The sequence below is a fragment of the Cuculus canorus genome, chromosome 8, assembly GCF_017976375.1.
Source record: "Cuculus canorus isolate bCucCan1 chromosome 8, bCucCan1.pri, whole genome shotgun sequence".
Lineage (NCBI taxonomy): Eukaryota > Metazoa > Chordata > Aves > Cuculiformes > Cuculidae > Cuculus > Cuculus canorus.
Window position 1 is genome coordinate 7,988,186 of NC_071408.1, and position 70,049 is coordinate 8,058,234.

The 70,049-nt window shown below is 40.5% G+C and overlaps 4 protein-coding genes across 7 annotated transcripts; all 4 read left to right on the forward strand.

Annotated features, from left to right (window-relative positions):
• The first annotated feature begins 3,134 nt into the window (after positions 1-3,134).
• On the forward strand, positions 3,135-19,560 carry RNPC3 (RNA binding region (RNP1, RRM) containing 3). 2 transcript variants are annotated; one of them, XM_054073374.1, is made up of 15 exons: positions 3,135-3,371; positions 5,017-5,064; positions 6,193-6,311; positions 7,340-7,420; positions 8,147-8,258; positions 8,743-8,811; positions 10,285-10,433; positions 11,387-11,512; positions 12,461-12,597; positions 13,416-13,577; positions 13,742-13,836; positions 13,916-13,974; positions 14,489-14,621; positions 15,599-15,671; positions 18,438-19,560. In XM_054073374.1, exons 1-14 carry the CDS (start codon positions 3,150-3,152, stop codon positions 15,656-15,658), a joined length of 1,572 nt encoding a protein of 523 aa, XP_053929349.1. In that variant the 5' UTR covers positions 3,135-3,149; the 3' UTR covers positions 15,659-15,671; positions 18,438-19,560. The 2 variants fall into 2 exon arrangements, with proteins under 2 accessions (XP_053929349.1, XP_053929350.1); XM_054073375.1 differs by having other exon boundaries at positions 19,339-19,560.
• Positions 19,561-22,633: 3,073 nt separating this feature from the next.
• LOC104062449 (pancreatic alpha-amylase-like) lies at positions 22,634-33,249 on the forward strand. 3 transcript variants are annotated; one of them, XM_054073651.1, is made up of 11 exons: positions 22,650-22,840; positions 25,147-25,362; positions 26,954-27,100; positions 28,744-28,941; positions 30,274-30,504; positions 31,608-31,741; positions 31,829-31,951; positions 32,046-32,145; positions 32,353-32,474; positions 32,583-32,708; positions 33,024-33,228. In XM_054073651.1, the coding sequence occupies exons 2-11, from the start codon at positions 25,195-25,197 to the stop codon at positions 33,211-33,213; spliced, it is 1,539 nt and encodes a 512-aa protein (XP_053929626.1). In that variant the 5' UTR covers positions 22,650-22,840; positions 25,147-25,194; the 3' UTR covers positions 33,214-33,228. The 3 variants fall into 3 exon arrangements, with proteins under 3 accessions (XP_053929628.1, XP_053929627.1, XP_053929626.1); XM_054073652.1 differs by lacking the exon at positions 28,744-28,941 and having other exon boundaries at positions 22,642-22,840; positions 33,024-33,244; XM_054073653.1 differs by lacking the exons at positions 26,954-27,100; positions 28,744-28,941 and having other exon boundaries at positions 22,634-22,840; positions 33,024-33,249.
• Positions 33,250-39,395: 6,146 nt separating this feature from the next.
• Positions 39,396-43,408, forward strand: LOC104062448 (pancreatic alpha-amylase). The gene is made up of 9 exons (XM_054073054.1): positions 39,396-39,832; positions 40,422-40,568; positions 40,775-40,965; positions 41,671-41,908; positions 42,302-42,435; positions 42,523-42,645; positions 42,740-42,839; positions 43,049-43,170; positions 43,279-43,408. Exons 1-9 carry the CDS (start codon positions 39,665-39,667, stop codon positions 43,406-43,408), a joined length of 1,353 nt encoding a protein of 450 aa, XP_053929029.1. The 5' UTR covers positions 39,396-39,664.
• A 1,821-nt stretch (positions 43,409-45,229) lies between these two features.
• LOC128852943 (pancreatic alpha-amylase) lies at positions 45,230-55,000 on the forward strand. The gene is made up of 10 exons (XM_054073620.1): positions 45,230-50,527; positions 51,117-51,263; positions 51,470-51,666; positions 52,371-52,602; positions 52,996-53,129; positions 53,217-53,339; positions 53,452-53,551; positions 53,759-53,880; positions 53,989-54,114; positions 54,432-55,000. Exons 1-10 carry the CDS (start codon positions 50,360-50,362, stop codon positions 54,619-54,621), a joined length of 1,539 nt encoding a protein of 512 aa, XP_053929595.1. The 5' UTR covers positions 45,230-50,359; the 3' UTR covers positions 54,622-55,000.
• Positions 55,001-70,049: the final 15,049 nt, after the last annotated feature.

Sequence of the window (70,049 nt, forward strand, 5' to 3'; positions counted from 1 at the left end):
TGGCAGTGTAAAACTGAGTGCACAGGCTCCTCATTTCAGTATAAGGCAGTATGTCTGAACTCTCACAGCTCAATGATGTAGAATGAAGTTGTACTTGCATATAAAGCATTGATTGTATTTGGTGGAAAAAGACAGTAAGCATCTTGCACAGAAGTATAACACACAATAAAGCATTGGTCCTGAACCCGATCCCCTGGGTGTAAAAAAACCCAGGCACTGAGCTTGTGCGGAGGTATATTTTGTGCTTTCACCTGAAAGGTTGTTGACACCTGTATTAAGGTGGGAAATACATCACCTTAGCATTAGACATGTAACCTGAGAACTGACTTTGAAAACCGATGAAATGCAGCATGTATAATAGATCTTCCTCTCAACAAATTAAGTGAAAGGTAATTTGGTTTGATTAACACTTCAGTGTTAAAATGTAGCAGCTTACTGTAAAAAAAAGTGGTACAGTAGATGATTTCTTACTTCTATGCTGCAAGACATGCTTAAACATGCAAATGCTGCTTCAAAAATTTTTATTCAAAAAATTCCTTGGAGGAAAAGCAAACAAAATGCAACTCCAGAGGCAAAGAAAGGTAAAAGGCACCACTGATAGAACAAAGTTTATGAACTTTGTTTAAAAAGTAAAGATACTAGAACTTGCAGCTGAGGCTTCTCAGTGTCCAGGGACAACCCTTCCCTTATTCAGATACTGGAATTCCAGTTGCCACTGTCTGAATAATGTACAGAATTTATAGAGTGGCTGGAAAGCTGCTTGGCAAAGAAGGATCTGGGAATGTTGTTTGACAGCCAGCTGAACATGAGCCAGCAGTGTACCCAGGTGGCCAAGAAGGCCAATGGCATCTTGGCTTGTATCAGAAACAGCATGGCCAGCAGGACCGGGGAAGCGATTCTGCCCCTGTACTCAGCACTGATGAGGCCACACCTCGAATCCTTGGTTCAGTTTTGGGCCTCTCACTAAAAAAAAGACACTGAGGTGCTGGAGCGTGTCCAGAGAAGAGCAACAAAGCTGGTGAAGGAGCAGCTAAGAGAACTGGGGCTGCTTGGCCTAGGGAAGAGGAGGCTGAGGGGAGACCTTATCCCTGTCTACAACTACCTGAAAGGAGGTTGTAGAGAGGTGGATGTTGGTCTCTTCTCCCAAGTCACAGGTCGTGGGACAAAAGGGAAAGGCCTCAAGCTGTGCCAGGGTAGGTTCAGAATGTTCACTGACAGGATTATCAAACACTGGAACATGCTGCCCAGGGATGTGGCCGAGTCACCATCCTTGGATGTATTTAAAAGAGGGGTAGATGAAGTGCTTAGGGAGATATGGTTTAGTAGTGGACAGGTATGGCTGGGCTTGATGATCTCAAAGGTCTTTTCCATCCTAGGGATTCTATGATTCTAACGTGTACTGCAGGTACAGTTGCCAGGTTCATCACAACTCTTGGAGGAAAAGAAGGGTCCTTGAGGTCTTTACGGATTGAAGGTCTTATTTATTCTATTGAAAGATTCAATAACAATCATTCGCTATTCACCAGGTACACTGCACAACCTACAAAACATTTTTTCTTTATGGCTGGCTTCAGTGCGCCTCCAAGTCCATTCCCACAGCTTGGGTCACCCTCTGAGCTCTCACTGCCCAGTGGAAGGCCAAGTATTTCAGACTTTGCACAGCAGCATCAGGCTCTATGGTTCTGTTGGACCCAGAGCCAGTAGTAACAGTGACCTAGGCAGGTGGTGGTTTTGCCAGCCTGCAACCAGCTGATGAGATATGGCAAAACCTGAGCTTTCATCAGCCAAGTTTGGGGAATTTTTTCACACTTTTGAGGTCAAAGCTTCTGGCTAAGAAAAAAACCCAAACAACTGCTTTGGATCAGTCTAATTCTTTTCAGTAGGATCTGGCTTGTACTCACTCCTCAGGCTGCAGCACCCCTCTCATGCTTGTAGGTACAGTGTGTCATTACAGCTGTGCTTTGCCCAGGCTGCTTGCCTCTGCCAGACACTCAAAAACTGCTGTCCTGAAGCAGCACATTAACATCTATGCCAGGAAAATCTTAATCCCTTCCCATTCAGATAAAGTGGCAGAAGGAAAAATGAAGTCTCTTCAGGTATATACTAATGAGAATGGCATGAGCAGGCACAGCGCGCTCGCAGCTGTATCCTGGGCTACATCAGAAGCGGCGTGTCCAGCAGGTCATAGAATCAGAATAGTTTGGGTTGGACGGGACCTTAAAGATCATCTCGTTCCAACCCCCTGCCATGGGGAGGGACACCCCACTAGATCAGGCTGCCCAAGGCCCATCCAATCTGGCCTTGAACACCTCCAGGGACGGGGCAGCCACAGCTTCCCTGGGCAACCTGGGCCAGTGTCTCACTACTCTCATGGTGAAGAAATTCTTTATGTCAAGTCTAAATCTGCACCCTCCATTTTATACCCATTCCCCCTTATCCTATTGCTACAAGTCTTTGTGAACATCTACAAGCCTGTGTTCACAAAGGTCAAGGGAGGTGATTCTGCCATCTGCTCTCATGAGACCTCACCTGGAGCACTGGGATCAGTTCTGGAATCCACAGCACAGGAAGGACATGGATCTTTTAAGAGTGGGTCTAGGGTCACGAAGATGTTCAGAGGGCTGGAGCACCTCCCATACCAGGACAGGCTGAGAGTCGAGCTTGTGCATTGTAGAGGAGAGAAGGCTCTGGGGAGGACTCATAGAAGCCTTAAAGCAGCCTACAGGAAAGCTGGGGAGGGGCTCTTTATCAGCGAGTGCAGTAATAGGACAAGGGGGGAATGGTCTTAGGCTGAAGGAGGGTACAACCAGGTTAAACATTAGGAAGAAATTTCTTACTGTGAGGGTTTGAGGCACTGGCACAGGTTGCCCAAAGAAGCTGTGGCCGCCCCATCCCCGGAGGTGTTCAAGGCCAGGTTGGATGGGGCTTGGAGCAGCCTGGTCTGTGGGAGGTGTCCCTGCCCATGGACAGTGTGGGTGGAACTGGATGGAACTCTCCCGGCGCCCGCAGCCCTCCCCCTGCCCGCAGCGCGATCTCAGCCAACGCCCGCGGGCCCCGAACCCGCGACCCCGTGACGCGGCCACTCTCGCGAGACTTGGGGCAGCGGCTCCGCTCTCGCGCGATCTACCCTCACTTCCGCGCGCGCTGCGATGGCGGCGCCGGGGTGCGAGGAGGCGCGGGCGGGCGGCGTGGGGCTGGGGGCCGGCCCGCCCCTCCCCGGCGTCCCCCCTCACCCCGGCGTGGCCCGGCGACGGGGCCGCACGCTGCTGGTGCGGCACCTGCCCGCCGAGCTCACGGCGGCCGAGAAGGAGGACCTTCTGAAGCACTTCGGGGCGGTGGCCGTGCGCGTCCTGTCAGACCACGGGCGGCTGGTGAGGGCCGCGCCCTTAACGCGGGGCCGAGCGGGAGCCGGGGCGGCGGGGGGGCAGGTGACCGGCCTCCCGCCTCCCTCCGGGGCGTCCTGCTTGTTGGCAGCAAGGCTGCGGAAAAGAAGCGCAGAAGTGTCTAGGGTGCAGATTGACGGGCCTGCCTCTCCACATCCTTATTTTATCGTTTCCTTGCTCTAAATTGCAAAAAAACTCATAGCAGTATCTGTCTGGTGGTGAATGCCGTTTGGGAATAGCCTTATATTCCTGCAGAACTGCAGATAAATAAATGTTCTCAGCTTGTGTCAGGCTTATGCTTTCTCTTACAGGTTATTAAAAATACTGGCTTTGTAGTACTTAAAGGGTGCCTGCAGGAAAGCTGGAGAGGGTCTCTTTGTCAGGGAGTGCAGGAATAGGATGAGGGGGAACAGTTTTGACTTGAAAGAGGGGAGATTTGGATTAGATATTAGGAAGAAGCGTTTTACTATGGGGATGGTGAGGCACAGGAATGGGTTGCCCAGAGAAGTCGTGGCTGCCTCATCTCTGCAGGCATTCAAAGCCAGGTTGGATGGGGCTTCGAGCAACCCCATCCAGTGGAAGGTGCCTCTGCCTATGGCAGGGCAGTTGGAACTGGATGATTGTTAAGGTTCCTTCCAACCCAAACCATTACAAGATTCTGTGGTTCTCTGATGGTGATTTTTCCGATAGCTGCTGTTGCAACTATTAGCATTTTGGGGTTTTAATACTGAATCATGTAGTGGCAAGTGATGAAGTGTGTTACAACAATTTAAGATGACCTGTGTATTCGGTGAGGACTTGGTCTATTTTGGAAAGCTTAAAGTTTCTTAATACTAAAAATTAAGGGGAAATGTTAATTGGGAACCATTGAAAGTGTCAGAGCATTACAGTAGCTATGACTTTTATAGCAGGAAAAGTAACGATTTTAGGAGTTGCTTTGATCATAGAATTACCAGGTTGGAAAGGTGATCATGGATCATAGAGTCCAACCATTCCTAACACTTCCTTAAACCATGTCCCTAAGCACTTCATCCACCCCTTCCTTAAACACCTCCAGGGAAGGTGACTCAACCACCTCCCTGGGCAGCCTGTTCCAGTGCCCGATGACTCTTTCCGTGAAAAATTTTTTTCTGATATCCAGCCTGAACCTCCCCTGGCAGAGCTTCAGGCCATTCCCCCTTGTCCTGTCCTCTGTCACTTGGGAGAAGAGGCCAGCTTCCTAAGTATAATAATGATCCTTCCTCAGGATCATGATGATGCTACTCTACTGAGAGTTGCTAAAATATATGTTCTTTTTTGAAAACAAGTTTAAACTTCTTTATCAATACACTTCCTTGCAGATGAGGATGGCTTTTCTCACTAGAAAAAAAATACTATTTTCCTGTGTTCCTCAAGCTGCTCAGTTCCTACCTTAATTTTTTGATGGATGAGGTGCCTGTTCTAGATTCTTAAGAAAAAAAATTCCTTAGTACTCCATCTTTACCCCGCATAGGACTTAAATGACTGCTACCAGGATGCTTTCAAATATGCAAACTTGTATCCACTAATTCCTTGTGGATATATTCTTTACATTCTGTTTCTTACCATTTTTTATTTGAATTCTATATGACAATTTTTTTTTGTTGTTTTCTAGAAACATACTGCATTTGCTACCTTTCCCAGTGAAAATGCAGCTGTGAAGGTTTGTATTGAGTTTGTTATTGAATGTTTTAGCAAAGCGCTTTTCTGAATTGCCAGTTGTGCTCTGGAGTATTTTACACATCATCTGGTACTCATTGTTGGTGAAAAAAAGTGCAGAGCAATGTAATATTAGAGTTCTTTTTCAGGTAGTGCTTGAAGGATTCAAAAAAATGAATATTTCTATAAAGTCATAAGAAAGGTGGGTTAGGGCTTGTGGAAGTCTTCTGATCCAACATGTCACATCCGGGGTCACAAAATTACATGACTTGAAACTGGTCAGGGCCTTGCCTAGTGTGTTTGTGCATTTACATATCAACTATAAACCAAACATAATTTACTTGTCTTCTGCATAACTGCATATTTGCCATAAAATTCAGACACAGCGATGTTCTCAATTGAAGACTGCCTTGAATGCTTAACTTTGATAAGAAAAACTACCATTTTAATGGGGGACATGGATGCCAAAAAAGCTAATACTAATAATGCTTTTCAAATATGAATCTGGTAAAAAGCCTGTGTCCTGAATTTCCTTCTAACCCTGGGTCTTTTTGGTGTTGCTTTTATTTTTTCAGGCAATGCTGTGAAGTACTACTTAAAGTTACAATGATTATCTCAGGTGAACAGTGGTGAATTTAGGTTGCTCCGTGCAAGCTGGGGCAGTTAGCAGCCTGTCGTGATCTAGACATGCAGAATGCTGGAGATTTCTAGTGTCATTGTTAAGAATCTTGATTTTAAAATTCCCAGCTATTACTAGCCCGAGTTCAACATGTTTGTACTTCATGAGCAAGAGATTGGTTACTTGAAATCACAGAGATTTACTAGGCTGTGTAATAAGTATCATGTTGCTGGCTGCTGTCTCACTACTGTGTTCAGATGACCTGAGTCTCTTCAGTGGTTCTAGTTGTGAACTTTGTATTTTTGTTTCTGCTAGCAGGAAAGAGGCTGCCAAAAGCAGGGCTGTGAAGGCAGAAACGACGCAAAACTTTGTGTGTGGTAGCTTAGAATTACCTTAAAGCAGTTGGGACTGCATCCTATCATTAGTTCACCAGCCAAAGAAAAAGTTATGCTTTGAAATAATTCTAATGTTTTTCCTCTTACCTTTCTTTCTTTTCTCCGTAATTGTTTGAAGGCTTTGTCAAGACTGCATCAGCTAAAACTTTTAGGTCATACCTTAGTTGTTGAATTCGCAAAGGAGCAAGATAGCGTGCAGGTAGTTAGCCAGCCTTCTGTCTCAGAGAAGTGTAACAGGTATGTGCATAATTTAATTTCTATGTTTGTGGTCAAGGAAAGGATATTCTATATTCATGATACTTTCATAGTACTGCTAGATCAAAGGATAAATCATAACCATTTAAAGTGTTAACAGGCAGGTTCATGACGATAGATAAGTGACTGTGTTCTGTCTGTTAGTATTATTATATATAGTATTCCTTATTCCTATAGTTGCTCATATCCTAATGAGCAATTGTCCCTGTTCACAATTTACAGACAAGACTCCAGTCTTTGTAATGTGACCTCTGTATTGCACAGGTTCCATGTCAGGGTTATCATTTTCTTTTGCTGTTAAGCAGTGCATGCAATTAATAATTGTTCCTAATCAAGAGTCGGGCAGAATTGACCCGTGCTAGCATAGCTGTACTATTGTAGACACTGTCTTCTAGGCTGGAGTTGATTTGCATGTATCTACTTGAATCATGAGCAGAACAAACAAAACTGTTTGAGTCTTCCTTCGAATAAAGAACATGTAACATTAAAAAACAAGAAGAATCCAAATGATAGTATGAGCAAGAACTGGTAGTTTGGGTTTCAATTGCATTGTTAGGTGTTTAGGTTTACTTGTGTCATATGTAACTAAGTGATAGAAGCTATGTGGTAATGCTTAGCTTAAAACCTCTATAGCAGAGTTTAGTTATTTATTCCACTCTTAATGTGAACAAGTCAACAATTCAACTTGGTTTTATACTGTCTCTGAACAGAGAGTAAAGAGTCTTTGAATAGAAAGCAACATAATTTTAGTTCTTTTCCTGTGAGACAATTTAAGTCAGAAGTTTTAAGTATAGTGAGACTTGGTTAAAGCTGCATAAATATTTATGTAAACCTTAGATGTCTAGCTACTATGAGTACCTACAAGTATTAATACTTAATTAATGAGGTCCTTGATAAAAATACTATGCTAATGTATTTCTTATGTTTTTAATATATGACCTTAAACATATTTCATACATTATGGAAGGAAATTAAATTTTGCCCTGTTTTAAAGCTAAATTATTTTTCAGTTTAGAAGAACCGGTGAAAGAAGAAGAGAAGAAGGAACCCAACTGTGTTAAAATAGAGAATGGAATTGCACCCAACCATGGGTTAGTGTCTTTTTTTGTCTTAAACTGTAACAAAATATGATAATTATTTTTGAAATAAGAGTTATGTTGAACAAGAGAGAATGCAATAAGCTGCATTTTCTCTTGTTCTGTTTTATATGCATAGCTGTAGGAATTGAACTAAAATTTCATCTTTATGACAAGTTTAGAAGCGTTATAGCTGAGTAGCAACTGGTGTTTTGAGGTGTGAAGTTGTGGATTGCATAATAGCCTTCTAGCACAAATGCACTGCTTTCTCAGGAAGAGTTTAAGGACTGGGTAGCTTGTCCCAGTGTTAATACTGTTGACTTTTATTTTTCTGAAGGCTTCTTATTTTTTGCCCTATTTGCATTTTTGCATACGTGAAGAATAGATTTCTTTTTGGGCTAATAAACTCAGCACTTTGAGCACTGAATTTATGATGTTTGTAGAGCATGCTATGCTGTCCTTCTGGTTTGGACATGTTAATTGTTTCTGTGTGCTTTAGGCTTTCATCATATGTTGGTATTTTCATTATGCTGAAGCCCAGTAAGTCTGTCATGTGTTAGGGGATCGTTTTCTCATGCTAAAGCCGTAATGTAAGTAGCCCAAAACTATTTTAGGGAAAATAATATTTCAGTGATACTTCAGATGTAATAAATAGTTAAGCCTTTAGTAATCTTTAAGTGTTATCAGTCACTATGTCACAATGGTGCTAAGATTCCTGAGTTTCAATCTTTTTTTCCTCAGCCTCACCTTTCCCATCAATTCTTGCCTCAAGTATTTGTATCCACCACCTTCAAGTACAATTCTAGCAAATATAGCAAATGCCTTGGCAAGCGTGCCCAAATTTTATGTCCAGGTGAGTAAAAAATGGCAGAAAAAGAAAGTATAAAAATAAAAACATCTTGGTTTTTCCTCGTCTAATTGTCCATAGAACTACTTTTTGTCATACTAAATATTAGGTTAGTTTTCCTGTGATAATGTTAATTTCTTACTATGTTGAGATAGTAAGATTTCATTGACCTGAAGTAACCATTACTACATTGACACTGAAAACTTAGCTGGATATGTTCTTTTTAATTAGATGTGACTTGAGTACATGGAATTTCATTCTGAGAAGATATTTACTTTTTTTGATTGCCTTTTTAGGGTGTTGCTCATATTTACAATTAGCGTTGAATATCAAGTCCAGGCTTTTCTTTAATAACCAGTGTAATTGTGTCTTCATTAAAACTGTACTGATTTACATCTGCCAGAAATTATAGACTCTTATACCTAGCAAGGAAGTATTTTTTTAAATTTATTTATTTAAAGGAAATCTGACTTATTTTGAATCATTTCAGGTACTTCATCTTATGAATAAAATGAATCTTCCTCCACCTTTTGGGCCAATTACTGCTCGTCCTCCCATGGTAACTTTTTAAATGTCTTTTAAGTACTGTAAAATTGACAGTTCAAAATTGGCAATTCAAAACATTAGCAACGTGGTACGAGATCTAAGTTCAAATTTAAAGTTGGAGAAATCTCTAGAAGATAGCAAATATTGCTGCATTTCATTGGGTTAGATGTGCATCTTAGTCTTCTAAACAAATCTTACTGCACTTAGAATAAAGAAATATATGTGTATGATAGTAGCTGGAATATTTCAAAAAAGGACGTTATAGCATCATGTTACAGATACAAGAAATAAAGAAAACCATTAGCGCATTTCCTTAAAAAGGTACGTTAAGTTTTTGTCTGTTTATTTCTTTGGAGTTCCGGTTACATTCAGATTTTTAAAGAGATTATGCAGCTCTTTTGGATTTAACTTGCTCTGTTCCAGGTTGTTTTTTGAAAGAGGCAGGGTTGAGGGAAACCAGCTTAGGCAGAGCTGGTTTTGAAGACAAATAGAAATACTGGCTCATAGTCTGTTTGCTGAGAGAACAGAGTAGTTTAACTGATTGCCAGTGGAAGGTAGAGCATGTGAGGACCTGCATTAATAGTGATAGCTTACAGTATTTGGATATAGTGAAGTTGTGCTTCACTACACTTTGTGTTTGCCTTAACAAAGCATCTGCTTCTAGTAAGAGGGGAGCTAACTGGTAAAGAAAAATGTGAAATAAATCTATCACATAAATGAATTCACACTGATATTCTAGGAATAATTTTATTTGTTGCCTGGTTTGGACCAGGATAAGCATTGTGATTTTAGTAGTCATGCAAAAAGAGTAGTAAGGTGAGAAACCAGTCCTCAAAATTCCTAGAGCAGTTTGTAAAGGGCACAGAGTATTTCTAATGACAGAAGTCATTAGTGCCTTATGGAACCAAGGGTATGCAAAAAGTAGCTGTTTAGTTTAGTAAGATTGTTGAAAGTAGGGCTGGAGATCATTTTGTGCATAGGGCATTTCTTATATGGGGTTTTTGCAGTCTCAATGAAGAAACTAATTCGTTTCATAAAGCCCTCACTCCTTACAGAAGTAGAACTGTAACTTTGATAGGTAGTGGAAGGTTCAGTGTAGAAACTGAGGTAGTTTGGGAGCTTAGGCCTCCTCCTCTGTTTTGACTGCATTCCTCTCTAGCAAGTCCTTACAATTGAGTGCAAATGAAAAGCTAGGGTCATGGCTGCTTTTTTTGTTTTTTAACTCCTCAGATTAAAAGAATGAAAACATTCAGTTGCGCTTCAGAAAGCAGCAATTCTTTTTACTTGTGGAAAGTTATCATTAGTAATGTAGTTCAGCAAAATAGCATACAGAACCCTATAAACATACTTCAAAAAATGCTTCTTGTCATCTTTTAATTTATTTCTTTGACCGTTTTTATTAAGTAAAGGAAAACAAGATATGCTGTTTGTTTTCTTAAAACATTTAGTTGCGCTTTTTTTTTTAACTTTTTCCTCATATAATTAGTATGAAGAATATTTACCAGTGCCTGCACCACCACCCCCAATCCCACCTTTGCCTCCTGAAGAACCTCCTTTGCCTGACGAGGAAGAAGAGCAACTATCTAGTGGGGAGGAGTCAGAATATGAAAGTGATAATGATGAAGAAAAGGAGAGGTAGGTATTTTACAGCCATTTGCAAGCTTTTGGGCTCTTTTAAAGTGTTATTTTCACTTTTCTAGCTTCTAGTTCAGCAAGTGGTGGAATCAGTTAATGTTTGGGATATATAGGTAATCGTTCTGGGTACTTAAGGAAGCTCCAGGGTGATTTAAAACCAGTACTGTTTTGAATCACAGTAAGAGAAGGAGATGGCTAAATGGTACACAAATTATTTGTTCCCATGTCTAAAAAAAAAAACTAGACAAAAATCCCAACAAAACAAAAACTCAGAATCAAGAGAGTGCAGATAGAAGGAAGAAATAATTATATTGTTTTCTAGCTTCTTCACTTTTCCGCATCTCTACGGAGTAAACTACTCAGGCTGAGTCATATGTGCACTCTGTCTTCCAAAATGTTCTTGCACATCAGTGTGTGATTGCTAGGAGTAATAATAATAGGCGATCGTGTGTACTGAGGATTCTCTTGCAGTTTTGGGACTGAATTGCATCATAACTGTTTTTTTTAATCTTTAATACTGAATGAAGAATAAATTTTCTTTAATTGCTATTTAAACTGAAAAGTAAATCAGAAAGTCCTTCCGCTATATTCAGAAAAATACATAGATTTGGAAGAAAGGAACTCCTGAATGGAAATAATATTCTAAAAAACGGTTCAGCTTAGGGCTTCTTAGCAATTTTACAGCTTCGATGTCTAAATCAAGTGTATGCTTGGAGAAGGAAGGGGCATCATTGGACTCATTACAGTTTTCATTGATCACTTAATTGTTCTGTGTATATTGATTTGCTGTGTGTTATGGTTTATTAATGTAGTTTTGGTCTTAAGGTAGCTTGATATATAACTGTATCCTGAAGAGTTGTATTTCAGGAGCTTTAAGGAAGGGGGGAGATTTTTCAAAATAAGTATTTTCAAATAAACCACTTTGGTTCTTTTTAAAATTTTGTTTAAAATAGAATGACCAAGTTGATGGAATTAGCAACCCTTCAGCCTAAAAGACCAATAAACACAAAGAGGCGTGGTGTTAGAAAAAAGCAAAGAATTAAAGACTTGTTGAATGTTCCTGTCTCTACTCCCCACAGGTTTGTATTATTTCTGTGGTTTTTGTACTTTTTTCGATTATTCCTTTTACTAAATGACAGTCTGTGTATCATGGTTGCTTAAGTGTTGCTGTTCTAAACCAGACATTCTTCACTGATATATAAATGGGGTAGTGGAGTTGGTTTTCCCTTATCCTTAGGCTTGAATTTATTGTTCTAAAGGTCCAAGGCATCATGTAATTGAACTCAAGTCTGCTCAACAGCCCTTGTCTGTAAAGTGTGCCTGGTTCAAACTCTGTGTTTCTCTTGCTTTCAAACTAATAAAAATCCCTTTTTCCTAAAGAAAAACAATTGCGCACCACATTCCTCACAGAAGCAATCTGGATTTGTTTGAGATACGTCTTGAAATAAAAATTTGGAACACAAAATGAAAGGTGATACTGGAAGAATATTAACAGTGGATTTTGTTTTAAATAATTTTGGGTTTTGAAACTGCAATACTATGGCACAGTAGGCACCAGTGTAGTACTTCTGTGTAGTCATGATCAATTGTGAATGCATTTTTACTAATAGCCTCCTTCTTCCTCCAAGGGATTTCTATATATAGTGTATATATATATACATAAATAGTGTATATATAAATATATAGTCTATAATCTGAAAATTTGATGTATTTTCTACACTACGGGGGAACAGCAGCACGGCCAGTTATATTTTGTAAACTAACTTGCTGATACAGGTTTTCATAAGTGCCTGTCCATACCATAATGCTGTATTAAATACTTGGTTCTGCTCTCACCACCAGTTACAGCTACTGTATTTGCAGTGTTTTAATCAACTCGAACTATACTGGGTGAAATTTTTGAAATGGAGGGAGAATTCACGTATATGTGGTAAACAACAGTATAAAATCTATCTGGAAGAAATCTTGTATTTGACTATGCATTTATAAGTGTTTGACTCTAACTAACATGTTCTTGTTTTAAACAGTAATTTGCATCCTACGCTGTCACCTTCAGATGTCTTTGAGCAGCTACAGCATGTAGGTCATAAAAAAATTGAGTTCCATATTACTACTGACATCCCATCTGTTCTACAGATAAACTCAGAAAAAGAAGAAAAAAATGGTAAGAGTTCACAATTCAAATGTGGTTTCAGCGTAGAAGGCTGCTAAAATTTAGGCAAGGGAATTATTTTTTCATCTTTTGTATTGTGAGCTTTCAAAACCAGCAAATATTGGGGTTTAAGAATAACTGGCATCTTGTCTGCATTTGCTCTTTTTCCCCCATGTTAAAGCCCAGAACTCTGTGCTTTGGTACAGTAAAGATTCTAGAGGACTTTAAAGGTCTCTTTCTTTTCATATGTGGTCTGTGTTTGTGGTGAGTTGCAGTCTTTTAAGGTGTATTTATCAAATACATTACAAATGTATTTTCAGTGTTATACAGTGTAACGGAAGGTACCAAGATAATTTCAGATTTTCCTTTTCCAGCTCTTAGAGAGCAGCATTCAAGTGGTTGCCAACTCCTCTGTGATGCACCGATTATCTGCTATAAAAATGCTGGCCAGTAATAGCAATGAGGCTGATGGTTTCTTATAGGGTTATGGTCAGTCTGCATTTCTTGGTACTTTACAGTAATATATGGTTTCTTTGAATGAAAATTAGATACACCAGTGAAATGAATATGAGCATGAGCAGCAAGGCTAGTTTCATTTTAACTGGCACGTTCCATGGCTTTTATTTGCAGTACAGTTAATGTTATAGGACAATAGGGCAGGTGTGTTTGTCAAACAGGGATTAAGACACATGTCTTTAAGGATATGTTTGAATTGCTTTATAAAGTGTACTATATTAAGATGTTATTGGAAGTAGCATGCTTTTCTGCTTGCTGTTTATAGTCTTGTGAATAAACATACAGATGACTTACATAATGCGTTGAAATTTCAGACATTTGTGTCAAAGAAGAAGAAATCAATAATACAGGCTTTGGAAGGATTTTCCCAGCTCCTAGCTCAAATGATAAAATGGAAACTGAAGAGGAGGAGGATGAAATACCATCAGAATTTATATCTAGAAGGGATCTAGAGAAAAACAGGCTTTCTAGAGAAGGTATAACTGTGAGAATAAGTTATCTAATAATAGTTCTTTGATTTGTAGCAACTAATGGTTTAAATATTTCTTTTCTTAATATATCATATTTAGTCGTTTCATACTGAGCAAAAATACGAAGTAATTAAATGAGCTAAAACATTGTCTGTTTTTCTGTCTTCAAGAAATGGAAAAATTTTCTGTTTTCAAAAACTATGAGCCAGGTGATCCAAATTGCAGGATATATGTGAAGAATTTAGCTAAACAAGTTCAAGAAAAGGTAGGTAAACAAGCAAATTAAGTATTTATCAAAAGAGCTTTTTATCAGCCTTCCTCTTACACCTACCCTTTAATTTCAGGATCTCAAGTTCATTTTTGGAAGATATGTTGACTTCCAGTCAGAAGAGGAACGAAATATGTAAGTTAATTTAATAATGGTGAAAATTTTGATTTAAAAACTAATCCTCCCTACTTTTTATTTATTCTTCTACATCTTTATCCTTTTCTGCATAAAGAAAAAATGAATTTCATTTGAAAATCTTAATTTATCACAAGTACAGAAATAGAATTATTTTTGAACAGTGTCTGAAGACCCTACTATTTTGCCCTTATATTTTCATTGCCAAATTTACTGTTTATTGGCTGACTGACACAGAATGAACAGTGAAGACATTTGTGTGTATCTGATCATTTTCCATATGTCGTATTTACTACAGTTGCACACCCAATTTGCCAGCCTGCAGCCTAATGTCACTTTTTACTAAATGCTTCCCCCAGGCAAGACGGTCTCCAGTTACATAATTACTGCTTGTTAGGCTCTACTTCCATTTCTGCTATTTCTCCAACTTGAAGCATGAGAATTATATTTGTACTATGAAATATGAAAGTGTTGTTAAACACGGGTAATTCCCGATTCTCTATTTTGCCTCTAGGTTTGATATACGTTTGATGAAAGAGGGCCGTATGAAGGGACAGGCTTTCATTGGACTTCCTAATGAAAAAGCAGCTGCTAAAGCTTTAAAAGAAGCAAATGGATATGTCTTATTTGAAAAACCCATGGTGGTTGTATCTTTTTCTTGAAACATTTGCATTATATTCTTTGTAATCTGTCTGTCAATCCCTAGTTTAGCTGTTGATGTTCTACTTACTAGAAATCTATGGAAAGAGGAATTACCTTAAGAAACCCAGGCAGTGTGGCATAATGTGCTACTGTTAATTTTATAATTGATAAATTTATAGAGGCACCTGTTCTGGAGCAGGAAAGTAAATGCGCTTTGTTTAAGTCAATAAAATTGAGTTCTCTGGTCTTAGCACTTTGATCCTGCAAGAACAATTCAAGAGAATTTAGCTTGTATGAACATTTTATTTCAATTAAGTAGACTTTTTGTCTTGTTTAAGCCTGTGTTTGCAGAATGAAGAACATAAAGAAATGTTCCTGTTGGGGTCAGTGGTCTCTGTTTAGACTGCTTCTGCAGCTGGAACTGTCAAACTGTCACTTTCTTTTTAGGCCTTTGTAACGTGTTGGGAGCTCTACATTTTGGTTTTGGGGTTTTTTTTGTTTTTTTTTTTTTTTGTCTATAAGTTTTAAAGTTCTTCCGGTCCTTTCATATTTTTAATTGTTTCATTGTCTTATTTAATTTTCTTTGTACTCTTGTTCACCCCAACCTCAGTCTTTTTTAGCTTTTTTTCCTCCCAAATACCTACTAAGATATGAAAGTTATGGAATTAACATGTAAATATCAAGCATTTATCCCACTGTAGTTAATCTGTTTTTCATCTAGCTTGTTCCTGGTTAGTCTTTATTTACTTAGTATTCTAAACTCTTGGACAGGCTCTTTTAACATTTTTCTGTAGTGCAGATTGGTGAGGTCCTAATCTTGGACTAATAGACACTATTGTTATGATTCTTAAAACTGTAGTAGAATTGATTAAGATAGAGCAGATAAAGGCTTTGAAACTAACTTTTGCTGAAGTAATACCTTTTTGCTTCTTGATTGCCTTCTGTTTGTCATTGACACTTGTAGTCCTTAACAGAACCTCAGCAATTTGCTCGTTCAGCTAGACCAAAGCAGGATGCCAGTGAAGGGAAAAGAAAAAAGTAGAACACTTCACAAGGTATGGATTCTCTCTCTGAAAATAAAAATACACAAAATAGGCTGAGGGATATTGCTCATTTCTATTGCTGGATATTTGTTTGGTTTTCTGTATTATCTTTTTAATGGCTGCCTTAGAAATAAGGATGGTGGAGTGGAAATGTTCTATACATTATTTTTTTTTTCTTAAATGTGCACCTATGCCAGAAAATCAGAATGCAAGATATATAGTTGGTGTAAGTTAAAATGTTGCTTCTTTATTTTGTTAGAAACTCTGAGATTGCCATTTCCATAATCTTGATATCCTAGAGTAGTTGTCAGTTTCTTTAATCTGGTGAGCTGGGGGGTTACTCTGGAATCTAACCACTTACCTTTTAGTAGTCTCAAGAGCGTTAGTTTTGAAGACAGTTGCCTCTTTTCTTCTTCCTTTCCGTCCCTGCCATTGTTAAGTGATCCTGAAGAACTGTTCCTGCAATAAACTCACTTTTGCTAGCTCTGTAAGGGACCTTTGCCTTTGCTAACTTTGGAAAATAGGATCTTAGTACTGTTGCAGCGTCCTTTAAACTTGCCTGATTTAAGAAAGGATATGTATCAGAAAGTGCTACTTAATTTGTGGTGATAAAGGCTTCCTTTGTTGTAGAATGCATAGGTTCTGATTTTTGAAATTATTGTCAAAACTTGATAGGGAAAGTAACTTTTAGTAGAAAGTAATCACTATTTAACTTAATCTCCTATCACATAGCTTTACTTCCCTACTGTTTACTCGAGCTATTTGCTTTACACGAGAGTTGATTTTGCTTAAGTTACACTAATGAAACTGAGGGTTTTGGTGGCCTAAAAACATTTGAGTAGTGAACTGTGTGAAACTAACATGTGAAGTAAATGGTGCGAGAATTAGGAGCACTTATTTCAGGTAGATGACCTAGCTCAAATTTAGAGCATTTAACTTGGTTACAGATTACAGTTGAGCATCACTCTGCTTGTGCCTCCACCCAAGACCAAATGAATTCAAAGCTTAGGCTGAATGCTTCCGAAACACTACTTAATCCATATATGTTTTAATGTTTGATCATTGTTACTTTGGAAAAAACACTGAAGTTAAAGATAGAGGATGTGGAGAGCTGCTTTTGATTTTTAAAGATTGGCTGGAGACCCCACAGTATGATTATTGAGAAGGTAGTATTATAAATATTCTATTTTTATCTTCCTTACGTAATATTGTATAACAGTTACATCAATTGTAGGATTCTTCTTTTGTCAGTCGTCTAAGGGTTTTTTTTTCATCAGATTATATTTGTGCTTGTTTCCCTCATTTCTGAGATGCTCTTTGATTTTACCAGTTCCTACTTTTTTTTCAGGCATTCTTCTGTATAGGTCATTAAAAAGAGACAAATGGGCCTTCGCTAAAATATTCTATTAGGGACAAGGATTTATGGGAATGTTTCAGTCTTGTTTCTTACTGCTACCTTGTTAGAAAGAAACCTTGTATTTATATTATCCAATGTCTAATAAGAAAGTTACTAAGTTGTTTTGGTTTTTTAATCAAATGAAAAAACCCAAAGTATTTTAGCTATTGGAAAGCCTTATAAATGAAGCCTGAACACTTCTATTATTCCAGGAATTCAGTGTCTTTCCAACTAATTTTTATTAATCATGTTGATGGTCAACTCTGTCTAGAGTGAGCAAACGTGCTTTTGCAAGATGTGTTTGTGCACCTGAAAGCCTTACATCTTGTGTTAGTGCGTTGGTTTAATGTGTTGCAGACAGAACTTCTTCCTTACCTTGACTATTTATATGTAAAGATCACAGAATGTGCCATAGACAAAGAGATTCTTGGGATCCATGAAGTTTAATTAAAAATATGTATTTCACTTCCCAACTAATGATGAAACTGAACCCTATTTCTGCGCAGCTATATTTTTTTTCCTGCTGGAATAATCTGGTGGATGGTGATTTATGGTGCAGAATGCCATGATTAGAAATCTGAGTGTGTAAGGAAGAGCAGTGTCAGAATCTCATTTGAAACATAAATATGCATATAAACAAGTTTATACAGACAGTTGAAGGACTTCAAATTTGATCTGTATCTCGTATCTCAATGTTGTTTGTTTTGGTTGTTTTTAAACAACTCAATTGTCATAAGTTAAACTTTTGATTATTTTCAAACATGTGGAAGCTGCGTTAAATTCATTAATCTTATTGCAAAGATTTTCGTTATTTTTTAGTATTTCCTGTATGTAAGTGTTATCTTTGTAGAGAAAATGTGTGGATTATAAAAATACTATGTAATTCCTTGCTAGCTAGAATATCTTTTTCTTGATAGACTGGCAAAAATTTCAGTTAGTACTTGGGGTGACTATTTTTTCAGTAGCTAAAATACAACTGTTGAGGAGAAAGGTTGTGTAGAAGAAACTGGTGTTGAGAGCTCTCCAGCTTCTTCATAGGGAAGAAGTGACTTGAAAGCCTGCATTGAATGGAAACATGATTGGGTTTTGGACCTGATGAAAAAAGTGAGTCTGTAAAATGGCAAGGACTTGAAGGAGAATTAATGAGACAGCAAAATCTGGTGTTGTCCTAGTAGTTCAAGTAATCATCAAAAAATGTATTTACTTCTGAATATGGAGTTTAGTGTTGGTTGATTCATCGGCCCTCATTAAATCTCGTAAGGGGTCAAAACTGTATATTTTATCAGAGAAGCATATTTGCTTTTTATAGGTAGTATAAATTGATGTGTATGCATTACTGAGAACCAAGTAAAATTAAACCACATTCTGCTGTTCTTCTTCAGAAACATTCCTGCGTAAATACTGCAGTAATACTGTCATGCAGAGTGTATCCTTTTTGTTGTATCCTTTTTTTGTGCAATGTTTTCTGTAGCGCTCATCTACCTCTAAGTTTTCGTATAGAGTAGGTGTGGGGAGGAGTTTACCTGTTTTAGAACTTGAACTGATCTGGTAATTTTAAAAGCAAAGTGCACTTTTTCAGGGGAAAAAAATGAAAAATCAATTGCCTGTTGTGTGAATAGACATAGTGAAGGTTCCTAGTCTTAAAAGGTGGGCTTCACCTTCTTCCATAAAGGTCATTATAACTTGCTAATTTGTGGTCCAATTCCTTAGTTTGTATGAGCTACAGGTGTTTCACTGATATGCCTGGGGCTGTGCCAAGCTCACACTGAAGTTGTTTTTGTGGTTTTCTTTAAGTAGATCTAGTAATAATATGTTGGGTGAAATATGTTGCAGAGGAATACTTAATAATATTAAAGGGTTGACCAGTATTTTAGAGCATTTATAATTATTGTTGTTCTGGTATATGAGAATCTATCTGTAGTTGACTTAGTTTGTACATTCCTTACTTTTTCTTTTTTCAGTAGAGAAGAAAATCTAACAATATCTGTCAAGGAAGTATTTGGAATTGAATAATTAATCCACTATTAATCACTGCTACCTTTTGTGTTGGTTTCCTTTTTTTTTTTTTTTTTAAGATTGTTTTCTGCACTGAGATAGTAGTGTTACCAGTGACTTATATTTTTCTTGTGGGGTTCATCTTACATTATTGTTTAACTTACTGTAATATAAAATTAATTCAGCACTTTTCTAAATACTAAATATCTTTCAATTTAGTGGTCAAAAAGCATAACACTACTATTTTCTCTTTGTTCTTACTTCTAATGTGCCTTTGTGATGTTCTAGGTCCCTCGTGCTCCATCTCTTTCAAGTATTATCAAGCTGAGGGAAGAAGCAGTGTAATCATCAGGACTCGAACTGTGCGTAGTAGCATTTCTAAAGTATTTAAGACAGAGTATAAATTTTCTCATCTGAAAGATTCCAGGTATCTTCAAACTGTCACAAGACTTATATGATAAATGCATGCTAGTTTGCTTGTGAAATCTCCAATAAATTATTTCATTTCTCTTTGTTTTGCCTTGTCTTCTTCATTTTGACTTCAATTTTGGTTTGGGGTTTGGGAGTGGGAAAGGCACTTCTTTTCTTTGAAAAGGCGAACAATCCAATTGTAATTGTGCAGCATGTTCTAGATGATTCAGAGCATGTATTCATAAGCAACAGAGTGAATTCTTCCCGCCTTGAGTGTGATTTTATAGCTATTGGTGTTTCAAGGTAAAAAGATGAAATCTAAGGATAATCTCATTTTAGTGTAAGTCTTTTTCCCGTCTTGGAGACTAAGCAGGACTGGTGTACTGGCATGAATTTGTACTGTGAAATTAGACTCTGTTTTTTTTGTCAGTAATTAACATTCATTGTTATCCGCATCTTGAAAAATATCACTAATGAAACTAAAATCAAGTAGCAGTTAAAACAGAGGGGGTGTGGTCCTTGTGTGTTTAACAAAAATCAATGCTGTGGAGGTCACAAAGTAAGATTTGTTCCATACTAAGATTAGTGTAACTTTCTGAAACCACATGGGAAACATTGCAAAGGCATGTACTTGGCAAGAGGGTCCAGTGAGTTTAAGGAGAAAATTATTCCATAAAGTCATAATTCATAGTTGGTGGTGTGGTAACAGGCTGGTGTAAAGACTTCAGTTTTGTCATCGTTCCAGCTGCAAATAGCTTAAATCACTATTATTGATTGCTGGACCAAAATGTGTGTGTGTTGCTGTTTTTTGCAGTATGTACTGGTTTAGCAGATTATTTTAAAATGCTTTTACTGGAATTCTTATTAGCCCATTTGCTGTGTTCCCATGTGGACTGTGTGTGGCTGTTAGTTTATCTTATCTGTATTTGGAGTAGTAGGCCAGGAAAAATACACTGAAAGAGGAGGTTTTATGAGAACCAAAGGGTTTATGATGCTTAGAAGAGAGAAAGAAGTGGCTAAAAAAAATAATTGGAGTGTTTTGTGTCCATTCTGTTATAGATAAAGCTTAGCTATGTTCTTGGTGGAGTTATATTATTAAGGAACAAATAAAACATACCCCTCACTATCCTATATTGATAATCTGTAAAGAAAACTTTTGCATACGGCTGAGAAAACTTTTTAAGGTGAGAAGGCAAAACTTTCTTTTAAATCAAATGGGCTTTTGTATGGCCATTTCTGCTGGATTGGTTGGTTGTTGTTTACACAACGTCCGTTCTGTTTGATCTCATATTTCAAGTCAAATGATCTCCATTTTTTTTTTTTTTAGCAAGTCATGAGGGCAGGCTTCTGAGTTCACAAATAAGGAGTGTATGCAAGCTAATTTCAGTTTTTCTCCATTGGCTAATGGCATATAGAAATAGCAGCATTTCTTGTTTAATTAAACATTTGAATATACTCATATCATTATCATTTTCAAGGTAAGGCTGATTCAGATAATCTAACAATCATGAATTTCACTACAGTGCTATTGTATAAATTGACTCCTTAATGTAAGGAAGGTTTTGTGACAGCAGAAGCTAAATTACTTTTATTTTCTATAGGTAAGTATGAGTTGTGGACCTTGCCAGGATTTTCTTTCAAAGCCAAATTCAGAAGATCATTCTAACTAGCTATACAATATGGAGTTTTAAATAGCATGCACCTTTCTCCAGTGTCCCCAGTGTGGTTTTGATATATTAAGATCATCTTCAGTGTTTTGAGGGTATTTTTCTCAAAAACTTGAATTTTAGGGACTTCACTATTTGGCAGTGCAAAGAAATTTGGAGTTTGAGAAAGTAAAAATATGTAATCTGCAAAGTAGACTTAACATACAGCATGGTTTCTAGCTAAATTATGACAATACTAACTTGGAAAATTCACTTGGATATTTCATATGAATACACAGTTTGCGTCTTTGTTGTCCCTTCATCTTTGGAAGTTGACAGCTAAGAGGACCGAATCTCAAACTGAGAGTCACTTTTCCAACATTTTCTAACATTTCCAACTACTTCCATTTTTTACTTAAACATACATTCCTACTTGATACAAGACTGAAGAGAACACATTTTCATTGTAAATACTTGGCTTATCTTAAGTAGTTTGTTGCTGCTGTAGGACAAACACTTGAGTTCCACAGGTCCTACCCAAGTCTCTTACTCCAGCCTAGCAAGCAGCTTCTAGCATGAGATCCTTTTATGTTATATACCGACAGATATTTACTCTAGTTGTTGTTTTGATTGTTCCTAGAGCAAAGAAATGTTATTCTGGCAATGACAGGCTCCATTTGTTATCTGGAATAGCAAAGCCCCTGTGTAGCTCCATTAAAGTAGACAATACTAATTAATCCACTGTAGCCCTTAAAGAAGTGGAACCCTTTCTTGTGCTACTGCATTTTAAGTCTGTATCTGGATCAAGACACTTCACAAAGCTTTGGGACTTTGGTTTATTGCACATGAAAAGGTGTATAATAGGGGGAACATGCGATATGTCCTGAGACCAACACCGAGTTACAAGTACGGAACTAAGCTGTTAAAATCATCGAATGGTCTGGGTTGGAAGGACCTGAAAGCTCATCCAGTTCCAGCCCTCCTTGCCATGGGCAGGGATGCCTTACAGTGGATCAGATTGCTCCAAACCCCATCCAACCTGCCTTGAATACCTCCAGGGTTGGGGCATCAATTTCTCTGGGTACCCTGTGCCAGCGCTTCCCCACTCTCACAGTAAAAAAAAACGGAAATCTACCCTCTTTAAGCTTAAAACCATTCCCCCTCATCCTATCTCTACAATCCCTGATAAAGGACCCCTCCCCATCTTTCCTGTATCCCTATTTTAGTACTAGGAGGCTGCCGTAAGGTCTCCGGAGCCTTCTCCAGGCTGAATAACCGCAGCTCTCAGCCTGTCCTCCAGGGGAGGTGCTCCAGCCCTCTGCGCATCTTCGTGCCCTCCTCTGGACTCTTCGCAGATGCGTGTCCTTCTCGTGTTGAGGACTCCAGAACTCGACACAGAACTCCAGGTGATACTGGAATAGATACTGCGAGCCACATAGAAAGCCAGCTGAGTGAATTTTCCAAGCAGCGAAGCGGAATAGCAGCAAGGTGGTGCTGTCCTCAAGGACAAAAGAACGCCGTGGGGGGAGGGGAAGGGTACAAGCGGGCAGTTTCCTTTTTCAGACGTCGAGAACATATCTATTCTGGACTCTAATCCCATCTGGAATTGACGTGATTACGTGTAACGCAAAGCTCTCAGCTCTCGGCTGCAGCGCTGCTGCGCAGCCTGCTGGGCGGCGAATGGCTCAGGATCGCTTCCAAACATGCCTATTGCATTCTGCTTCCTGCTCTCGGTATGTTTATGCTTGTGTGTGCTGGTCGGTAGAGCTGCTCCTCGTGAGGGCTGCGTCCCCGAGGTGCTTCGTGTGCCTGGAACATGCAGCCGCAGAGGGAACGACTGGGGTTGCACATGAAACTATTTACTTTCAGCCTTTAACGCGTGAGGCTTCAGCAGGCCTGGTCAGACCTCTGGGGATGGAAACTTTGCTGCTGGTATTTTGGAGGCAGCAGCTGAGTTTTGTTCCACGTGCCATGACCCAGCAGAAGGCAACCTAGCCCGAGCTCTCATTGTCCAAGCCTGTAGTAGCGTTCCTCAGAAACAATTCTCTCCCATATTTTTTGCTGCAGTCACTTGCGTTCCCTTTTCTTCCGTTAAGGAATACAAGCCTCCCACTTTTTTTTTCCAAGTTTCATAAACATTTTGAAGCCAGAGCCTTCAGAGTGTGTTGGCGTTGTCAACATCTCAATTCTCTGATTTTTTTGTACTGAAGCTAGAGCAGCCGTAAGCCTATGGCAAAGAAAGAAAAAGCTACATTGAGCCTTCAGACAATAAGCCTTAGAGCTGGTTGGGTCAAAATATATTATTCTGACTGCTTTGTGTGCTTACTGCTGCAAGTAAAAATTGCCAATCTGATAAATGGCTTCTCTCATCAGAGAAGATCCGGCTTTCCTAGCTTGTTTTCTTTGAACATATGTGATTCTTGTCAGGGCAAAGAAACATTCTTTCGTGAAAATGGAAGTGTGCAGAACACCTGCTTATGGCTGAAATTTGTCTGTATACTTCATATAATACAAGTAAATAATTTCATCAAAATTATTTTGGTTACAAGCAGAACTAAAAGTTAAAATTATCAAGCAATTCATTCTAAGTAACTCTGGCTGCCTGTCAAGTGCAGTGACAGCTGATGACAACAGGCTCTGGAAGGCGCAGGTTCTGTGCTTTATAAACTCACATGTTTTTTGATTTAATTTGCTTCAAAGAATGCACCTCTACTGACCAAGAGATATGGATCATCCTTTCCTTGAAGTAAAAATCAGGGTAGTTTAATAGAAACTATGTAAGATTTTATATAAACTTTTGTTTGGGTATCTGTATCACAGCAGGTTTGTGTTTTCAGTAGCGCATTCCCAAATGTGCATTGAATCAGGGAAGAGTGCAGGTTTCTTCTGTGCAGCAAGCCTGAAGGCCTTTGTGTTCATGGTTAAACTTTCACTGAAGTCTTTAGTGTCCCTTATGATCTCTCTTTGCTCTACGTTTTTTCTGTGTTAAGGTAGCTTTTTGCTAAGAATAGATACTTATAGGTAAGTATCAATGTTCTGTGTTTTGTTATTGAAGGGAAGTAGTGTTTCAACCTTTCATTTGCGAAAGATCTTCTTGTAGGACTTCTTTGTATCTCAGACTCTCTAAATCAGCTTCTGACTTCTTGAAGAGTGACAAATGAATTCCTAAATAGTGCAACGTAAACCTTGAGAGCAGTAAAGTTCCTGGCCCGGCTTACCAGAAGGTAGTGCAGCTGGTTTTTCTCCTTTGGGAAGCTCCTTCAGTGCATTTACAGAACTCTACCTGGATGCTGAGAAGGAGATTTCTGGATTATGGAGCTTCACAAGCACTTCAACCTCTGCTTGTCATTGTGCTTTCTGGGAGAAGAGTATATCTAATTCAGTTGTACAGGTGTACAGAGATTAAACATGGAGCATTTCTGGATTTGAATCAGTTTAGTCTCTTCTGCAGCTGACACATTTTCCAAGGTTAGGACTATTGTTTGAATGATAGATGTCATATGTATTGCAAGCGACACGCATAGGTTAGACCTTCAGAATATCTGGGGGTTTGTGGCAACTCACGATGAGAAACATGCTGCTTCCTCAAGGCTTTGTCTAAGTGTGGACAAGTCATAGCAATGAACTTTGGGGACTGGGGGTTGGAACTAGATGATCTTTAAGGTCCCTTCCAACCCTAACTGTTCTATGATTCTATGATTTTTAAAAAAAGGTGCCTCTCAAGGATAAATGGGAATGTAAAATATAATACATTAAAATGAGAAATGAAATGTTTGTTTCAGTCTACATACATCCTTCTTTATCTTTTTGGCTCTATACTAATGAAACCACAACTTTTGCACACTAGAGACAGCCTGCATTAGACAACATCTGAATTTTAACACCAAAAAACCAAAGTTACAATTAGTATGGGCAGTTGATGTAGCTTAGATAGAATCCAGTTCTCCAACAAAATGACAATCAAGTAAAGTTGATGTCAGAGATGGGCATTTACTTTTAAATGTGTATTTTGTGATGTGTGTACTTTATCCTCTTGCAGGTACATGAATAGGCTGTAAGAAGAGTGCAACTTATCACCGAGCACAGGATGGGTATCTGTTTTCTTCTGTTAGTTATAGGGGTTTGCTGGGCACAGTACAACCCTAATACTCCTTCTGGGAGGACATCTATTGTGCATCTGTTTGAATGGCGCTGGGCAGATATTGCTCTTGAGTGTGAACGCTATTTAGCTCCTAATGGATTTGGAGGAGTTCAGGTAGGTCTGTTCCTATCTGTAGGCTGTAAAATTGCTACATAGATGCTAATTTGTTTTTCAGAGAAAATGTTTAGTTCACCAAAGAACAGGTACTAAGAAAGAAAAATAGATATTGGTAATGAAAGTAGTAAATGCTGACAAATATATTCTTCAGCCATCATCGTGTAAGCGGGAATTTTATTTCATTGCTCCAAAGTGCATGTTTTGTGCTCTGTGCTATTAGATTTAGATGAATTAGAATTGCATATCACTGGCAAATCTTTTTTTTTTACTGCTGAGAACAGTAACCTGTGTTTATCTGCTTGATATTATTTAAGTCAGGGGAAGCTCTTCAGAGCTGGATAAACATAAAATAAAACTGTGACTGAAAAAAGGGCTCACAGAGAGAATAGGAAATTGCTGAAAGCTTTAAATAAATAAATGTAAAAGGCTGCTAATTGTGTTCACCCGAACTGGTAAGTTTCTCTGTAAAGCCTAGTGTCCAAGTCAGCTCTTAATAGGCCATTCTTTTCAGGAACCTGGGGTGAGCAGGCAGAAATGAACTGAGCAGAGTTTCTGGTGGAGGTGTATTAATGTGAATCTGTGCCATCTAAATAGAACATATGTGTTCCTCCGGAACCAGTAGCATCAGGCGGGTGGGGTATCACGGCTGGAGAATGGTCATCTATTAAACTATTCTAGTTTGTCAGATTGCTCAGGAAAACTTGGTGGGAGAAGTCTGCCCATCTCTTGTCACCCAGGAGTTTGCAGGGTGGCCGGAGTGAGGACTTTCCTATAATTTTCAAATAATGCATCTTTTCTTTGTAACCTTTCTATGCACACAGGATTGATTGATTTTAAACTGATTTCTTGGACTATGGTCTTGGTTATCCTTTTATTCCATGCTGTGATTAGGTCTCAGAAAGAAGTTTTTCCAGATGCAGACTTGCTGAGCTGGTCCCATAGGCATGGCAGCTGAGTAGAATGCAGCCTACAGATCTTCGTAAGAAATGCTGGTTATGCCCAGAGACTTGGAGGCAGCAGCAAAACTTGTTGCCTGGAAAGAGTCTACAAAAGGAAGAGGTGTAACTTATCTGTAAACTGTCTTATGTCAAGAACTCTTTTATGCAAAACAATTTTAAGGGGAGAATGTTGCATCAGTTTTTCTGTGGTCAGTTCCTTCCTCATTCAGAGCTATCTATACTGTTAGTCCCTCAGATTTCAGACCCTTGTTTAATCTCTAAGGCCTGAGTTAATGAGGATAATTAGGATACTATGTCCATGGACATTGTTAGTCCCTCTATACTGTTAGTCCCTCAGATTTCAGACCCTTGTTTAATCTTTAAGGCCTGAATTAATGAGGATAATTAGGGTACTATGTCCATGGACATTGTTTCTGTAGTATGTTTCTACCTGCTGAAGTTCCTGGCCTAAGTCTTTTATTTCCAGTATAAGCAGAGGATACTGAGGATATATGTGGGTTAGGTAATGTGAGGATCTTCCGTTAAAGGAATCTGATTTTCTATTTGTATGTTCTTTCTCTAACAATGCTGGGCAAACAAATAAACCATTAACAGTATCCTATTACCAAGATACATCATCTTATTCACAGATTTCACCTCCAAATGAGAATGTTATCATTACTGACCCCTCACGTCCATGGTGGGAAAGGTACCAGCCCGTCAGCTACAGGCTATGCACACGATCTGGAAACGAAACTGAATTTAGAGACATGGTGACTAGGTGCAACAATGTTGGAGTAAGTACTTTGTAAACCTTCTGGTGTTAATAATGGAAGGATATAAATGACTTAATTTAGAAGGGAAGACATGGTAGCACTGAAGCAAAGATATTCTTTTGTCTTTCATAGAATCATAGAACGATTCAGGCTGGGAGGGACCTTTAAAGGTCATCTAGTCCAACCTCCCTTCAGTGAGCATGGACATCTCTGACTAGATCAGGTTTCTCAGAGCCCCATCCAACCTGATCTTGAATGTTTCCAGAGATGGATCGTCTACCACCTCTCTGGGCAACCTGGTATGGTGTTTCACCACCTTCATTGTAATAAATTTATTCCTTATATCTAGTCTAAATATACCCTCTTTTAGTTTAAAACCATTACCTCCTGTCCTATCACAACAGGCCCTGCTAAAAAGCTTGTCCCGAGCTTTTTGTTAGGCCCCCTTCAGTTCCTGAAAGGCCACAGCTAGTCTCCCTGGAGCCTTCTCTTCTCCAGGCTGAACAACCCCAACTGTCTTAGCTTTTCCTCATCAGAGAGGCGTTCCAGCCCTCTGATCATTTTTGTAGACCTCCTCTGGACCCTCTCCAATAAGTCCATGGCTTGTCCCGAGCTGGACACAGTATTCCAGGTGGGGGTCTCATGAGAGCAGAGGGGCAGAATCACCTCCCTCAACCTGCTGGCCATGCTTCTTTAGATGCAGCCCAAGGCATGCTTGGCCTTCTGGGCTGCAAGTGCACATTGCTCATGTCCAGCTTTTCATCTACCAGCACCCCCAAGTCCTCTATAGGGCTGCTCTCTATCCCTTCATTCCCCAGCCTGTATCGATACCCAGGGTTGTCCCAATCCAGGTGCAGGACCTTGCACTTGGCCTTGTGGAACCTCACGAGATTCACATGGGCCCACTTCTCGAGCTTGTCCAGGTCCCTCTGGATGGCATCCCATTCCTGAGGCATGTCAACCGGACCACGCAGCTTGGTGTCATGTGCGAGCTTGCTGAGTGTGCACTTCATTGTGTCTGTGTCATTGATGAAGATAGTAAATATTTGTCTCAGTATGGACCCCTGAGGGATGCCACTTGTTGCTAATCTCAATCTAGACATTGAGCCATTGACCCCTACTTTCTGGATGTGACCATCCAACCAGTTCCTCATGCACTGAACAGTCTACCCATCAAAACCCTCTCTATCCAATTTAGAGAAATGGATGATTTGGGAGACTGTGTCAAAGGCCTTACAGAAATCCAGATAGATGACACCCATAGCTCTTCCATTATCCAGTGATGTAATTAGTCCATCATAGAAGGCCACCAGATCGGTCAGACAGGACTTGCCCTTGGTGAAGCCATGCTGCCTGTCTCAAATCACCTCCCTGTCCTCCATGTACCTTAGGCTTCTAGGAGGGTCTGTTCCATGATCTTCCCAGGCACAAAGGTGAGGCTGACAGGTCGGTAGTTCCCAAGATTCTCCTTTCTACCCTTTTGGAAAATGGATGCTATGTTAACTGCCCATCTGTTGATATGCAGGTTCTATCCCCATTGTGGTATGTTAGTAAAATATTTTAAATAAAACATTAGGGGAAGCAGGAGGTAAGAGAAAGAGAGAACATTAGTGGCGCCATGGAAAGTGGCTTTCTTAAATTGAAATGTGGATATAATCCTCTAGGTACATATTTATGTGGATGCAGTAATCAACCATATGTGCGGAGCTAATGCTGGTGCTGGCGACTATGCTACATGTGGAAGTTATTTCAATGCAAAGACTGAAGATTTTCCAGCTGTGCCATATTCTAGTTGGGACTTTAATGATGGTAAATGTAATTCTAGAAGTGGAGATATTGAGAATTACCATGATATAGCTCAGGTAAACCTAGAACTATAAATGTATTTTTCATGTACATCTTTTCCTGGGCTGCGGTTTCTTTGCCTCTCTTTACTGTCAGATATTTTTTAAAAAAACAAAACAAGAACCCTCATGGGAAACCATCCAAATTAATAGTAGATGTTAGCATTGCTATCAGGACCATCACTTCTTAAAGGGGTAGCTCTACTGGAACTAATGGCTCAATTTCATATTTAGACAAATATGTACTTTTATAAAGACAGTTTTAAAGCTCATAAAACCCATTTAGGATTTATCTTGTTGTGGATATTTTCTGTTTTTTTTTAAAAAGTAAGAATTATTTGACCTTTATTGTAATTTGGAGGTTTACTTTGGTTTCATTTTCAGAAAAGACAGATTATAATTTCATGAAAAAAAAAATAAGGCTAAAATCTTGAAAATCAACCTTCTGTTTAGAGATTTCTCTTCCTAGAAGCCTGTCTGTTCCTTTATATCAAATTACAAGGTCAAAACTTCAAAACTACACAGAATGAAAAATTATTTTTATAAAGATAAATACCTATCTTTCTTGACTAATATCTTATGCCTTTCAAAGGCATTTGATCTTTCCTGAATCTAAATTGAGAGGGATTTTGGAGAAATGGCAGAAGGAGAGGAGGCTTTAAATGTCCCTGAATTCTTGAGCAGTTCTAAAGAAGCATGTTTGTAGCCAATTCTTTAGGAAAGTTTACAACATAGGCCGATGCACCTTGCTTTCTTCAGGCAGGTGTGCATGGCTATGGAAACTCATTGTAAGGGTTATTTAAAAAAGCTTTTCAGTATATTTGGTGCATGTTTAAAGTGTTCTTTTAGTGAAAATCAATCCACATAGTTTTGTATTTACAGGAAATAAAGGCAAAAAGGGAACAGAAAACAATAGTTTAATGTTTCATAAGGCTATAATAACTCGAGATTTTTTTAAAACTTAGAAATATAATTTCTAGAAATTTTTCCTACATCATAGAATAAATTACTGCACCTGAAATAGTAATGAATCTCTTCCTCAATACTGAACACATTGGAGTACAAATATTTTTTTACTTATATTTGCATTGAAAAGCTGATTATATTTTTAATGGTTTGAGACTTGTACAATCCTTCAGCATCTACAGTTGTGCAAACTGGGTGAATGCAGACTTCTAAATGCTTCTTCTGTGGAGATGTCTGTCCAAGGCAAAGATAGGTACTGTGAACAATGGCTAGGGAGGGCTTTGTAATGGCATTGTAATGTAGGTAACAAAATTCAAAATATGTGTAAAAGACTACATTTAGTTTATTAGGTGAAATATATTTCATTTCAGAATTTTTATATAGGTCCGAGACTGCCGCTTGGTTAGCCTGCTTGATCTGGCCCTGGACAAGGACTATGTACGCTCAAAAGTTGCTGAGTACATGAACAGCCTCATCGCTATTGGTGTAGCAGGCTTCCGAATTGATGCTGCCAAGCATATGTGGCCTGAGGATGTGAAGGCAATTTTAGACAAGCTGAAAGATCTAAATACTACGTGGTTTTCTGCAGGAACTAAACCTTTAATTTACCAGGAGGTAATTCAATTGTACTTTACAAACATATAGGCACAGTATAGACTCACTCCCTTTCTAGAAGCGATGATTTGTTTGACCCTGGGCCCAAGCAGCTTTCAGGCTCGGGCTCTGTCAAAATTGTCATTTAGGATGGTTTGAGTTGGAAGGGACCTTAAAGGTCATCTCCAAACTCCCTGCCACGGGCAGGGACGCCTCCCACTGGATGTGGGGCTCCAACTCCCATCCAACCTGGTCTGGAACACCTCCAGGGATGGGGCAGCCACGTCTTCTCATGGCAACCTGGGCCAGAGCCTCACGACACACAGATGGTGTTGAAATTTGTGCTGCATTTATATTTAATAACCATAATTTGTAAGTTCTAATCTTTGCACAAATGGTAATTGACATGCAAAGTGGCCCAGTTGTTTTGGACTTTCTGAAACTAGGCAACCTGGAAATTACACCTGAGATGAAATTTACTGCATCAAAGTTAGTGTAAAAATTCTAACTTTCAACTCTAAATGTTGGTTTAAAAAAGAGATTTCACTCCCTGGATTTTAATTTCGGGGTAATAAATTGCAACAGAAGATCTAAATGATGATTACGATCTGAAACTTTGTTTTCCAGTGGCATAACCACTGCTACTTGACATTCTGAATTTGTGTTTTACGTTTGAATAGCAAATCCTAACAAGCCCTAAGAAGCAGATAATTGTTGGTTTCAGTCAGCAGAAGCTAGACTTGCTAGACATGTTTTATTAAATTAGTATGTTGCCAGCAAGGTCTAAGGAAAATAGTGGAGCATTCTCTGGCTGCATAGTGAAATGAGGTTACCCATGTGCTGGAAGAAGAGGCATTGGTTACTAGACTATATGTAGAGTTGGTATGGCCCAACCCTTAATTTTGCAGTAGTGATCCATCACGGTAAGGAGATTTAGGATGGAGGTGGAAAGCAAGTTCACCACTAGGCTGAAATAAAATGAAGAAAATACCTTTAAACACAGTTTTGCAAGTAACATACTTAGTTCAAATAGTGTTTCTTGCTTAAAATAATGTCTAAGGCTAAGTCTTCTACTTTTTTAGGTTCTTTAAGTAGTAAGGAATTCTCTATCTTTCCTGTACCAGGTAATTGACTTGGGTGGAGAGCCGATCAAAGGCAGTGACTACTTTGGAAACGGGCGAGTAACGGAATTCAAATACGGTGCAAAACTGGGGACAGTGATCCGCAAGTGGAATGGAGAAAAGATGGCCTACTTAAAGTAAGGATGAAGACACTGAGACTTGTGTGGGGTACACTGAGTGCAACAGTTGGCAGGGTGGCTTCAAGTCTCTGTGTTTTTGGCTAGGAACTGGGGAGAAGGCTGGGGCTTTGTGCCTTCCGACAGAGCCCTGGTCTTTGTGGATAATCATGACAACCAACGAGGGCACGGGGCTGGTGGATCTTCCATTCTAACCTTCTGGGATGCCAGGTAAGGGACCGCTCTTCATTTGCTTGTTTGTCTCTCTGTTCTCTGGCACGGTTTCTCTTTCCATGCCTCATTACTTCTTTTGTCTAACGAACAGGCTTTATAAAATGGCAGTTGGTTTCATGCTTGCTCATCCATATGGGTTCACACGCGTGATGTCAAGTTTTCGCTGGCCAAGATATTTTGTAGATGGGCAGGTAAGCTGGTACTGCCGAAGATGCATTTGTGGTGAATGAGGAATAGCACAGAGCCAGAGAGGCAGCCCTGTGCATTTAAATCTGTTAAGTGATTTTTTTATCCCTTGTTAGATCTGGCAAGTGGAAATTTGATGTGCCACCTAGCTTCTCTACCGAGAGGCTCTCTGCATTTTCAGTAAGGAGTTTAAAAGGTCTCTTTACTTACAGGATGTCAATGACTGGGTTGGGCCACCAAGTAACGCGGATGGATCAACGAAGCCTGTTACAATCAACGAAGACACCACCTGTGGCAACGATTGGGTTTGTGAGCATCGCTGGCGTCAAATAAGGTCGGACACTGTGGAGAAGCAATAAGTAAAGGCAGTTGGTTTTACTCATGTTCCTCGTGCCCTTAGAGCTCTTGCAGCCCCAGTGACAGCCGTTCCTTGCATTTTCAGGAACATGGTTATCTTCCGTAATGTGGTGGACGGTCAGCCTTTCTCCAACTGGTGGGACAATGGCAACAATCAAGTGGCTTTTGGCCGTGGTAATAAAGGCTTCATCGTTTTCAATAATGATGACTGGTAAGTCAGTGGGTGATCCCATGTTCCCAGAGAGAAGCATAATATCCCTCACCAGCACCCCTGATGGGAAGGGCAATATTGTCTTCTCTTGATGACCACAATAACTGCAGCCTGAGCTAGAGTCATTCAATTCCATGCGAGGTCTAGAGATCCTAAACGGGAAGGTAGGGAGCAAAGAAGGGATAGGATCAGAAAGGTGACACCACGCCTTGCCCTTCAAAGTGAGAGCAGCATCAGGTTCAACAATCCTATTCACAGTTTGAAATATCTGTTTTGAAAACAATGTATGAATACAGTTGACTTATTTTCTTGTAGGCATATGAACGTCTACTTGCACACTGGACTGCCCGCTGGTACCTACTGTGATGTTATTTCTGGACAAAAGGAGGGCAACAAATGTACTGGAAAGGAGGTGTACGTTTCTGGCGATGGAATGGCTAATTTTGACATTAGTAACAGTGCTGAAGATCCATTCATTGCAATTCATGTTGATGCCAAGTTATAACTCAAAGAGGAGTGTCTCTTTCTGTTTGATCGGTGCGTTACCGTTTCCCCGATACGCGATTCCTTGGTATTTGAGCGTGACTGATTCTCTATATCTAGTGAATAATAAATGGCAATCAAATTGAAAAGTAATGCTTTTCTCTTAATAAATTGGATTGTAACTTTCTCACATCATAGCTGGTGGTGATACAGTGGTGAATTTTAAGGCAATGCACAGCGCTGCATTTCCCACAGCACAGAAAGATGGGAAAAAATGAAATATGTGAAAAAAGCCCCTAAACCAACATCTGGATAAGATAAAATGCAGTATTTCCAAGGCTGATACGTGCACACACATCTGTATCCCTGAGCAGCAGCATTGTGGGCAGTCAGCCACAAGCATGGCCTGGACACATAGACAGTTTGTCCAATTCTTGTGACAAACGAAACCTGTGGCTGGGTCAGCAGAGGAAGCTGAGCCATGCCAATCAATTATTGCAGCCTGTGACATCAGTCAAGGCAGCGGGTTGTGTGGTTAACAGTCAGCTTGTGCCTGTACAGATCTGCAAAGAGATCTTCCATCGTTTGTCCCAGTGGTTTGCTGCAAAGAATGTGGACTGTGGCTGTTCCAAAGGCATCTAAGAAGCACACCGTGTATCTGAGCATTGCTTAGGCCTCGTGACAGTGGCCAAAGCACAGCATATGCTTGTCTCGTGAGGCTGCCTTTTTCTGTAATGTCTCAGAATTGTGCAGATGGAGCACAGGTTTGGTGGCTTTCCCAATTTCATTGTCAGCGGTGAGAAAAAGCCGAGGTAAAGGTGAGCGTGCAGCCCTCGCTGTATGTCAGAATGTCTGCTTTGCTAGAAGTACTTGTTGTGACCCAGTCTGGAGGGTCAAATGGAAGAGGAACACTTGGATTTTTTATTTTTGAGGTCGAGTTATAGTTTTAAGGGCTGTTTCTGTTTTGTGGTGGGTGAGAGAGTGCATGGGTGCTGGGGGCAGATGTTGGCTCTTAGTGTACCCATGGGCTTGGAGTGTCTGGCAAAGCAGTCATGGGGTGAGAGGAAGGGGCCAGGTAGCGTCTCTGACGCTCTGGTCTAAAAGCATGACATCTTATGTACTGCATGATAATGGCAGTTTTCCTGGAAGCTGAAAATTTACAGTGAAGGTGAGCGTGTCTGTGCTGGGGAAACTGGCATGATTATTTAGGTCATATGGCTATGATAGCTTAATCTTGCCTTGTACTGGCTGTTTCTCTGCTTTGCCAGCCTTCCTTAGATTTGCGGTGGCAGATAGCACTGAAATCTGAGAACTGATTCTTTCCTGAGAGGAGGACAGTCTCAACTTTGTCACATGTTATGATACTTGTCTGGTGGGTAGCAAGAAAGTTAGCCATGTTCTTTTTTTAAAGATCTGAATGCAAGTGTAATGACACTGAGCGTCTCTATGACTGTCATCTCCCTTAGTCTTTTACTCTCTTTTTAATAACATGCCTGGGAATGGTGGAGTGCTGCATTTAATACACAGGCACACTTAGCCACCTTTTCATACTCTGAGCCATTGTCATAACAGAGCACAACAATATTGATTATTCATTTGGTCAAGCTAAACAGGAGCAAGGTGGATAATTTCACTGTTATTGCTCTGTCTCATGCCCAGTACTCTGAGCAGCTTCTTTCAGATATCCCGTAGGTGGATTGTGTAATGTTTAATACCAAATTTACTTATTTGAAGATAGGTGATGCTAGACACTTTTTCTGACTTAACAGGGTGATCCAACATATACTGAAATCACAATACAAATATAAGTTACACTTAGCATAATATAACAATTGCAATATACAGATCAATCTCAATATTGGCATGTTTTCCATTATGAGTTTCTATAATACAAACACAGTCCCCGCTCACTGAAAAGGAATATGTGTGTTGAAACCAGCTAAAGCCTATCCCAGTCTCTGAAAAGATCTTGTTAGTTGTTTAGTTCTTATCTGTGTTGTGTTGAGCCATGTGGACACTCCTCCCCAGGCTGGTCTGGCTTATTAACTCAGGGATAAACAGTTACTCTACCAGCTGATGCATTCAACCAACATAGCCATTTATCTGAAGTAGAGGCTGTCTTCCAGTCTTCTTTGTGTTGAGATAAAGTCAGCATTCTTTGCAACATCTGTGGACAGCCTGCATTTTTCCCTGAGCTTCATGGGCAACCCTTCTTCCTTTGTAGGGGTTTCTTGGTTAGTCACATGCTGTTAGGTCCTGTGCACATTGACCCTGCACAGTGTATTGGGAAAACGCTGCCATTACAGCGTGGTATCAATTGTGTATTCTATTGGCAGAGCCGTGTTATGGCCTCATAGGGACATATAAGAGTAGGCCTGCCTTTTTTAAGTTTGCAGTGGAAAAGCCTGCCAATAAAAGGGTCTCATTTCGATATCTAGAACCAATATCCTCCAGTTTTTACAACCAGATTTGCAGTGGTATTGGAGGATCAGATGGATTAAATCAGAGGATTTTAAAACAAAGATAAACCCCTCTGCTGTCTCATCTGCCCAAAGCCTCCAAGTCCCCCAAAGCTCCCCTGAAAATCAAAGCCATTTTGTTAGGCACCTGATGTTTTTACCGTACCAAAAAAGGATGCTGTGTTTGAAAGTCCTTGTTAAATACTTTTATATTGTGTCTGGCTGATATGGAGTTAATTTTCCTATTGCAGTCCTCATAATGCTGTGCTTTGTGTTGGCAGCTAGAAAAGTGTTGATAACACGCCAGTGTTCGGCTGCTCCGAAGCAGTACGTGCACAGCGTCTTGGCTGTCTCTCTAACAACCCCCCCATCTACACCAGTACGCTGGGGATGGGTGAGATCTTGAGAGGAGATGTAGCCACGACATCTGACCCAAACTGACCAAAGGGATAATCTGTATGACATCTGCTCTGCAACAGAAGCTAAGAGAAGGGGCAAGGAGTTGGGGGCGGGGAGTGTGTGGTATTCCTTATTACGATGTCTGTCTTCCAGAGCAACTGCTATGCATACTGAAGCCCTGCTTCCCTGGAAGTGGCTGGACATCACCTGATAGGAAGTAGAGAATAAATCTTTAGTTCTCTCTTACTTCTAGATGCAGCTGTTGCTTTTCCTTTATTAAAATGCCTTTATCTTTACCCACAGGTTTTTTCATCTTATTTCCCACCCATTCTGCTGAGGAGGGGAATGAAAGAGCAGCTTGGTGGGTACTTGTTGTCCAGCCAGGGTGACTGCACTACAGTCCTTTTTTGGTCCCCGATGCTGGGCATGAAGAATGCAAGATAAGGATAGTGTCTGGGAGTGGTAACAGGCAAAACATGGAGTGAACACAGCTGGAGAGCGAAAAGTGATCATGGGGAATTTCTGATGCTGTAATTGTGGTGAAGGGATGAGAAATGGATTGTGTGTGAATTGTCCGCTTTTGTTTGGTGTTGTGATGCTATTTTGATTTTGGTGGGGGGAATTCTTTTTTGTTGTTGAGATTGAAGTTTGTGAACTTTGTGTGATGAATGTATATTTTAACGATAATTCTTAAATATGTGATTCACAGAGGCAAGGAGCAGAATGTATTAGGTTTGCAGGGCAAGAGTTTGGTAGCAGGAGGAGCTACAGGTGTGGCTTCCATGAGAAGCTGCCAGAAACTTCCCTTATATCCAACACAACCAAAGGCAACCGGCTCTGAAATGGACCTGCTGCTGGCCAAGGCCGAGCCAATCACAGTGGTGGTAGCACCTCTGTGATAACATATTTAAGAAGCAGAGGAAATAAAACCTACAAACAACTGCAGCCAAAGAGGGGCGAGAGAATATATCAGAGAAGCAACTCTGCAGGTCACTGAAGAACAGGGGGGAGGATGTGCTTCAGGCACTGAAGCAGACATTCCCTGCAGCCCATGGTGAAGGCCATGGTGAGGCAGGTTGTTCCAATGCAGCCCATGGCGGTTAACGGTGGAGCAGATACCTATCTGCAGCCCAGGGAAGACCCTACACCAGAGCAAGTGGATGCTTTCAAAGGAAGCTATGATCCTGTGGGAAGCTCAGGCCGGAGCAGGCTTCTGGCAGGACCTATGTACTTGTGGAGAGAGGAGCCCATGCTGGGGCAGGTTTTCTGGCAGGACTTGTGACCCCATGTGGAACCCATGGTGGAGCAGTCTGTTCTTGAAGGACCGCACGTCATAGAAAAGAACCATGCTGGAGCAGTTTGCAAAGAACTGCATCTTGTGGAAAGGACTAATGTTGGAGAAGTTCATGGAGGAATGTCTCCCATGGGAAGAACCCCATCCTGGAGCAGGGGAAGGGTGTGAGGAGTCCACCCCCCGAGAAGGATGAGGTGGCAGAAACAATGTATGATGAACTGTCTGCAACCCCCATTCCCTGTTCCCCTGCGCTGCTTGGGAGAAGAAGGTAGAGAATTTGGGAATAAAGTTTAGTCCAGGAAGAGGGAAGGGATGTGGGGAAGGTTTTTCAGGGTTTGGTTTTATTTCTTATTATCCTACTGTGATTTGATTGGTAATGAATTAAGCTAGTTTCACCAGACTGAGTCTGTTTTGCCTGTGACAGTAATCGGTGAGTGTTCTCTCCCTGTCTTTATCTCTGCCCATGAGCTCTTTGTTATATTTTCTCTCTTCTGTCTACTTGAGGAATGAGAGTGACAGAGCAGCTTTGATGGGGTCAAGCCACTACAACTTTCTACTTGGGGTTGTACTTCAGAAAGACTCATAAATCATCAGTGCAGAATGGTCACCTTCTCTTCTTGTATTTCCTCAGCCTGGTAAAATACTGCAGCCTGTTCAGCTTGAGCTGCTGAATAGCCTCTGTCATGAGGGCTCCCAGTCCCGTTGCCAGTAGGTTGGCCATCCATTGCATTGGGCTATCAAGGATGTGTCCTCACTCTTCTTGACTTATAACAGTGTATTTCAGTAGAAAATGCGTGTGACGTGCTGTGACGTGCAGTGAATATACAGTGACGTGCTCTCACATCAATGGAACCCTACAGGGAAAGGTGATGTAAAAATTAACTTCAGACACATTTGGTTTCTCTCAGTAAAACTGAGGAATGGTGGGGAGGTGGTTTCTGTGCTCCTTGAATTGGTAATCACAGGGTGCGATTGTCTTGCTGGTTGCTTGCTGTTAGCCAGTAGGCAAGGTCATGCACAGCAATTTACTGTTTCATTGTTGTAGTGGAAAAGAGACCTTTGATAAGGTCTGTGATGTGAAAATGAACAGGTGGGCAAACGGACCTACTTCTGTGTTTCGTCCTTGAAGATGAATTCTGGGAAAGAGGAGGATGTATGTGACGTATTCAATGACATGACTAGTTTCAGAAGGAACACAATAGATGCAGTTCGGGTATAAAGTGCACTGAGATTTCTTTTCTCTTGGAGTGTTGTGCCATTTAGTGGATTTTTTGTTTTTCTCACAGTTGTTCATCAAATGTCAGGGATTTTCTGGTCTTCATATTCTCTCAAGAGTATAGTTTTATCATTGGCATGACTCAATCTTATTCATGGAGCTTGTTGTGGAGACCTTGATCTTACATCAGGTCCAAATGAAGACCTGATATTATGTCAGGAGCAAAAGTCAAGGAAATTGTAGGAAAAGCCAGAAGGTTCTTGGGCAACAGCTCTGGCTTTCCAAATCAGTTTTTTATCAGGCAGGTAAAACTCATTTGTAGTGTCACTTTATATCTGATTTCAGGTTTCCTTCCTTGATTTAGGTAAATCATTGTTCGTTGAAAGTGAGATGAAACTTTATGCAGAGTCTCTATAGGATAGAAAAACACTTGCAGCTTTCTGCCCACTTTCAGTCAGGTAGAGCAACAGCTACTCTGCACAATTGTGTGAAGAAAACTGATAATGATTCCTAGCAGGGACTAGGCAATGACACTAGAAAAACTTCAGGCATGAAAAGGGATCAATTTCTAGTTACCAGTGTGGCTCACCTGGTGAAGACCCACAACGTGTTGTGTAATACATCTGTTATTCACTGAGAGTGGCTGATCAGATATCCTAGTTTGAGCTTGGACAAATCCTGAGAGATAGACTCCTGTCAATGCGGGCAAACACATTCAGTCTCCTAGAACTGTTAGATTTCCAACTGTCTTTTAATCACCTCCCTTTCACCTTCCACAGCCCGGTTTGAGGGTCTGTGTGTTATGTTTTGAAATACTTTGATAAACTATCTTTGGTTATGTGGTTGAAAAGATTCTGCCTTTGGGTGCATTGCTCACTGACTGCTTGGTTTACGATAATGTATAATCATTGTGAAAAGGTATTTTATCTTCAGCTGTTGGACAATCCAGGAAAAGATAAAACAGAGGAATGATATTGAGCTAGCTGGGCAAATATGACCAATAGCATTGATCTGTGTGAATTTTGACAGCTGCAATAGGAACTTTGTCATCTTGCAAGAATATAAATTGCCAGTGGAAAGACTACAGCCTTGTACTGAAGGCATCATGCGTGTCCTCCTCCTACTCGCAGCTGTAGGGTTTTGCTGGGCGCAATACAACCCTAATACTCTCTCTGGGAGGACATCTATTGTACATCTCTTTGAATGGCGCTGGGAGGATATTGCTCTTGAGTGTGAACGCTATTTAGCTCCTAATGGATTTGGAGGAGTTCAGGTAAGTTGGTTCCCGTGAGTAGCTAGGAAAATGGTATCGTAGCATTCAGTTAATAAATCAAAATGCCTGAATGGGAGAAAGCCACCACCAAGTAACTTTGATGTTGGAAAGAGGGCAATGGAAGCAGTAACTGCTGTTAGATACGACACTAGATCCTGCAGGAACAATGAATAATATTGTATTTCTAACAGACCAGTCACAAAGGGGCATGCTTTCCTCTGAAACACTCCCCCTGCACAGCTATGTTTTCCTTCTTGCCTTGTTTTGAGGGATGTGCATAATAGTTGAGTTTTGGCTTTCCTAAAGATTGCATTATTGCAGGTAAAAATAATTCCTGTGGCTTCAGCCATGCGCGTGTCCTTGAAAGCAGACCCGTGCTGGATGTAGGCACAGGAACAACCAAAAAGTTATTTCTTGCCAGTCTACAAGACAGACATCTTGCAGAGCTGAGCTTATGCTGTGGGAGAGAGTGACTGGGCTGTGCAGTTGCCCGCCTCTAAGGGCAGAGGTGCTGAGCACAGATTTTGCCCTTAAAACACTGAAATAAAACCAATTGATTTCTTATCCGAGTATATAATTTCATCTGCAGGTTTCACCTCCAAATGAAAATATTGTCATTACTAGCCCAAACAGACCCTGGTGGGAAAGATATCAGCCCGTCAGCTACAAGCTCTGCACTCGATCGGGAAATGAGAATGAATTCAGAGACATGGTGACAAGATGCAACAATGTTGGAGTAAGTGCCTTGAAAATCTGTATCTGCTACAGAAAGAAATGCTGTTTCAGCTGAGAGAAGTTACTGCTGCTGTCCTCAATGAAGGCATAAACTGAGAATAAACTAAAGGGGAAAAAAAGAGATCAATTTAATAGGGGCGTGGTAAACTTCTGGCTACCACTCACCATCATTACAAACATACTGAAATATACTTATTGCTTTTCCAGGTTCATATTTATGTGGATGCTGTTGTCAACCACATGTGTGGGGCTGCGGGTGGCTCAGGCACACATTCTACCTGTGGAAGCTATTTTAATGCTGGGAACAGAGATTTTCCAGCTGTGCCATACTCTGGTTGGGATTTTAATGATGGCAAATGTCGATCTGGAAGTGGAGAAATTGAAAATTATGGTGATCTGTATCAGGTAACTTTCCCTGGCAAAAGTTTGGAGTACTTTTCTTCTTCCTTTCTGCCCCCCACTCAAGCTGCTGCGTAGACATTGCAATAACGCCAAACGAAGGGAGTAGTTTCTCACAAAACCTGGTCTTAACCACCTGACAAGTGAACGATGTAGTGAACACAGCACAGAAAAGATGCTTGTAGTGCAAAATATTCTAAGTACTGAGAAATCAAGAACCTTCCCTACATTTCACGTGCAGGAATTTGCTCCTAAACTGAGCCCAGTGTATACAGCTCAGAGGATGAGCTCTTTTTTAAAGCTTGTAAACTCAGCTGGTCTTGGTAAGGAGCCCCCTTGGGATACTGACAGCAGTGCAGGGTAGCATCCTGGTTGAGCAACTTACTCTTTTTGGTAGATGGAATGTGTGGCAGTTCTTTCTCAAGGTTGCTGCTCTTCCTTTGACCATTTTGCCACAATGCACCATGCTTTTTCTCATCCTCAGTTGTGATGACATCTGCACAGGAAGGTGACATTCTTCAATAACTGTCCTAAATAGAGTATTGAGCTGTGTAGTAAATTTACCTATATCTTTGTGCAGACTCTTATAAGCAAATGAGATCTCTAAATAGAATAGATTTTATGCCTCAAAGCATGCAAGCATATCATTAAAAAGTTTACAAGCTGATAGAATGGCACCTAAAACTTTTTTTTTTTTTCTTCACTCCATGGGTCCGGGACTGCCGCTTGGTTAGCCTTCTTGACTTAGCCCTGGAGAAGGACTACGTACGCTCAAAAGTTGCTGAATACTTGAACTATCTCATCGATATTGGTGTAGCAGGCTTCCGACTTGATGCTGCCAAGCATATGTGGCCTGGAGACATAAGAGCATTTCTGGACAAGCTGAACGATCTAAACACCAAATGGTTTGCTCCAGGAACAAAACCTTTCATTTTCCAGGAGGTAATTTCCACCTTTTTCCCTTTATGCTTGTCTTTGGTATCTCTTTTACCTTTGTCCTTTGGTGGAATGGCAGTAATGCAGCTTAATCCAACTTTATCCCAGAGAGAGCTGGCCGTTTCTTTGGAGGAACCCTGCAGACATGAGTAGATCTCCTGTTAAAAATGCTTCCACAACAGATTGACATTCAGCATTACCTTTTCTTTCTTCAGTGACGTTTTTACAGGTGTCCATCATATATTATACCAACTTTTCATTGATCTACATAGCTGAATTAAACACACTTGAATATTTTTTCTCTCAATGTAAAACACACACTACTGTTGAGGACTGTACACTGCATTTTTTGTCTCTGTAAGATGAGAACAGGTGCACAGTTTCTTCTTTGTGTACCAGGTAATTGACTTGGGTGGAGAGCCAATCAAAGGCAGTGACTACTTTGGAAACGGGCGAATAACAGAATTCAAATACGGTGCAAAACTGGGGACAGTGATCCGCAAGTGGAATGGAGAAAAGATGGCCTACTTAAAGTAAGGATGAAGACACTGAGACTTGTGTGGGGTACACTGAGTGCAACAGTTGGCAGGGTGGCTTCAAGTCTCTGTGTTTTTGGCTAGGAACTGGGGAGAAGGCTGGGGCTTTGTGCCTTCCGACAGAGCCCTGGTCTTTGTGGATAATCATGACAACCAACGAGGGCACGGGGCTGGTGGATCTTCCATTCTAACCTTCTGGGATGCCAGGTAAGGGACCGCTCTTCCTTTGCTTGTTTGTCTCTCTGTTCTCTGGCACGGTTTCTCTTTCCATGCCTCATTACTTCTTTTGTCTAACGAACAGGCTTTATAAAATGGCAGTTGGTTTCATGCTTGCTCATCCATATGGGTTCACACGCGTGATGTCAAGTTTTCGCTGGCCAAGATATTTTGTAAATGGGCAGGTAAGCTGGTACTGCCAAAGATGCATTTGTGGTGAATGAGGAATAGCACAGGGCCAGAGAGGCAGCCCTGTGCATTTAAATCTGTTAAGTGATTTTTTTATCCCTTGCTAGATCTGGCAAGTGGAAATTTGATGTGCCACCTAGCTTCCCTACCGAGAGGCTCTCTGCATTTTCAGTAAGAAGTTTAAAAGGTGTCTCTTTACTTACAGGATGTCAATGACTGGGTTGGGCCACCAAGTAACGCGGATGGATCAACGAAGCCTGTTACAATCAATGAAGACACCACCTGTGGCAACGACTGGGTTTGTGAGCATCGCTGGCGTCAAATAAGGTCGGACACTGTGGAGAAGCAATAAGTAAAGGCAGTTGGTTTTACTCATGTTCCTCGTGCCCTTAGAGCTCTTGCAGCCCCAGTGACAGCCATTCCTTGCATTTTCAGGAACATGGTTATCTTCCGTAATGTGGTGGACGGTCAGCCTTTCTCCAACTGGTGGGACAATGGCAACAATCAAGTGGCTTTTGGCCGTGGTAATAAAGGCTTCATCGTTTTCAATAATGATGACTGGTAAGTCAGTGGGTGATCCCATGTTCCCAGAGAGAAGCATAATATCCCTCACCAGCACTCCTGATGGGAAGGGCAATATTGTCTTCTCTTGATGACCACAATAACTGCAGTCTGAGCTAGAGTCATTCAATTCCATGCCAGGTCTAGAGATCCTAAACGGGAAGGTAGGGAGCAAAGAAGGGATAGGATCAGAAAGGTGACACCACGCCTTGCCCTTCAAAGTGAGAGAGCAGCACCAGGTTCAACAATCCTATTCACAGTTTGAAATATCTGTTTTGAAAACAATGTATGAATACAGTTGACTTATTTTCTTGTAGGCATATGAACGTCTACTTGCACACTGGACTGCCCGCTGGTACCTACTGTGATGTTATTTCTGGACAAAAGGAAGGCAACAAATGTACTGGAAAGGAGGTGTACGTTTCTGGTGATGGAATGGCTAATTTTGACATTAGTAACAGTGCTGAAGATCCATTCATTGCAATTCATGTTGATGCCAAGTTATAACTCAAAGAGAAGTGTCTCTCTCCGTTTGATCTGTGCGTTACCGTTTCCCCGATAAGTGATTCCTTGGTATTTGAGCGTGACTGATTCTCTATATCTAGTGAATAATAAATGGCAATCAAATTGAAAAGTAATGCTTTTCTCTTATAAATTGGATTGTAACTTTCTCACATCATAGCTGGTGGTGATACAGTGGTGGATTTTAAGGCAATGCACAGCGCTGCATTTCCCACAGCACAGAAAGATGGGAAAAAATGAAATATGCCAAAAAAGCCCCCAAACCAACATCTGGATAAGATAAAATGCAGTATTTCCAAGGCCAATACGTGCACACACATCTGTATCCCTGAGCAGCCGCATTGTGGGCAGTCAGCCACAAGCATGGCCTGGACACATAGACAGTTTGTCCAATTCTTGTGACAAACGAAACCTGTGGCTGGGTCAGCAGAGGAAGCTGAGCCATGCCAATCAATTATTGCAGCCTGTGACATCAGTCAAGGCAGCGGTAGTGTGGTTAACAGTCAGCTTGTGCCTGTACAGATCTGCAAAGAGATCTTCCATCGTTCACCCCAGTGGTTTGCTGCAAAGAATGTGGACTGTGCCTGTTCCAAAGGCATCTGAGAAGCACACCGTGTATCTGAGCGTTGCTTAGGCCTCGTGACAGTGGCCGAAGCACAGCATATGTTTGTCTCGTGAGGCTTTTTCTGTAACGTCTCAGAATTGTGCAGATGGAGCACAGATTTGGTGGCTTTCCCAATTTCATTGTCAGCAGTGAGAAAAAGCTGAGGTAAAGGTGAGCGTGCAGCCCTCGCTGTATGTCAGAATGTCTGCTTTGCTAGAAGTACTTGTTGTGACCCAGTCTGGAGGGTCAAATGGAAGAGGAACACTTGGATTTTTTATTTTGGAGGTCGAGTTATACTTTTGAGGGCTGTTTCTGTTTTGTGGTGGGTGAGGGAGTGCATGGGTGCTGGGGATGAGATGTTGGCTCTTAGTGTACCTATGGGCTTGGAGTGTCTGGCAAAGCAGTCATGGGGTGAGAGGAAGGGGCCAGGTAGCGTCTCTGACGCTCTGGTCTAAAAGCATGATGTCTTATGTACTGCATGATAGTGGCAGTTTTCCTGGAAGCTGAAAATTTACAGTGAAGGTCAGCGTGTCTGTGCTGGGGAAACTGGCATGATTATTTAGGTCATATGGCTATGATAGCTTAATCTTGCCTTGTACTGGCTGTTTCTCTGCTTTGCCACCCTTCCTTAGATTTGCGGTGGCAGATAGCACTGAAATCTGAGAACTGATTCTTTCCTGAGAGGAGGACAGTCTCAACTTTGTCACATGTTATGATACTTGTCTGGTGGGTAGCAAGAAAGTTAGCCATGTTCTTTTTTTAAAGATCTGAATGCAAGTGTAATGACACTGAGCGTCTCTATGACTGTCATCTCCCTTAGTCTTTTACTCTCTTTTTAATAACATGCCTGGGAATGGTGGAGTGCTGCATTTAATACACAGGCACACTTAGCCACCTTTTCATACTCTGAGCCATTGTCATAACAGAGCACAACAATATTGATTATTCATTTGGTCAAGCTAAACAGGAGCAAGGTGGATAATTTCACTGTTATTGCTCTGTCTCATGCCCAGTACTCTGAGCAGCTTCTTTCAGATATCCCGTAGGTGGATTGTGTAATGTTTAATACCAAATTTACTTATTTGAAGATAGGTGATGCTAGACACTTTTTCTGACTTAACAGGGTGATCCAACATATACTGAAATCACAATACAAATATAAGTTACACTTAGCATAATATAACAATTGCAATATACAGATCAATCTCAATATTGGCATGTTTTCCATTATGAGTTTCTATAATACAAACACAGTCCCCGCTCACTGAAAAGGAATATGTGTGTTGAAACCAGCTAAAGCCTATCCCAGTCTCTGAAAAGATCTTGTTAGTTGTTTAGTTCTTATCTGTGTTGTGTTGAGCCATGTGGACACTCCTCCCCAGGCTGGTCTGGCTTATTAACTCAGGGATAAACAGTTACTCTACCAGCTGATGCATTCAACCAACATAGCCATTTATCTGAAGTAGAGGCTGTCTTCCAGTCTTCTTTGTGTTGAGATAAAGTCAGCATTCTTTGCAACATCTGTGGACAGCCTGCATTTTTCCCTGAGCTTCATGGGCAACCCTTCTTCCTTTGTAGGGGTTTCTTGGTTAGTCACATGCTGTTAGGTCCTGTGCACATTGACCCTGCACAGTGTATTGGGAAAACGCTGCCATTACAGCGTGGTATCAATTGTGTATTCTATTGGCAGAGCCGTGTTATGGCCTCATAGGGACATATAAGAGTAGGCCTGCCTTTTTTAAGTTTGCAGTGGAAAAGCCTGCCAATAAAAGGGTCTCATTTCGATATCTAGAACCAATATCCTCCAGTTTTTACAACCAGATTTGCAGTGGTATTGGAGGATCAGATGGATTAAATCAGAGAATTTTAAAACAAAGATAAACCCCTCTGCTGTCTCATCTGCCCAAAGCCTCCAAGTCCCCCAAAGCTCCCCTGAAAATCAAAGCCATTTTGTTAGGCACCTGATGTTTTTACTGTACCAAAAAAGGATGCTGTGTTTGAAACTCCTTGTTAAATACTTTTATATTGTATCTGGCTGAGACGGAGTTAATTTTCCTATTGCAGTCCTCATAGTGCTGTGCTTTGCGTTGGCAGCTAGAAAAGTGTTGATAACACACCAGTGTTCGGCTGCTCCGAAGCAGTACGTGCACAGCGTCTTGGCTGTCTCTCTAACAACCCCCCCATCTACACCAGTACGCTGGGGATGGGCGAGATCTTGAGAGGAGATGTAGCCACAACATCTGACCCAAACTGACCAAAGGGATAATCTGTATGACATCTGCTCTGCAACAGAAGCTAAGAGAAGGGGCAAGGAGTTGGGGGCGGGGAGTGTGTGGTATTCCTTATTACGATGTCTGTCTTCCAGAGCAACTGCTATGCATACTGAAGCCCTGCTTCCCTGGAAGTGGCTGGACATCACCTGATAGGAAGTAGAGAATAAATCTTTAGTTCTCTCTTACTTCTAGATGCAGCTGTTGCTTTTCCTTTATTAAAATGCCTTTATCTTTACCCACAGGTTTTTTCATCTTATTTCCCACCCATTCTGCTGAGGAGGGGAATGAAAGAGCAGCTTGGTGGGTACTTGTTGTCCAGCCAGGGTGACTGCACTACAGTCCTTTTTTGGTCCCCAATGCTGGGCATGAAGAATGCAAGCTAAGGATAGTGTCTGGGAGTGGTAACAGGCAAAACATGGAGTGAACACAGCTGGAGAGCGAAAAGTGATCATGGGGAATTTCTGATGCTGTAATTGTGGTGAAGGGATGAGAAATGGATTGTGTGTGAATTGTCCGCTTTTGTTTGGTGTTGTGATGTTATTTTGATTTTGGTGGGGGGGAATTCTTTTTTGTTGTTGAGATTGAAGTTTGTGAACTTTGTGTGATGAATGTATATTTTAATGATAATTCTTAAATATGTGATTCACAGAGGCAAGGAGCAGAATGTATTAGGTTTGCAGGGCAAGAGTTTGGTAGCAGGAGGAGCTACAGGTGTGGCTTCCATGAGAAGCTGCCAGAAACTTCCCTTATATCCAACAGAACCAAAGGCAACCGGCTCTGAAATGGACCTGCTGCTGGCCAAGGCCGAGCCAATCACAGTGGTGGTAGCACCTCTGTGATAACATATTTAAGAAGCAGAGGAAATAAAACCTACAAACAACTGCAGCCAAAGAGGGGCAGGAGAATATATCAGAGAAGCAACTCTGCAGGTCACTGAAGAACAGGGGGGAGGATGTGCTTCAGGCACTGAAGCAGACATTCCCTGCAGCCCATGGTGAAGGCCATGGTGAGGCAGGTTGTCCCACTGCAGCCCATGGCGGTTAACGGTGGAGCAGATACCTATCTGCAGCCCAGGGAAGACCCTACACCAGAGCAAGTGGATGCTTTCAAAGGAAGCTATGATTCTGTGGGAAGCTCAGGCCGGAGCAGGCTCCTGGCAGGACCTATGTACTTGTGGAGAGAGGAGCCCATGCTGGGGCAGGTTTTCTGGCAGGACTTGTGACCCCATGTGGAACCCATGGTGGAGCAGTCTGTTCTTGAAGGACCGCACGTCATAGAAAAGAACCATGCTGGAGCAGTTTGCAAAGAACTGCATCTTGTGGAAAGGACTAATGTTGGAGAAGTTCATGGAGGAATGTCTCCCATGGGAAGAACCCCATCCTGGAGCAGGGGAAGGGTGTGAGGAGTCCACCCCCCAAGAAGGATGAGGTGGCAGAAACAATGTATGATGAACTGTCTGCAACCCCCATTCCCTGTTCCCCTGCGCTGCTTGGGAGAAGAAGGTAGAGAATTTGGGAATAAAGTTTAGTCCAGGAAGAGGGAAGGGATGTGGGGAAGGTTTTTCAGGGTTTGGTTTTATTTCTTATTATCCTACTGTGATTTGATTGGTAATGAATTAAGCTAGTTTAATCAGACTGAGTCTGTTTTGCCTGTGACAGTAATTGGTGAGTGTTCTCTCCCTGTCTTTATCTCTGCCCATGAGCTCTTTGTTATATTTTCTCTCTTCTGTCTACTTGAGGAATGGGAGTGACAGAGCAGCTTTGATGGGGTCAAGCCACTACAACTTTCTACGTGGGGTTGTACTTCAGAAAGACTCATAAATCATCAGTGCAGAATGGTCACCTTCTCTTCTTGTATTTCCTCAGCCTGGTAAAATACTGCAGCCTGTTCAGCTTGAGCTGCTGAATAGCCTCTGTCATGAGGGCTCCCAGTCCCGTTGCCAGTAGGTTGGCCATCCATTGCATTGGGCTATCAAGGATGTGTCCTCACTCTTCCTGGCTTATAACAGTGTATTTCAGTAGAAAATCCGTGTGACGTGCTGTGACGTGCAGTGAATATACAGTGACGTGTTCTCACATCAATGGAACCCTACAGGGAAAGGTGATGTAAAAATTAACCTCAGACACATTTGGTTTCTCTCAGTAAAACTGAGGAATGGTGGGGAGGTGGTTTCTGTGCTCCTTGAATTGGTAATCACAGGGTGCGATTGTCTTGCTGGTTGCTTGCTGTTAGCCAGTAGGCAAGGTCATGCACAGCAATTTACTGTTTCATTGTTGTAGTGGAAAAGAGACCTTTGATAAGGTCTGTGATGTGAAAATGAACAGGTGGGCAAACGGACCTACTTCTGTGTTTCGTCCTTGAAGACGAATTCTGGGAAAGAGGAGGGTGTATGTGACGTATTCAATGACATGACTAGTTTCAGAAGGAACACAATAGATGCAGTTCGGGTATAAAGTGCACTGAGATTTCTTTTCTCTTGGAGTGTTGTGCCATTTAGTGGATTTTTTGTTTTTCTCACAGTTGTTCATCAAATGTCAGGGATTTTCTGGTCTTCATATTCTCTCAAGAGTATAGTTTTATCATTGGCATGACTCAATCTTATTCATGGAGCTTGTTGTGGAGACCTTGATCTTACATCAGGTCCAAATGAAGACCTGATATTATGTCAGGAGCAAAAGTCAAGGAAATTGTAGGAAAAGCCAGAAGGTTCTTGGGCAACAGCTCTGGCTTTCCAAATCAGTTTTTTATCAGGCAGGTAAAACTCATTTGCAGTGTCACTTTATATCTGATTTCAGGTTTCCTTCCTTGATTTAGGTAAATCATTGTTCGTTGAAAGTGAGATGAAACTTTATGCAGAGTCTCTATAGGATAGAAAAACACTTGCAGCTTTCTGCCCACTTTCAGTCAGGTAGAGCAACAGCTACTCTGCACAATTGTGTGAAGAAAACTGATAATGATTCCTAGCAGGGACTAGGCAATGACGCTAGAAAAACTTCAGGCATGAAAAGGGATCAATTTCTAGTTACCAGTGTGGCTCACCTGGTGAAGACCCACAACGTGTTGTGTAATACATCTGTTATTCACTGAGAGTGGCTGATCAGATATCCTAGTTTGAGCTTGGACAAATCCTGAGAGATAGACTCCTGTCAATGCGGGCAAACACATTCAGTCTCCTAGAACTGTTAGATTTCCAACTGTCTTTTAATCACCTCCCTTTCACCTTCCACAGCCCGGTTTGAGGGTCTGTGTGTTATGTTTTGAAATACTTTTGATAAACTATCTTTGGTTATGTGGTTGAAAAGATTCTGCCTTTGGGTGCATTGCTCACTGACTGCTTGGTTTACGATAATGTATAATCATTGTGAAAAGGTATTTTATCTTCAGCTGTTGGACAATCCAGGAAAAGATAAAACAGAGGAATGATATTGAGCTAGCTGGGCAAATATGACCAATAGCATTGATCTGTGTGAATTTTGACAGCTGCAATAGGAACTTTGTCATCTTGCAAGAATATAAATTGCCAGTGGAAAGACTACAGCCTTGTACTGAAGGCATCATGCGTGTCCTCCTCCTACTCGCAGCTGTAGGGTTTTGCTGGGCGCAATACAACCCTAATACTCTCTCTGGGAGGACATCTATTGTACATCTCTTTGAATGGCGCTGGGAGGATATTGCTCTTGAGTGTGAACGCTATTTAGCTCCTAATGGATTTGGAGGAGTTCAGGTAAGTTGGTTCCCGTGAGTAGCTAGGAAAATGGTATCGTAGCATTCAGTTAATAAATCAAAATGCCTGAATGGGAGAAAGCCACCACCAAGTAACTTTGATGTTGGAAAGAGGGCAATGGAAGCAGTAACTGCTGTTAGATACGACACTAGATCCTGCAGGAACAATGAATAATATTGTATTTCTAACAGACCAGTCACAAAGGGGCATGCTTTCCTCTGAAACACTCCCCCTGCACAGCTATGTTTTCCTTCTTGCCTTGTTTTGAGGGATGTGCATAATAGTTGAGTTTTGGCTTTCCTAAAGATTGCATTATTGCAGGTAAAAATAATTCCTGTGGCTTCAGCCATGCGCGTGTCCTTGAAAGCAGACCCGTGCTGGATGTAGGCACAGGAACAACCAAAAAGTTATTTCTTGCCAGTCTACAAGACAGACATCTTGCAGAGCTGAGCTTATGCTGTGGGAGAGAGTGACTGGGCTGTGCAGTTGCCCGCCTCTAAGGGCAGAGGTGCTGAGCACAGATTTTGCCCTTAAAACACTGAAATAAAACCAATTGATTTCTTATCCGAGTATATAATTTCATCTGCAGGTTTCACCTCCAAATGAAAATATTGTCATTACTAGCCCAAACAGACCCTGGTGGGAAAGATACCAGCCCGTCAGCTACAAGCTCTGCACTCGATCGGGAAATGAAAATGAATTCAGAGACATGGTGACAAGATGCAACAATGTTGGAGTAAGTGCCTTGAAAATCTGTATCTGCTACAGAAAGAAATGCTGTTTCAGCTGAGAGAATTTACTGCTGCTGTCCTCAATGAAGGCATAAACTGAGAATAAACTAAAGGGGAAAAAAAGAGATCAATTTAATAGGGGCGTGGTAAACTTCTGGCTACCACTCACCATCATTACAAACATACTGAAATATACTTATTGCTTTTCCAGGTTCATATTTATGTGGATGCTGTTGTCAACCACATGTGTGGGGCTGCGGGTGGCTCAGGCACACATTCTACCTGTGGAAGCTATTTTAATGCTGGGAACAGAGATTTTCCAGCTGTGCCATACTCTGGCTGGGATTTTAATGATGGCAAATGTCGATCTGGAAGTGGAGAAATTGAAAATTATGGTGATCTGTATCAGGTAACTTTCCCTGGCAAAAGTTTGGAGTACTTTTCTTCTTCCTTTCTGCCCCCCACTCAAGCTGCTGCGTAGACATTGCAATAAGGCCAAACGAAGGGAGTAGTTTCTCACAAAACCTGGTCTTAATCACCTGACAAGTGAACGATGTAGTGAACACAGCACAGAAAAGATGCTTGTAGTGCAAAATATTCTAAGTACTGAGAAATCAAGAACCCTCCCTACATTTCACGTGCAGGAATTTGCTCCTAAACTGAGCCCAGTGTATACAGCTCAGAGGATGAGCTCTTTTTTAAAGCTTGTAAACTCAGCTGGTCTTGGTAAGAAGCCCCCTTGGGATACTGACAGCAGTGCAGGGTAGCATCCTGGTTGAGCAACTTACTCTTTTTGGTAGATGGAATGTGTGGCAGTTCTTTCTCAAGGTTGCTGCTCTTCCTTTGACCATTTTGCCACAATGCACCATGCTGTTTCTCATCCTCAGTTGTGATGACATCTGCACAGGAAGGTGACATTCTTCAATAACTGTCCTAAATAGAGTATTGAGCTGTGTAGTAAATTTACCTATATCTTCGTGCAGACTCTTATAAGCAAATGAGATCTCTAAATAGAATAGGTTTTATGCCTCAAAGCATGCAAACATTTCATTAAAAAGTTTACAAGCGGATAGAATGGTACCTAAAACTTTTTTTTTTTTCTTCACTCCATGGGTCCGGGACTGCCGCTTGGTTAGCCTTCTTGATTTAGCCCTGGAGAAGGACTACGTACGCTCAAAAGTTGCTGAATACTTGAACTATCTCATCGATATTGGTGTAGCAGGCTTCCGACTTGATGCTGCCAAGCATATGTGGCCTGGAGACATAAGAGCATTTCTGGACAAGCTGAATGATCTAAACACCAAATGGTTTGCTCCAGGAACAAAACCTTTCATTTACCAGGAGGTAATCTCCACCTTTTTCCCTTTATGCTTGTCTTTGGTATCTCTTTTACCTTTGTCCTTTGGTGGAATGGCAGTAATGCAGCTTAATCCAACTTTATCCCAGAGAGAGCTGTCCGTTTCTTTGGAGGAACCCTGCAGACATGAGTAGATCTCCTGTTAAAAATGCTTCCACAACAGATTGACATTCAGCATTACCTTTTCTTTCTTCAGTGACGTTTTTACAGGTGTCCATCACGTATTATACCAACTTTTCATTGATCTACATAGCTGAATTAAACATACTTGAATATTTTTTCTCTCAATGTAAAACACACACTACTGTTGAGGACTGTACACTGCATTTTTTGTCTCTGTAGAATGAGAACAGGTGCACAGTTTCTTCTTTGTGTACCAGGTAATTGACTTGGGTGGAGAGCCGATCAAAGGCAGTGACTACTTTGGAAACGGGCGAATAACAGAATTCAAATACGGTGCAAAACTGGGGACAGTGATCCGCAAGTGGAATGGAGAAAAGATGGCCTACTTAAAGTAAGGATGAAGACACTGAGACTTGTCTGGGGTACACTGAGTGCAACAGTTGGCAGGATGGCTTCAAGTCTCTGTGTTTTTGGTTAGGAACTGGGGAGAAGGCTGGGGCTTTGTGCCTTCCGACAGAGCCCTGGTCTTTGTGGATAATCATGACAACCAACGAGGGCACGGGGCTGGTGGATCTTCCATTCTAACCTTCTGGGATGCCAGGTAAGGGACCGCTCTTGTCAGGATGATGCTTCTTCCTTTGCTTGTTTGTCTCTCTGTTCTCTGGCACGCTTTCTCTTTCCATGCCTCATTACTTCTTTTGTCTAACGAACAGGCTTTATAAAATGGCAGTTGGTTTCATGCTTGCTCATCCATATGGGTTCACACGTGTGATGTCAAGTTTTCGCTGGCCAAGATATTTTGTAAATGGGCAGGTAAGCTGGTACTGCCGAAGATGCATTTGTGGTGAATGAGGAATAGCACAGGGCCAGAGAGGCAGCCCTGTGCATTTAAATCTGTTAAGTGATTTTTTTATCCCTTGCTAGATCTGGCAAGTGGAAATTTGATGTGCCACCTAGCTTCTCTACAGAGAGGCTCTGCATTTTCAGTAAGAATTTTAAAAGGTGTCTCTTTACTTACAGGATGTCAATGACTGGGTTGGGCCACCAAGTAACGCGGATGGATCAACGAAGCCTGTTACAATCAATGAAGACACCACCTGTGGCAACGATTGGGTTTGTGAGCATCGCTGGCGTCAAATAAGGTCGGACACTGTGGAGAAGCAATAAGTAAAGGCAGTTGGTTTTACTCATGTTCCTCGTGCCCTTAGAGCTCTTGCAGCCCCAGTGACAGCCGTTCCTTGCATTTTCAGGAACATGGTTATCTTCCGTAATGTGGTGGACGGTCAGCCTTTCTCCAACTGGTGGGACAATGGCAACAATCAAGTGGCTTTTGGCCGTGGTAATAAAGGCTTCATCGTTTTCAATAATGATGACTGGTAAGTCAGTGGGTGATCCCATGTTCCCAGAGAGAAGCATAACATCCCTCACCAGCACTCCTGATGGGAAGGGCAATATTGTCTTCTCTTGATGACCACAATAACTGCAGTCTGAGCTAGAGTCATTCAATTCCATGCGAGGTCTAGAGATCCTAAATGGGAAGGTAGGGAGCAAAGAAGGGATAGGATCAGAAAGGTGACACCACGCCTTGCCCTTCAAAGTGAGAGAGCAGCACCAGGTTCAACAATCCTATTCACAGTTTGAAATATCTGTTTTGAAAACAATGTATGAATACAGTTGACTTATTTTCTTGTAGGCATATGAACGTCTACTTGCACACTGGACTGCCCGCTGGTACCTACTGTGATGTTATTTCTGGACAAAAGGAGGGCAACAAATGTACTGGAAAGGAGGTGTACGTTTCTGGTGATGGAATGGCTAATTTTGACATTAGTAACAGTGCTGAAGATCCATTCATTGCAATTCATGTTGATGCCAAGTTATAACTCAAAGAGAAGTGTCTCTCTCCGTTTGATCTGTGCGCTACCGTTTCCCCAATAAGTGATTCCTTGGTATTTGAGCGTGACTGATTCTCTATATCTAGTGAATAATAAATGGCAATCAAATTGAAAAGTAATGCTTTTCTCTTAATAAATTGGATTGTAACTTTCTCACATCATAGCTGGTGGTGATACAGTGGTGGATTTTAAGGCAATGCACAGCACTCCATTTCCCACAGCACAGAAAGATGGGAAAAAATGAAATATGCCAAAAAAGCCCCCAAACCAACATCTGGATAAGATAAAATGCAGTATTTCCAAGGCTGATACGTGCACACACATCTGTATCCCTGAGCAGCCGCATTGTGGGCAGTCAGCCACAAGCATGGCCTGGACACATAGACAGTTTGTCCAATTCTTGTGACAAACGAAACCTGTGGCTGGGTCAGCAGAGGAAGCTGAGCCATGCCAATCAATTATTGCAGCCTGTGACATCAGTCAAGGCAGCGGTAGTGTGGTTAACAGTCAGCTTGTGCCTGTACAGATCTGCAAAGAGATCTTCCATCGTTCACCCCAGTGGTTTGCTGCAAAGAATGTGGACTGTGCCTGTTCCAAAGGCATCTGAGAAACACGCTGTGTATCTGAGCATTGCTTAGGCCTCGTGACAATGGCCGAAGCACAGCATATGCTTGTCTCGTGAGGCTGCCTTTTTCTGTAACTTCTCAGAATTGTGCAGATGGAGCACAGGTTTGGTGGCTTTCCCAATTTCATTGTCAGCGGTGAGAAAAAGCCGAGGTAAAGGTGAGCGTGCAGCCCTCGCTGTGTGTCAGAATGTCTGCTTTGCTAGAAGTACTTGTTGTGACCCAGTCTGGAGGGTCAAATGGAAGAGGAACACTTGGATTTTTTATTTTGGAGGTCGAGTTATACTTTTGAGGGCTGTTTCTGTTTTGTGGTGGGTGAGGGAGTGCATGGGTGCTGGGGGCAGATGTTGGCTCTTAGTGTACCCATGGGCTTGGAGTGTCTGGCAAAGCAGTCATGGGGTGAGAGGAAGGGCCAGGTAGTGTCTCTGACCCAGAGACTGGCCCTGCTGTCTGTCTCCCTTGCTCGCTGTGGGCAGCACTGAGTTGCTGAGAGCAAAAGGGATCCTCAGCATCTGCTCAGTGAAGTGATGTCAAAGACTGGGAGACCCATCTGGCAGGATTTGAATAGCCATTGGAAAGGTGGTGTCGTTAGCCCCCAAGGTTGGGTGAGGGAGCCCTGCTGATCCTTGGAAACAGACTGGCTCTGCTTGTTTCTGCAAGTCGGTGTTAATGGAAGGATTTCACATGCATGTTGTGCTATAACATCCCTGAAGTCAATTTTGAGGAAAGCTGGTCTAAAAGCATGACGTCTCATGTATTGCATGATAGTGGCAGTGTCCTGGAAGCTGAAAATTTACAGTGAAGGTGAGCGTGTCTGTGCTGGGGAAACTGGCATCATTATTTAGGTCATATGGCTATGATAGCTTAATCTTGCCTTGTATTGGCTCTTGGAGACTCATCTGGCAAGATTTGAATAGCTATTGCAAAGGTGGTGTCGTTACTCCCAGGGTCAGGTCAGGGAGCCCTCGTGATCCTTTGAAATAGATTTGCAGTGCCTACACTTTCTGAGTTGGTCTCCTTGTTTGTTTAAGGCATGCATTTGGCTCTATCCCTCATAATTCATGTGATTCTATGCTATGTTCTTTAGATATTTTCTAATCCTAAACGTAATAGTCAGTCTACCTTTAAAATTACAAATCCATACCAGGCCTTCCAGCTATTGTCGCAAGTGATTGAAATGACACGTATTGATCTGAGGTGTCCATAAATAAACAGCAGGTGCTGAATATGGAGAAAGTCATGTCTGTGGCTGTGAACTTATATGGAGTCCCTTTTCATTTCTGTTGGAGCGCAGTGAGTGTTTTTGCCTGATGTAGATTCATATAGCTCTGCATTTAACAGTAGATTTAAATATAACATGGAGGAAAACAGAATCATGAGAGAGATTCCTTAGGTGTAAGTCAAACATTGTGGGCCAGATGTTCTTTGCCCTGAAAGTACCAGACATGTATGCAGCCTTTGGTTTTCATTCTTTTTATTTCAAGCTTCTTGGCATATTGCCTTATGATTTCGCACAAAGAAGATGGGGAACGCAGCAGTGTCATCCAGCGCAACACCAGCTCTTTCAGCTGAGTCATAAAACCCAGAGTTACAGGCGGCTTTACTGTTGATCTTTTCTTCCAACAACTGTTAGCACTAGGAATTCTTTATAATTTCTATTGCTACTCCTTTATATGTAAATTGATGTCATTAAGGGCTTGATTTTGTATGCCAGTGAAAAGGAAAATGTGAAATTCTGTTAGGAAGTTTATCAGATTTAAAGGCATTTGCTGGGGCACAACAGAATGTTAAGCAGATCTGCTGAAGTGTAAGATCCTAGAATTTTGTGGGCATTATGGAATGTTTTATTTTCCCCACACTTCTGCTGCAGTTTTGCTTTTCCTGCTTTTCTGCTTCTTCTGTCACATGTCAAGCATCGTTTCGGTCTTAGTGGTCTCTTCCTTTGTGCTCTTTGGAAAGCTCAAAGGAACTGTGTTATGTTCAGGCAGTCACAAAAAGGGAATGCTCTTCATATTTTTTTACTTTGGAAACCCATACGAAATGTTGCAGCCTATAGGAGGGGTATTTTCACCTCCACTGTTTGAACAATTTGATTTTTTACAGAAATCTAATGGCCTCTTGCATAAGGAGGAAGGGAATCCCCAGAGTAATTATGATTTTGTGGAAGCTTTTGCATTTATGATACACCAAATGGTAAACTAACTTAGCTACCAACGGTCAGTACTGAGGAAACCTTTAAATAAAGAACAAGCTGGATATTTTCTTTACACTGTGCTGAAGCAAGAGTGGAATGAAACTATAACCACTGTATTGTAACTACCATCTTCAAGCAATATGAACCTATAATGGTATGATTCGGAATGGCTCCATTTCATAGGTATCATAATGCAAAATAAGCAGAACTTTGTACATATTGACGTGTTGTTCAAGGATGATTTGTTTTGTGCCATACAACATATGGAGGCATTTAAGGGAAGAAGCCTGGAACAGAAGGAGGATCAATGACGTGATAACTAATTTGCAGTGTAGGTATGAGAAAAATTCCTTATTTTGCCCAGGTTGTCTATGAGTATCCATTACTGGCAGTGATATCCCTTAGAGAAAATTTAGGGACAGTGATGAAATGGATTTACAGAGAAAGTTTAACACTACCAATTCTTGTAGTAAACTTTATTGTGATCCTCTGGTTGACCATCCTAACTTCTGTCATTTCTACATTAAGAAAGTTTTGGGGCTGATGGTAGATCCTGAACAGTCAACAGTTGCAAAATCAATGAAGAATGATTTATAATTTTCTCATTAATTAATTGTACTTGTGTTTAATTGGGTAATAAAGAAATATCATTTGCTTTCTAAATAAATGTTGAGGTGAGGTGTTTTAATTGTAGTGGCATGAGAAAGACAGGGGAACATTATCAGTTTTGTAAGTATAAAACACTTTTTCGCTTGAACTTCTGACAATGAAAACACAGGAAGAATGAAAAGATGAAGCATAGCAATAAATAACATTTTCTTGTTATGTACATTTGTTTTGGTCATGTTCTCTGCATATGTGTAAACAAAGCACCTTGCACTGAATTAAGCAGAACACAGTGTTTTACTACTGGAGAAGCTATCTAGGCAAGCTATGAATTGGAGATCTTTCATGTTACCAGCAGATTAGATGAGGAAAGTAAAGTATGGAAATGTCCTTACTAGAGGAAAGTTCCTCAGTCCCCTTAGAACCTAACATGAAATGTTGAGCCTAGAGTTATATTACTTATGATGCTATAAATTGTCAGCTATTGTGTTGCCCAATCTGCTCACAACGGTATTATGTTTTCGGTGAGTATTTATAATACTTTTACTTCTGTGCAATAAAAAACCAATAGTAATCATATTGAAGACATCAGCATCTGCAAGCATTTCCTTCCGAACAGGGAACAATAATTCTCTACTGAGCTGTGCAACTTTTCTGAATTACCTGTGTTGCTTTCCATGAATATCTGCTAAACATTCTCAGTGAGGTCAGTTTTACTGAATCAGTGCCAAATTTCATATTTTATCCATATTTTATCTGACTACAAGAGAAAGCAAAGGAAAGTATTCAAAGTGGTCTAAAACCAATGATGTGGCTCAGAGAAAATATAATATTATGATATTTCACATTTCTGTATTTGACTTGTTTCTACAAAAAAAAGAAAAAGAGAAAGGAAAAGGAAAGAAAGAGAAAAAAAGGGAAAAGGAAAAGAAAGAGAAAAGGAAAAAGAAATGAAAATGTATAAACAAATTTACAAACTTGCTATGCATTTACAGAATCAGAGATTTAACTTTTTATTTTTGGCATTGGTTATACTCATACAATTAAAAAAGCATCTTTCCTATTTCATTTTTATAACTGAGAAATGCAAAACTAACCAGAAGACTTGGCATCTTAGAGGCCTCAGCTACCACTCAAAATGGGACCGACTAGAAAACCTGTTAAAAGGATGATGTGGCATTTTATTAACCTTCTGTACAACTGTTCACCCAAAAGCAAGAAAATTATTAGCTCTTGAAAAATAGATCCTGTCAAAAATTTCACCTACTTTGAACCAAGGATTGCATTCTTGAAGTAAAAGTGGAAAAAAAAGTCACTTGCTATCTTTAACCAAGTGGTCTTGGGTTTCAGCTATTTGATCATGGCAGAATCTCAGAGATGGAAAAGGCCAATTTCTTTCTTCATTCAAAAATATATTGCAAATAAAATGACAAAATACAAATTCCCAAACATTATTCATTACAAATAACATGTATTTCATAGCTGTATTTGTTACAATGTGCATTGAACGTAGTTGTTTCTTGCATTACTTTTTATTACTAGTTTTGTCCTTATCTAGAATTCTGCACATAAAAATTGGATTGTTGTAATCACAGGACATAAGAGTAGTGTGAAATCTCGTGCTTTAAGAGACTGAATAAGAGTTTTCTGATGATAGCTTTAATCTTCTGTAATTCACAATGAAATCACCAGCTTTGTAGTTTGAATTTATTTTACTCTAATTTTTCAGTATTAAGAAGGTAATTCAGAGCTGATTTGCTATTCAGATTCCTTCTCAGGGCACAACTGTTGTGGACCATAAGTAGCAGTCACTGGAAAGAGATTAAAGGGGCTAAAGCAGCAAGTTGATAATCTGAAGAAATAATTGTTTCAGTCTAATTGCTGATTTTGTAAATGCGTAGTAAGTTTGTGCATTTTTTGATACATTTTCCTTTTTCATTTTCTTTTCCTTTTTGATTTTTCTTTCCTTTTCCTTTTTCTTTCTTTTCCTTTTCTTTCATTTCTCATCATATTTCTGTCTCTATATGTAGCTTTCAGCACAATAGTGATCAGGATCTAATGGAAGTGATGCACAATAAAGCACAGTGAGTGGCTATTTGTATGTGCAACTGCTCATGAATACTTAAGTTATATATATGACACATTCAGGCAGTAAACACTTTCACAGCCACCCAATCAGAAAAGACAAATGATGGGTCTGATACATCATGAGATGATTTGCCCTTTTAGTGGTTTTAATCCAGATACGGTGAAATAAACAGAGATATTAGAAAAAAGGGTTCTATTGGATTGTCTGTGAGTGGATCAGAAGGTTAAGTTTACTGAATTATTCAAGGCAATTTATTTTCTCAGCTCAATGCAACAACAAAAATGGAAACTTTTGTTCAGCTCTGCATGCCCCTGTGTCAGCTTATTATTTCCTTGAATCGCTGTTGTTTTACTAACAGAAGAAAGAGTTCTATAAAGGGAAGCTAATAGTCAGTCGTCTTTTTTGTAGAGATTGTGAAAGTTTTATTGAAGTTACCATTTTGTTTTCAAAAGAAACAAATGTTTTCTTCTCAAGAAAAAAAAGCCCAACACATAACACTAACGTTTTCATTGCTGATTGTGTGTTTGGTTCTTTTATCTGCAATCTGTGTTTTTAAGAGTCTTAGTCCATTAGTCTCACTGCACCATGTATTCTGAACAATATACAGATATTTCCTTTGCAAATGTTTTCATGCCATGGCAGTTTTCACTTAGGTTTAATGTTAATCAGAATAGTGGTAAGAAACAATGCTACTAGAAAAAAATGCTACTAGAAAAAAATGCTACTAAATACATTGACTTTCAGATGACATTTAATACAAAGGTCTTGGTCATAAATATTCCAGTGATACCGTTTGAGATGATAGTGGTGACTTATCTCCAGTTACCAGGGTCAAAGAGAAAGTGCTTGGGTTTTCACCCAGCTGGCACGCCAGGCACTCTGGGATGAACAGCCAGAGCATTTAATGGATGATTAAGAAAGTGACTTACACCTGTAGGAAAGCAGTAAAGTGTGAAAGATTCTGTAGCACTTGTGAGTTGAAAATGGAAATACCAAATGTGACAAGGAATGAAATTCCATTATCTTCCTTGGTCCCAAGCTAAGAATTAGATGGTATTATCCAGCCACCGTGACTGAGACGTAGCCAGCTTAATTAACAGCATTATACCCCCTTATTATTCCAAGGATTTTTTTTCTTCTTTTTATTTTCCCCTCAGGAAAAATGAAAGGGTGATGTCATGGTAAATATAACTGCCATCATATTTAAGTTCTCACTCTAATTGTGAAGAAAGCCTTTAGAAGCTTAGCGATTTCTGTGTGTTCATAGTTGATGAATGGTAATAATGGTGGATGCTAATTTCTGTGATGTTCTGAACAGTCTGTGGAACATTCAGAAGACCCCTGAAGAAAGTTAACCTTTAGAATAACTACAGGGAACTCATTATTTTTACCATAATGAACATTCAGATATTGGCCTAATTTACATTGGTATTACTCCTGAGCTGCTCTCTTATAGCACGTGTGGGAGGCAGTCACTAAAATTTTGATTCGTCATCTTACAGGACCTTGTGGTATATTTTAAGTATTGGAATTCATCTGTATCTAAAATAAACTGGTTTTTACACCATTATTGCCCAAATTCTTCTGTCTCAAAGATTTTGTAAGCATGTATGTGTCTCAAGTAATTGCTGCCTAAGCCCATATGATAAAAAACTTTCAGTCGCCAAAGAGCCATTGACTGAATCTTTAGCAACAACAAAAAGAAAAGGAAAAGAACATTGGGCCAGCCAGATTGACAGTGCCAAAAGGGTCACTTGGATCTTTTTTTTTTCTTTTTTTTCCAGATGTTTTCTTTTTTTTTCCTCTATCTTCTCTCCTGGAACTAAGCCCAAAGTGAATGGAAAAAACCTCTTTTATAATCTTGCTTAACAAGAAAAGTGAAGTAAACAAGCATCGTTAAGAAATCATGGAGTGACTGCTCACTGTTGAAAGCATAAGAGATGCAGCAGCAGTTTTGGTCTGTAGACATATTAATGCTTCCCACAAAGCAAAACAATTGCAAGAAGAGTGTTTTCCTAAATGGATTTTTCTTGGAAATCACGGTAGCTTCACAAACATATATCGCCCCTCTCTACAGAAATCTGAAAGTCTCTACAGTTGTCTTTTACTCGTCTGCTTTTTAGAATTTGTAACCACCACTTCGGCTGTATTTTAAATGTACGTAATTTGCACAGTCTGGTAGAAAATAGCAGGACAATATCTTACTGTGAGACTGCAGCGAGATCGTAGAGGGATCGGTAGCAGATCAGAACCCTCTTGTTGAGATAGACCCTAGAAGGCTGAACTGACATAGAGTGAATATGGATTTCCATAAATTAATCTCACTGCAACATAAATAACCCTCTCAGAGCAGATAATGGGGTATAGAAGTGACTAAAGGAGTAACGGCTAATAACGTGTAAGGTAAAAAAAAAAATAGCTTTCTCAATCTTGTGTTGTGGGCACATTTCTTCCTTCATACCAATACACCTTGAATTTACCCCTTACTACACAGGGCGGTTAGTGGTGGGCAGCTGATACACGTCGCGATGACGGTGACTGGACAGAGTAGTCAGTGGTCAACGGACAGCATGGCAGAACAATCAGATAGGTGGTAAGCTAGAATGAATACCCATACTGACAGATAGCGTAGTGACAAGATAAATAAACGCAAATGATAGATAACAAGATAGAACACAAAGAAAGGATAGGCAGACTCCTCCTGCATGACTTGTCTAGAGCACCAAACTGTGTATCCATGGGTAGGAAGTGCAAATGACTGAAATAACAAAAAGATAGATAGGACTAAAGCAAGTGAATCAACAAGAACCTTGTTTATGTATTGCAGATAGGACTTTCATGCTTTAACTGGGAAATTATATCTCAGAACAGCAGTGATAGAACTTTATTATGCTGTAACCTGTACCAAATTGCCTATTTACTCTATAAAAATAGAAGTAATGACCTTGTGCTGACAACATTTTGGTGCCAGGATTGTATGCTATATGAGAGGAATGTGATGTTAAAAATTCTTGATAGGAAACCGCAGATGATACAAGGCAGAAATGTGGCAGAAAATTTTGAGAAGTGGTTTTGGATCTAGTTTTCTAATTTTCTTTGGAATCAATTTTAGTATCTACTTCTACAGATATTTTAAATTAGCCATCTTTTACATGTAACAGCTGCCATGTTCATTGCCAGTCTCAATATTACAAATTAAGTTGGGGCCTCTGGAGAAGTACTTTCTCATTTGTTAAGGGATGTGAACGTGGCATTTCAGCATAAGAAGTACCTACACATGCAAACCCAGAAGTTGAAATAGCTATGAAGGAAATAAAATCACTTTCCTGATTATAGGATAATGCCCTTTACTACTCAAGAGGAGAGCCATGTACTGTCTCTGCTCTTGCTCCCTTGTTGCACTGTGTGAGTATAATTAACTCATTGTACAATCAGTCAAGTCATTGTCCTCACTTCATATGAGACTATAGAAGGTTTGTCTCAACAAGTCTGCAGCTTCTCTACAAGGCTGACAAACTGGATAAGTGATATAACTCTGTGGAGATCTGTCCTTTTCTAAAAGAAGGAAACAATACGTAATCCAGCCCTGAATTACTACCACTATCTTCCAATTTGTCATGGATGCAATACAATTGCTCTTTCCATGTCTGCTGACTTCAGAAAAATATTCACCTCCTAGAGTCCCATGTAGCTTTCTATTAATTTGATCTTCAAGCTCAAATTCCATGTTCTATTTATCCCACATTTAGAGATCAGATGGTTGGATAAAACCATTGGGAAATTATAATTAAAGATGATCTTCTTCATGTGTCTCTTAAGGGGTTTATGTGGTCTACTTTGAACATAGCTTTGTGGTTGCTTAAGTGACTGCTTTTGAAAAGCTACTCTACCTTCTAATGGACTTCATGGGAAGATTTCTTTTTATCAGTAAGCTAAAATTTACATTTTTTATGTTACAGTTAATTACTCTTTAATCTCCTTAAGTAATGCCTTGTTTTTTCCCCAACAGTACTTCCTATCAGCAGCCGAGAAAGTAAGTGTATACTAAATGTCAGTGTATATCAATGGTGTGTAGATTATTTTGAATTAAGTCCACTATCACAAAATTATAGCCACTTCTTTTTTTCCTTCCTTGTTTTGTGTAGACACAAAAATCTGGTAATAGAATTTTTCTAATCATGCAGGAGTCAGTAGATTTTTTGGCCTCACATGATATGATATTAAGCACTTAAAAACTTTGTTAGTTAACCTGTGATCATGGAGGTATAACCTTTGTTCAATGTGTTTGTCTACCCTGAAAACATTAGGAAACCATTGGCTTGACTAATGTGAAAATCAAGTACCACATAAGCATACGTCTATATATACGTGTGTGTATACACATGTACACAGATATGTGCATACATGTATATATATCTTTCATTCCTTATGCCCGCAGAACACCCCTTCAGCACTTAGCTGGAAATGATATGAAATATTTATAGATCTCATTATGTTCAATTTCTGCCATAACTCTTAAGGGGTCTGAATTAGCAAATAAGGTTTTATTTGTGGGATAATCAATGGTCCAGTCTCATACTCCTTGTGCATCCAGAATTGTCGTTGAGATCAAGTAGAAATCAGTTTAAAAAAAAAAATAGCACTGAGACCAGAATGACCAGATACAGTAGTATTTTTGGTTTATGCATGTTTCCCCTACAATGTTTGAAATAACGTGTCTTATTTTTACATTGAGTTCTGATCTCAAATTTTAAGATGCTTGTATGATTTTGCAGTGAGATGGAATTTTAATTCCCCCTTCTCCTAACAAATAAGTGCATAAATGAAGATTTTTCTACTGAAGCGCAACACCCTTTACACAGCAAAATACCTGCACTCTGAACTCTCAGCATTCCCTCTTCTGTTCCACAGGAATATCAGTGCTTTTTCAACTTGTATTTATGAGTCCTTTAAGCCAACCTGATTTCTGTGTTTCTTCTTTCACAATTTTGCTGGTATACATTCTATTTCTACATGGTTATTTGAAATATTTACTGTAGTAGGAGGTGACTTCAAACTTGGAAGAAAGAAAAGAGAATAGAAAGATGATTTTTCTCACATTCTGTATACTTTGGTAGTGGACATTTAAGGATCTGATGATGAAGCTATGGTATCATGAGACTAGTCAGAGGCCGTAGACTGTGCTGCAAGATGCTTTTGAGTTCTAGGATTGCAGCAGGAGACAATACCACTACTGTAGCACTGAGCAGCTATTATGGTTCATTCCAGCACACAGCCTGAAGCCAGGGAGTTGCTTTGCAAGTAGTTGCAACGCCAGTCCTGTGATTGGGAAATAGCACACAGACTCCATGTGGAAGAGTCTCAAGCATGAGAACTGACAGGTCTGTTTGGTGTCTGATTAAAAGACAGCCACATGTGCAATGAAATAATTGCCTTAATTAAAATAATACTTTTCCTAAACCGAGTTCCATTTAATTCTGAGTGTGGAATAAGGCCACTTCTATTTATCTTTGTATTTATGTCCTATCCCTTCTTTCTCCTCCTAATACATAAATATCTGAAAAATATGAACAAATACATAAATATCTGAAAAATATGAACAAACTTATCATCATGGCAACTTGCGCAGGGGAAGGATTTGTGTTACAGAAGGGTAACTAAGGCGTAAACAGCCTGAACCTGCCTGGTCTCCAGCTGCCAGATTAAAGACTTGGTCAATACAGACTTAAGAAGGAACAGGGCAGTGTCATGAAAGCTTTAGAACAGCTCACTAAGGCCCAGAAAATTATTATGTGTACAAGAGCCATGAGTATTTCATGGGCAGGACAGTCCCATGTTCCTTGAAACTGGAAGCCACGCATTTCTTCCCAAGAGGAAGAGTATTTCCAAGGGAATGCCCCATGTGAAGTAAGAGTTCTGGCATTCTTCCTCTTAAAGGAAGCTGCTCTTTAGTTCACGTAGACACACTTTCTTCCCTGAATGGCTCCTGTACTCACTTCAGGTAACAAAGGCACAGATCAACTCTGCTAGTATATCCTGCATTCAGAAGACAACCTCAGACTGAATGAGTCTAAGCTCAAGATGGAGGACAGGAACACAAAGTAGTCTGTTTTCAGTCCCTCTTGGTGCTAATTTGTAGCTATGCTTAGTCTGTTGCTCTCTGGACCACCTAAGTCTTTTTGTTCAATGTCACCTACTGTTTGTTTAGGTGCTGCAACATCTATTGAAGGCCCTCAAACAATTCTGACTCGCCTAGATGGTATAACTGAGAACAATGTTGGAGCTCTGATTCACGTTTCCTTTTGAAAACTGTGGAGAATTAGGAGTGTAAGATAACATTAATATTATTGTATTAATTTTCCTTTCTTATACTGAACCCACTGCTCTCATGCAATATGTGGAAGAGAAGATATTTGATAGAAAGGTTTTCAATTGTGTGTAGCCTGTCTTAAAATGGAGTGATAAATAACGCAAAATATTTTACATCCTCAATGGCAAGATAATAGCTGTATCCATTTCAACAAAATGTGCTTTATTTTTAGGGAACAAATGTTCAGTAAGTTGATCTTAGTGATCGATAAAGCTGCAATCCAAACGCCGAAGACGGCAATAAAAAACAAACATCAGCTCAATGTCAAGAAATCCATCTTATGAAGATAAGACAGTCATTTTATCATAATGGTCTGTTCTCATGACTATGTTGCTTTTTGACTGCTTGATTGACTATATACATATAACCTCCTGTTCTTGTTCCCATGTTCTTAACAATGCTTCAAAACATTGTCTTTTTATGCTTTAACTGTTGTGCAAATAAACTGTATCTTTTCAAGTCAGATTTAAAATAAATCTAATGAAAAAAATTCAACCAAATCTATAGTTCAGTTCTTCAGCTATTGAAAAGCTGTCTTCTGATTAAAAATAAAAGCATGTTGTTGGCATCTTCACCCAATCGAAAATAGATAATTAATAAATGGATTATTTTACAATTACATTTTAGAAATTGGCTAGGCGAAAAATTTTGTCTGCAAGAAATTCCTAAGAATTTAGTTTATATGTGAGCAAAGCGACCACTAATTAGTATGTGCACATTCATGTTTACATTGTTCAGCTGTTAAAAAATAATTTGTACTGTTGTTAATTAAAATTATTTTGGCATTTGAGGAACGAACTGCTGCAGAGTACCTTGGTAACATCTCTTTGGTCTATGCTTCCATACATTTTTCTGTAATCCTTGACAAGTAATAGGCATTCTTCACTCAAAACCCAAGCCATTACACCACAAATTTCCTTGTGTCATGTTGTTAGAAAACTATTTTGTTCACAATTATGCTATAATGACAGTGATTACATGAAATTAAATCCACATGGGATTTCCAGTCTACAGTATCTCAAATGTGAACTGAATTTTCTCAGTGCTAAAATACACAAAAAGAGAAAAAATGATGCTTTCTACATTCATGACATCTTTTGCTTGTTTTCTACCTTGGAGCCATACCGCAGAGCTCCACAAATGTTTGCATAAGCAAAACTGAGAAATTCCCAAACTTTTAATATGTGGAAACAAATTTTCTAAAACAAATATCTAGAGATACTGGAGAAGCCATCTGTACTGCCATTGAGGTCATGGTCATCATTTTCCTATTTTAAACCATACTGCTATTTACTTTAGAAACAGCATGCATTAAACCAGAGATGGAGAGTAAATAAAACCACAGCTTTCACTGCTCTCTAGTTTTGAAAGTATTTAAATTGTGTACTCTTGGTACTGATGTGTGTATATACAATACACACACACATACACGGGGTAGGCAGTGTTGTGTCTATATTTATGATACAGATAGCATCATCTATATGTTCAGGAGACATTGCATTTCTACGGAATGTAACAGAATTGTAAGCTTTGCTGAGTATCTCACTGAATTGAAATAAATAGCTTACGGTCTTCAAATTCCATTTTTATGCTCAACAAGCTGTCACTGAGGAAGTAGGTCTGCATGGTTTATGACAGCTTCAAGAGATTCGCAGTTGTGCCCTGAATACATTCAATTATACTTAATATCAACCTTCAAAATTACTTTTTACCATTACCTGGACAATTTTAGTGCAGAGGAAAGTGCTTTCTTCAGAGATAGTATGCTAATGTCATCTATATGAACATCTGATATATTCAAACAAGCCATTCCATATGGAGAAAAAAAATTATCAACTATGTGTTACATACCATAGGCTGGTTTTCCCCAGTATTATCCGTCTGAGCAGTTAACTACAGTGACTGAGGAGGAGAGGCTGAGCCCTGGGGAAAGCCCTGTGCCTCTGACAGAGCTTAGGCCACAGGGAACACATGTGGACCTCCTACACCAGGAACCACCTCTTCTTTGTCACTTGGCCACGACTCCACCCTCTACCAAACCTAAGAGAAAAACAGATTATTAAAACACTATCTGAAAAAAACATCTAGGACTTCTGTCTCCCCTTGCTTTGGACAAGGTCTGTGGCATCTTACGTGAATAACCAACCCTGCAGCCGCTGCTCCTGATAGTCAATTAACATCTGTATTTATTTCCCATGCCTTATCAAGCAGTCATTCCTATTCTGTGTTTGAAAGTGTGGAAGGCCTGAAACTCCTTAAAGCTAAATACCGGACCTGTTATCCTTTGGTCTCTGAGGCCAGTCAGTACCATGACCTGGCAAACCTAGGTATTAAAACATCAGCGTTGTTATCATCAACAGGGTGGTAATGCCTTAGACAGTGTATTTTAGGGTATATGACTTAAAAGGACTCTATCGGGTGCCTGTGGTGAAGTGCTGGCAGCAGGAGGCTGCAGGGCTGTTCTCGCAGAGCTGCCACGTGATGGTTGCTGCCAGATCCTCCTGTTCCACAACAGCCCCACTGCAGGGCACAGCCGAGTCCCTCGGTGAAGACTGGTGGTGCCTCTGTGAGAGTGTTTGTCAGAAAGGACAGAATGCTCTGCAGGGAGAGGAGTGAGGGAAAAACTGTAGGGAACAGCCGTACGACCATCAAGGTCAGCAAAGGAGGGGGAGGAGGAGGTGTTCCAGGTGCCAGAGCAGAGATTCTTCTGCCAGCCAGTGGAGACGACTATGGTGGAGGAGACATCCGTGCTGTAGTTCATAGAGAGGACTATTGTGGAGGAGATGTCTGTGCTGCAGCTCATTGAGAAGACTATGGTGGAGGAGACATCCATGTTGCAGCCCACAGAGAGGAGTGTGGTGGAGGAAACATCCATGCTGCAGCTCATGGAGGACTCCATGCTGGAGCAGGTGGAGATGCCCTGAAGTTTACTCCCTGCCTGAAACGTGTCCCAGCCATGGTCCCAGCTGGCCCCACACCAAAATGAGCCTCACCCCACCTGGCCAGCTCTGCTGTCTGCCTTGGCCGCAGCCTGGCCAAGTCACCGAGGACCTTCCTGGCCATGCTGGGCCATGGTGGTGGCTGCTGCTGCTTCCCGGCCAGCCCTGCTTTGTGCAGGGTCTGCAGGATGGGCTCCATGGGGCCATGCTGTCCTGTGGGTGGACCCGGTGAGCGTGCTATGGTGAGGAGTATTTTGAAAGAGACATGGTAAATTCATATGAGAGAAAACACATTTTCTTTCATCAAATATCATGCTTTAGTCTGTTACATCTACTAATCTACAGCCTAAGTTTGCATTTAGTAAAGCATACCTAGTATTTTTTTTTTAATTTCAAATAATCTTTACTTCTTGAATGCAATCCTATGATTGTTCAGTTAATAATATTTGAAAAAGATCAGGTGTAATTCAGAGATAACGCCTGCTTTCAAGGTGCTTCTTGGAACACAATGTGATGTTTCAGTAAGGCTAATGAGTCTCTAACGAAAAAAAATTCGACAAGACTGCCTACAAAAGAGCAGGCTTCCATAGACATG

What these genes read in the sequence shown, in the direction of transcription:
- RNPC3 (XM_054073374.1), top strand. Translation starts at nt 3,150, where the DNA reads ATGGCGGCGCCGGGGTGCGAGGAGGCGCGGGCGGGCGGCGTGGGGCTG. An exon ending in GTCTCAGAGAAGTGTAACAG is followed by an intron (nt 6,312 to 7,339) that starts GTATGTGCATAA and finishes ATTATTTTTCAG; the next exon opens with TTTAGAAGAACCGGTGAAAG. An exon ending in TCAGAAGAGGAACGAAATAT is followed by an intron (nt 13,975 to 14,488) that starts GTAAGTTAATTT and finishes TTTTGCCTCTAG; the next exon opens with GTTTGATATACGTTTGATGA.
- LOC104062448 (XM_054073054.1), top strand. Translation starts at nt 39,665, where the DNA reads ATGCGTGTCCTCCTCCTACTCGCAGCTGTAGGGTTTTGCTGGGCGCAA. An exon ending in ATGGATTTGGAGGAGTTCAG is followed by an intron (nt 39,833 to 40,421) that starts GTAAGTTGGTTC and finishes TTTCATCTGCAG; the next exon opens with GTTTCACCTCCAAATGAAAA. An exon ending in CATCGCTGGCGTCAAATAAG is followed by an intron (nt 43,171 to 43,278) that starts GTCGGACACTGT and finishes TTGCATTTTCAG; the next exon opens with GAACATGGTTATCTTCCGTA.
- LOC104062449 (XM_054073651.1), top strand. Translation starts at nt 25,195, where the DNA reads ATGGGTATCTGTTTTCTTCTGTTAGTTATAGGGGTTTGCTGGGCACAG. An exon ending in CTAGGTGCAACAATGTTGGA is followed by an intron (nt 27,101 to 28,743) that starts GTAAGTACTTTG and finishes ATAATCCTCTAG; the next exon opens with GTACATATTTATGTGGATGC. An exon ending in GAAAAGATGGCCTACTTAAA is followed by an intron (nt 31,742 to 31,828) that starts GTAAGGATGAAG and finishes GTTTTTGGCTAG; the next exon opens with GAACTGGGGAGAAGGCTGGG.
- LOC128852943 (XM_054073620.1), top strand. Translation starts at nt 50,360, where the DNA reads ATGCGTGTCCTCCTCCTACTCGCAGCTGTAGGGTTTTGCTGGGCGCAA. An exon ending in ATGGATTTGGAGGAGTTCAG is followed by an intron (nt 50,528 to 51,116) that starts GTAAGTTGGTTC and finishes TTTCATCTGCAG; the next exon opens with GTTTCACCTCCAAATGAAAA. An exon ending in AACCTTTCATTTACCAGGAG is followed by an intron (nt 52,603 to 52,995) that starts GTAATCTCCACC and finishes TTTGTGTACCAG; the next exon opens with GTAATTGACTTGGGTGGAGA.